The sequence below is a fragment of the Drosophila guanche genome, unplaced genomic scaffold (genome assembly GCF_900245975.1).
Source record: "Drosophila guanche unplaced genomic scaffold, DGUA_6, whole genome shotgun sequence".
In the NCBI taxonomy this organism is placed as follows: Eukaryota; Metazoa; Arthropoda; class Insecta; order Diptera; family Drosophilidae; genus Drosophila; species Drosophila guanche.
Window position 1 is genome coordinate 5,133,355 of NW_022995747.1, and position 64,000 is coordinate 5,197,354.

At 47.0% G+C, this 64,000-nt stretch overlaps 5 protein-coding genes across 8 annotated transcripts in view; 4 read left to right on the forward strand and 1 right to left on the reverse strand.

The window, feature by feature from the left end:
- Positions 1–19,953: 19,953 nt before the first annotated feature.
- Positions 19,954–21,716, forward strand: LOC117582968 (axoneme-associated protein mst101(1)). 2 transcript variants are annotated; one of them, XM_034271085.1, is made up of 2 exons: positions 19,955–20,616; positions 20,710–21,716. In XM_034271085.1, exons 1-2 carry the CDS (start codon positions 20,025–20,027, stop codon positions 21,195–21,197), a joined length of 1,080 nt encoding a protein of 359 aa, XP_034126976.1. In that variant the 5' UTR covers positions 19,955–20,024; the 3' UTR covers positions 21,198–21,716. The 2 variants fall into 2 exon arrangements, with proteins under 2 accessions (XP_034126975.1, XP_034126976.1); XM_034271084.1 differs by having other exon boundaries at positions 19,954–21,716.
- Positions 21,717–29,984: 8,268 nt separating this feature from the next.
- LOC117582969 (cAMP-dependent protein kinase catalytic subunit 2-like) lies at positions 29,985–31,558 on the forward strand. 3 transcript variants are annotated; one of them, XM_034271087.1, is made up of 5 exons: positions 29,985–30,338; positions 30,397–30,626; positions 30,698–30,863; positions 30,919–31,196; positions 31,250–31,558. In XM_034271087.1, exons 1-5 carry the CDS (start codon positions 30,159–30,161, stop codon positions 31,515–31,517), a joined length of 1,122 nt encoding a protein of 373 aa, XP_034126978.1. In that variant the 5' UTR covers positions 29,985–30,158; the 3' UTR covers positions 31,518–31,558. The 3 variants fall into 3 exon arrangements, with proteins under 3 accessions (XP_034126978.1, XP_034126979.1, XP_034126980.1); XM_034271088.1 differs by having other exon boundaries at positions 29,989–30,338; positions 31,245–31,558; XM_034271089.1 differs by lacking the exon at positions 29,985–30,338 and having other exon boundaries at positions 30,518–30,626; positions 30,700–30,863.
- Positions 31,559–31,560: 2 nt separating this feature from the next.
- On the forward strand, positions 31,561–32,919 carry LOC117582970 (cAMP-dependent protein kinase catalytic subunit 2-like). The gene is made up of 4 exons (XM_034271090.1): positions 31,561–32,027; positions 32,082–32,247; positions 32,305–32,582; positions 32,642–32,919. Exons 1-4 carry the CDS (start codon positions 31,615–31,617, stop codon positions 32,853–32,855), a joined length of 1,071 nt encoding a protein of 356 aa, XP_034126981.1. The 5' UTR covers positions 31,561–31,614; the 3' UTR covers positions 32,856–32,919.
- Positions 32,920–34,524: 1,605 nt separating this feature from the next.
- LOC117582967 lies at positions 34,525–36,757 on the reverse strand. Its single transcript, XM_034271083.1, has 2 exons — positions 35,556–36,757; positions 34,525–35,494 (listed from the first exon to the last, which is right to left on the reverse strand). The coding sequence occupies exons 1-2, from the start codon at positions 36,705–36,707 to the stop codon at positions 34,643–34,645; spliced, it is 2,004 nt and encodes a 667-aa protein (XP_034126974.1). The 5' UTR covers positions 36,708–36,757; the 3' UTR covers positions 34,525–34,642.
- A 25,668-nt stretch (positions 36,758–62,425) lies between these two features.
- LOC117583094 (prolyl 4-hydroxylase subunit alpha-2) overlaps positions 62,426–64,000 on the forward strand; it is a 14,882-nt gene continuing 13,307 nt past the window's right edge. The window contains exon 1 of the mRNA XM_034271274.1: positions 62,426–62,432. The gene's annotated coding sequence lies outside the window, so the exon portion shown is untranslated. The remainder of the gene's footprint in view (positions 62,433–64,000) is intronic.

A 64,000-nucleotide genomic window follows, 5' to 3' on the forward strand; every position in this document is an offset into this window, starting at 1 on the left:
CACACTCGATGATGCTCATCCTGCAGGCTTGACTGATTTCTCAACCACCTTTCGAACCTCTTTCTCATTCTCTCCCACTCTTTGACAACGTAATGATGTCTTTTTGGCTTGATTTATGCCACAGCGCCCGCAAGTATGCAGCGTAAAAATCTTTATGGCCCAATACATATGAGAGAGAGAGAGAGAGAGAGAACAGTTCTCCATTAGTGCACTTGTCTTTCATATGTGAGTCCTGGCGGATGAAAGGTCCACACACACAGCACACCACTAATCATATTAAACGAAATTCATACGTCGCCGCATTTACAACAAGCGGAAAAGAGAGAGAAACACACGCTGACTGTCGGTTGTGCGACCAGGGTTGCCAGCGTTACCAGGGTTCGTGTTCGTTCTGGCAACATTTTTGCCCGTTGTCGTTTAAACTAATTGAGTGTTACAAATTTTATGTGCAAAATCTTTAAGCTAAATTGAAATTTGTTTTCCTTTTTTTTTTTCCTCCTGCTGTTGTCTGCTTCTGTCGCACATTTTCCACATGTGATGCTACGGGTAGCGGCACATTGTACACTACTATACGTATTCCTATTCGTAAGTGAACCCATTTAATATTACGAGTATGTGCACATTTGGCTTGTTCTTTTCATACCCGTAAGTGCGTTGAACCATTTTAAAATGCTCAAAGTTGAGGTATGTTCGCATGTTTATCCCCCAGCCGATAAATTGTCTCTCTACTACGGGGGTAAAAGTAGTGGTTGGTGGGTTAGAAAAGTGTTTAGGGTAGAAGCTGTGTACCAGTCGCGTTTCGCTCTCACTTTCATAATTGAGGTCGAAGTTCATGGTGGAATATTCACCCACAAAGGGAATATGTTAATGTCAATTGTTTGTTTTCTGTTGGTTGTTTTGTGGTGATCTGATCCCTTGATCTGAAAAGCTTCTCGAAGGTGTGCCTTCAATCTCCTCCCTTAACTTTTGAACTTCTTAAGAATTATGAATAGTTCCAATTGCTCTTTTTGTATGACAAATAACACCCACTCCATTGACACTTTGGATAGCTAATTAAACTGCCAACGGAATGTATTTTTGCGAAACAATTTACATAATTTACGATGCAAGTCAGAGCGAGAAATTGGCAAAGAAATCATACAACAAAAAGGCTTGCTGCCTGCTGCTTGCAGGCCAATAAACAGAAACAGAATTGCATATGAAGTGCCAGAGATTTGGATGAGTCTACGCCGAGTATGAATTGTGGCCAAGATAAGCGGAACAGAGTACAGAGTAGAGGAGAATCTGGCGACAGCCTGGTTGCCTGGTGCCCCGCCAAGGGCTACGCGAATGTGGGAAGAATAAAAGAGAGAATTTATCATTTGCTTGGACTCGGGCAGCCATATATCAAGTGGCAGGCCAAATAATATATAATATATGGCACTTGTTTAGGGCCCTGGCCAAAAGCAAAAAACTTTGCAATTACCAGAAACTGTCGCGGCATTTTGAAAAATTAACATGCAATGGGACTCAGCCTCCGACTCGTCCTAGCCCTCGGAATATATAGTTCTTTGTATCGCATCGATGTTAGATTTATGCCAATTTGAATAGCACGAAAATGCTGCTGCTGTTTCGAATGTAACTGATTTATGGCTGTCCGCTCTAGTTCACTCACTCGAAGCTATGGCGGGGGAGGAGGAGTGTACCATAAATAATGCCAGCGATCAAATTGCTACCTTCATGTGTCCGATGAGAGTTTCCATTCCTTCGGCAGCACTTCGGCACTTCAGCACTTCAGCACTTGGTGCTTTGTTGTACTTTCAATTAAGGCAATTGATTTTAATTAGACCACCGCTTACCATAAACATTCACTCGAACATACAAATATGTTCCAAAGAAATTATTATTAAACACGCGACCAGCGCGAAAAAGCTGCTGGTGGATGGAGCAAACGGTGGAGGGTGCAAGCCCATAAAATTCTTTTGCTTCTTCACCTCAGTGTAACTTAATATTTGCTCTATCCATTCCGCTCAATTAATGGGAATTACGAGTGTGCACAGTGCGAGTGGCCAGTATGTGGCCAACAACTGCAGCAGCAGCCCACATGTAATGCCAACTGCTGTTGCAGGCCAAGGAAATACAATAAAAAAAGATAAAAGAGAGGAGGCGCGGAGGAACGTTGGCTCCTTAATTGGCCAAATGGACAAACGACAAGCGAGACGTGCCTCAATTGAGGTGATCAACGTTAATTGAAAGCCAACCGCCAACCGCCAACCGGGATGACTGCCGATGACTCAGCTGCTGGATAATTAACTGAATGAATGGATGGATGGATGGATGGGAGGGAGGATACTTGTGCACACAAATCGTGGCAGATCGAGATGAAAAATTAACATTTCGCGCATCATTAAAATTCCAATAGAAGATCGCAGTCCCGGCTAAGGGGATGGGCGGAGAGACGGTGAGGCCGCTGGCCATATGGAAATCGTTGACAAATGCCGCAGCAACGTGCTCAATGTCTCCATTTTCATTTCCACTGGCATCATCTACGAGTAGTTTTTCCTTCGGTACTTGTTGTTTTTGTCAGCTGCTGACGAACGCCTGGCTCATTTGTCGCCATCAAATGGCAGTGGGAAAGGGAACTGGGAGAATCGGGAAATTGTGGGGAGGAAAAATGAGTAAAACAAATGCGTCAACACCGAATTTTCATTTGGTTAATGTGTGAAAGTGCGAGACTAGAACCACTATAACCACTCATACTGCGGCCTGTACACATCTCTCTCTCTCTCTCTCTCTCTCTCTTGCTCTTGGAGATGCTCTCGCCAGGCAGCATCCGTGGAATAATAACATGAATTTATCAATTTGTCATGTTGATATTTGTTTGGCAATTTATTTTCCATGTGCGGTACAGTCGGAACAGGCGCAGGCGGACAGACGGACAGACGGACAGGCGGGCAGGAAGGGAAAGGCAGGCAGCCAGAACTGGTTGGAATGGGATTGGGCTTGGGATACGGAGACAGTTCCGCTTTCGAATGGGGTGTTATTTTTAGGAACTCTGTCGCTCTCCCTCGTTTTCTCCTACTAGTAGTGCAGTGCAGTAATTGTGGCCCATAATTGATGGCACTACTTACACACTTACACAGCCTCCGCCATCCCGACTGGCAGACTGACAAAGCGGAGATATAGAGAGTTTTAGCTGTGAGATTAGTCGCGATTCAATGGATAATTATCATCACAGATCATTGTCTGTCTATCCTATGGCTAGATGAGCACATACTTTCCCCAAAAGATATTGCCCAGCAAATGTACCAGAGCGAAGAGATGGATGCGGCTTGCCACGGTTTCCCCCACCGAATGAAGAATAGTTTCGGTGGAGAATGGCAGACGAATGAATGGAAAATGTATTAAGAGCTTGTGGCAGCTACAATAAATGGCACTTTGCAATTGCCTGATTATGGTAGAGCGGTTTTTGGTAACTCCTTTTTGCTGAGTTTTCTATTAGACAGAAAAATGAATACATCAGAGAATACATTTTGAGTGCTGTCACCTATGGAATGATCTGCTATAGCTATTACCCTGGGCATTCGTTAATCGCTTCTTCGTCCTCTCCTACTTCCAGACGTTAAGCACATCAAGAGCTCTGCCACACAGATCATTCAACAGCGCGAAACAAACAAACAAATGAAGCAATGAATACAGACACGACGCAGAGTTTAAACTCATTTAACTAAACATAATAAGCAGGGTATACAAAATACAGGGGGGAGCACTCATCGCATAGTGTAGTCGAGGACTGAAGATGATGATGTCACCTTGGGCCTGGGGCGGAACATACTCCACCGCTCAAACAATATAGTAAACAGGACCATAAAAACCATTAACATCTGGTGTGATTAACTCTTAACTCTAAGCTCTAAAAGGGGAAGAGGAGGCTGCTCCTGCTCCTGCTCCAGTGTCCCCTCCATTCACACGGCAGGCAGTGCATCGAGACAGGGAGAGGGAGCAGAAATTCCACTTGGAGTCGAAGTCGAGGTTCTCCTTCCCTGTGCCTGTTGTGTTGTGTTGTGTCGCCATCGCCTTTTGCTTTTGGGAAATTTATGAGTTTCGCTTGAAAAGTATTTTATTGCATTTATAATTGTGTGCGTTTGTATCTGTGTCTGTGAGTGGACCGCCTGGGAAATGAATGCCACTCCCAGTCTGTGTGTCTCTTTCCCCCCCTGTAAATGTTGCACATAAACTCTTTAACACTTTGCCTCTCGTTGCAATTAAAAACCAAAAAAAAAAGAGAAGAACTGTCTACTTATTGACTGGGGGGTGGAGTAGTGGAATGTATCTGTATCTATTCAAGCGTATCTGTGTATCTGTCGAGTGCATTTGGGGGCTTCCACTGGCGCTGCTGCTGCTCCACTTCGGTGTGGAGCTCCTCGGGGGCACCGCATCATTTGTTTGCGTAACTTTATTAGACTCTCGAATTGCGTGTTTAGTTTTCCGAGCAATTTATGGGATCCGTTTGTTCGGTTGTGCGTTTGGGTGACGAAAATGTGGGAAAACTCTACTTCTCTCTGTGCGTTTCCATGTGTGCCCCAGACACAAGTTGGGCGGCACTAACAAGTGTTTCCCCATACTCAAGCCCCTGTGGATCACTCAAAAGTGTCTAACAATCTCAAGCAGCAATAGGAACTGGAAGCTGAATCGCAGTCTTTCAGTCTTTGAGTCTCTCAGTCCGGTGTTTGACCTTTCAGCCCCTGCCTGAGCTTTTCCCCAACTCCCTTTCTGATTAATAACCAAAGTAAATTTCGAAATTTTTGCCCTCAAAAAAAAGTAAACACAAAAATTAAAACGTACAAATTGCCAGATATTTGTTTGCCCAGAACTTTTCTTTCGCCTTCTTCGAAGGAAGACGAAAGACGGCTGCGGTACCTTTCCATCCGAGAGCGAGAGCGAGAGCGAATACGAAAAAAAAATTCATTTTCCACGTAATTACTCTGCTGTGATTAGTGAAATTAAACTTTTCTCTCTGGCATTTCTCCCTTTTGCTGTGCGTGAGTCTTTGCTTTTCCTCGCTTCTTGCTGTTTGATTTGCCGCTGAAAAAAAAATGGCTGCGCTGCTGCATTTGCCGTTTCTCGCAGTTTCATTTAGCGCTACGTTTTTCATGGGAAAAACTAGAAACAACTTGAAGAGGAAAACGCGTAACGGCCAATTACAAGGATTGATTGTGTATGAAAATGATGTTTCCCTCTGCCGACGCTGGGTGCTGGGAAAACTTTTCGTTGGAAAGTTGCTCGAGAATGCATAAGGTGTCTAATTTTTCATGAGGGGGCAGACAGCGCAGCGCAGCGCATACCCAGCCCAAAAAGATTGACGGCCTTTTGTCGCGGGGCCAATGAGAGAATTTTTTAAATATAAAACGAACGAAAACGAAAAGAAAAACACTTTTTTCGCAGCGGCAGACACTTTAACACTTGAATAAATATTTGTGCGTCGGTCGAGTGGTTGTGCGGCTGCGGCACCACCGAAAAAGGAGATTTTATAATGCCACAAAATCCAAACTAATTACTCAAGCCGCTCGAGAGCCGAGAGTCGACCATCGGACGCGCGCATCATTTCACTTGATATCCTGTCACAGGATGCCATGCCAGTTAGGCCGTCGTCTTCAGGCAGGCCCAGACAGCATCATCATTGCCCTTTCCTTTCGTCCCCAAAAAGTTGACGGAGAATCGCAGACAAAATAAATGTTTTGAAAATAATTTCGTGTTATTTTTCTGTACCGAAAAAGGGAGAGACGACACCGACACCGAACCCGAAAGTGTCACGGGCGCGTGTGTCAGAAATTAATATTAATTTGCTATGTCAATGCATATCCGTCATAGCGACAGAGCGACGACAACAGTTGGCCAACAGTGGCGCGGGCACAGGCCAGAAAGTGGTTATTTTTCCTCAAAGCCTCATTATCATCAAGAGGAAAACCAACGACTTCTTCGGTGGCAAAAAAAGAAAGGGTGGAGTGCAGGATGCAATCCCATTGAGAGTTCGAAAGCACGTGCGAAAAAAAACGTTGAGGGAAATTATTCAAATGATTCTCACATTTTGTGTGTGTGTTTCTGTTTTTCTTTGGTTTTTGATTAAGAAAATTATGGATAAATGCGGGTTGTTTTTGGCAGTTTTTGCTGCCCGTTTCCCATGCCATGTCGTGTGCAGGTGCGTACGCGGTCTGCCTCATCCTGATAGTTGTCAACTCCACGCATTCAGCAGAACTCAACTGCTCTCCAGAGAGTAGAACTCCAGCTGGGCAGGAGGAATGACTCGCTGGAATGAACTCAGCGATGGGAATGGAGGGCGGATCACATGCCAAATGCCACACGTTTCTTGAAATCTATGCCGTGTTCAGTGCTAATGTAGATTATGTGCACCAGATGGGGTGTATCAGGCATGCTGGAGAGGCAGGAACATTTAACAGGAGAATAGGAATTGGAAATATGCACGAAATATAGAGAGAGAAAGTCCGAAAGTGGAGTAGAAAATATGTTTAGAATGAATATATATTGAGGAAGAGAATAGATACAAGTAATTATATGTTGGAGGCACAATTTAATGTCTTCAACAGAAAAATGCCTGCCCTAATTAATTAATATTAGTCTCCCAAATTGGGAGAGGAACCATCAGATATTTTAGTCATGGAAATAATTGAGAATACTCCACAGCAGATAAATTTATTCTTCAGATGTTTTGCTAGCTATAAGCAGTGGAAATATCATTTATGGGAACCCCGTATAAAATATATGCCACAAGCTAAAAGTTCAAAATGTTCCCAATCATATTCTCAATCAGTTTGCACTCCTAAAAGGTATCCCTGAGTCGTTTACCCACCCTTGCTTTATCCAGCACTCTTCACCAGTGGGTTGGGGGATGTGACAATTTACGGTTTGCTTTGCTCATCAACACGCGGCTGACTGAGAGCCAGAGAGATGCTTAATTTGGGCGTCCTGAGCACAGTGGGCGACACGTGTCCGTGTACGCATCCCTGTGCCAGTGCCTGTCCGTGTGTGCCTGGAAGGTGTCCTGTCCGCTGACAGCAGTGGCGAAAAGTGTCCCCCGGGCATACTGTTTACATGATTTTGTTGTTAGTAGTTTAATTTAATTAATGTTTAAATATGCAGGCCTACGATCCACGATTAACACGAGGGGGGATGAGGCACAAACACACACAAAAAGCGTGAGAAAGATTTATTTTCAAACGAGAGGAGAGGCTGTTGCAGTTGCATGCCTCGTTTCTATTCTGCTTGAATGCACTTGAGTTTGGATTCTGCATTTGATTTTTCCGCATTGTGCCGCAACAGCTGGCAACTGTTTCATGTGGCAGCGCGGCGGGCACACTGTGGCACCTTTCAGACGCTGGCTGCTAGACGCTTTCTCTAGTGCCTCTCCAAATATTTTGATTGGCTCGAGTGAGTTGCTTGTGGCACCACCTCTGGCATTCCCATTTGCAGACATGTTGCATTTGGCCAAGAACAAACAAGGCCCAGACTCTGTGCCCCCAAACAAGCGACAGTTGGCAAGCGGTTGGCAATGTGGTCAGGGGCTCAATCAAGTGACTGTTAAATCGAGGACTCTCCCGCGCCCCGATCCACATGTTTGCTTAAATTACATTTGACATTTACGAGTTTTGTAATAAAAACTTTTACAATGGCCGACGCCATTTTACTTGAGAAATACTTTACAAGTGGAAAGAGAGAGAGAGGGGTAGCCAGAGGGAGTAAGGGGTGTAAGGGTAATGGATAATGGATAATGGATAATGGCCATCAAGTGCAGATCGCATCGTAAAAGACATTTTACAGTTGGCACCGCGCGATTCCTCGATTGGAGAACATCGGGAAACCCGAACCCCCGAGCATCCTCCTCCATTGTTGCTCTATTTTTCCCCTGCTCGTGTGTGTGTGCATTTTTAATTAATTGGGTTTAGTTTTTATGGCTTCATTAATTACCAAACACTGCAGGGGCAGCTGTCCCGCGCACGAAGGAGTAGAAGGAGGAGGAGCGACACACACAATCCTTGACTTGACGTCAGCATCCACTGAATAATGCATCATCGATGTGAATGATGTGAATGTGGATGTTAATGTCAATTGGAATGGTTATATATGGCTGTGCTTGTGTGTGTGTGCAGAGGAGCTGTAAATATCAATAATAAAAGTGCGACGATATGTGATGTGCGGGTAGGAAGGGGAACGGGAAGGACTTTGACTTTGACTTCCCCACCAGGAACCGAGTACGGAGAGTGCATTAAAAATTTATTTGAATCTGCCTGAGACGCGTGCTGGATATGGCCATGCCTTAGCCATAAAATAATAATCTTTATGATGGCAAAAATTTTAATACAATATTGGCGCTGCCCCCGCCCTGATTGATAGCTCCTCCCACTCCTACGCCGCCATGTATCTATGTATCTGTTGTGGTATCATTGGTGGAAGAGATTCATAAATTCACTTTAATTGCTGCAGTGATTTCTGCCATTTGTGTGGCCTTTAGACCTAGCCCCGTGGCCCATGGCCCGTGCCTTGGCGAGTGATAAAAGCAGTCCAAGTGCCCGTAAAAATCATCTTCATTAATATTCAACTATATAGATTTAGTGGCTCTGCCACGATTTACGGGCGCAGATAAAGTTTCGAAAGAGCAGCTGTCTTTCTCATTGGTGGTAAGAGTAAGTGCAAGACTTACCGTGGGCTTTCTCCCACTCGAAGCTGGAAAATCTGAAAGAAAAAGAGAGACGCATGTTAGGGGAATGCATAGATAAATTCTTGGCAAAATTTAGGACAAAGATCTTACAGAATGTTGAATGGAAAATAACATAACACAGAAAAGTATTTTGCAATGATCTAAGAACTGAAAACTACTCGGAAAAAGCTAATGGAACCTTCTGAAAATGTTTACACAGAAATCTTTCACCCAATTCAAAACTATCTCCGGGCAGTGTTACCTCGTATGCTCCTTCCATCTACCCTTAGATCTATTAGTATATATTTCAAACTAGTATTCCAGAACCCTTTATTGTAGCCCTTGCCGTGCATCAAAACACTTCTTCCATTAATGTTTTGTTCAAAGAAAACCCATTGAGTACTCTATGATTTATTCAAATTTCTCTGTTTACTTGCATGCAAATTCAGTTGTAATTTACATATATTTCCATTGCACTTGTCCGTGCCTGCAGTCAGCCAGCCAGGCAGCGACCTGCCCGACTGTCCGGCAAATTGTTCCATTGAGATCCCGCAGATCGCAAAACGCAGAACGCAGAGACCTCCGTTCGTGATGGATGCACACAAAGACACATGGAGTGTAGCGTGGTGCCTCACTGAGGCGGAGACTTGCTTAGTTTTGACCATGCCTCATTTACATTTATTTGCCAATTTATTTAACGATCGATCGTAAAGCGTTTGCCGCCTTCCACGGCCGCCTTGGACACTCACAGATCTTTGACTACTTTTTTTCTTACACTTGCTGAAGGGTATGTCGACTTGCAGAAGGAGTTTGTAATGCAATAAGTGAAAGATCTGAAACTAAATTCAGCGAAATTCCCCATGAGAGATCGTTCTTGGTGTTGGGAAACTTTTTGATCGGAGTCCACAGATCCACCATCGATCTTCAGAGCTATGAAAGCCTTCATTCCCCAAGATACTCTTTCGTTTCTTGTTGTTTTTCAATTTTCAGAGACTGCGTTTCGTGGTTGGGGGTTGTCTCTCTGTTGATTTTTATTTCGAAATGGGAAATGGGGGATGGGGCTTGGGGAATGGTTCAATGGGAGCAGCATTCACCCCAGAGAGAAAGAGAGAAAGAGAGACAGAGAGAGGGCTAGTGTCTGTGTGTTGTTTGCGTTTTGAAGTGAATTTTCATATTTTAATGTTTGGCAACATTGTTGTCGCCTCAAAAGAGGCATCAATCGCCCCTGGAGGTCGGCGGTCATAATTTCCGGCGTGGAATTCGTGGAAGTCTCTGGGGCACACATATTAAAAACTGTTGCAAGGCTCGATCATACACACATTGCTCTCTTCTGCTCCCTCGTCTCACTGTGTTGTGGCATCGTTTTGTAGGTGGTGGTGAAAACACAAAGGTGTTTTCTCTAGTTTATGCTCTTTGGAGCATATGTCAAAGCAAAATCATCAAAAATGTAGTTCCCCTTTGAAGCTCGTGTACACAAACAAATGTATGCATTCCGTGGGTACAGATCTACCAGATCTACCCCCCCGGATCATCATGATCATGATCGTCGTCTGTGTAATGGCGCCCATCAGCCGCGGATGAGCTTGAAATTTTATATTCCCGCCAGGCGGCACTCGTCTGGCATTTGTGCAAACATTTCAACTAATTAGCCAAACGCTTGCACTACGAGCTCCGATCGGTTGGGAATGGCATACAGGATGGTAGGGGTAAGGGAAATCCTTCTATAGAGAGATCTCTTGGTGTTTGGACATGCTCTTGGAACGTGCGTGCGTTGGAGGCCATTAAAAAAATTATTGAAATTGAATTTTTGAATTGAAAATAAACTGGAAACGCATTTTCGTTTTTCGTGTGGCAAAAGCAAAGTGTGGCACACGGCGCGCTTCAGTTGTGCGCGCGAGGGGGTGGAGCCCCCCTTCCAGATCCCACCGATCCACACACACATCGTCTTCGATGAATGCTGCATTTTCACGTTTTCCCAGGAAATGTGCGTTCATTCAATTTGAAATGTAGTTTTTCAGCGTTTTCAACGTTTGGCTTTTTCGCCAGCCGAGAGAAAAATGTAATTTATTGCCTGCCCATCTCCTGGCCATCCCCCCTTGGGCATCGTCCATCGTCCATCGTCCGATCTGAATCGTGTACGTTGTATTTTTAAGTGAAAACGAATTGAAATGCAATGATTTTTAATTTATTTTCATTTTCCGACGTGGCGACGCCAACGAGACTGGGCAACGCCCCACCGTCGCGGGCACTCCTCAAAAAATGCGCCAAACGAAAATTGTCGCACCTCTCGCCGATGTGCCGCACCCGAAATTTCTGCGCTTTGCGGTGCACAAAAATGTGCCAAACGCGCTCGGCATTAAGTGGTTTGCGTTGCACCTTTCTGCATTGTTGACGCTGTCAGCATCAGCCTCGAAATCTTGTGGCAATCGCGACATCTGAATGAAAATCAGAATAAAACTTCAGCGCCAGTCCGAGCGCCACGGCCCCAAAGGTGTGACAATGCCGTCCCCGCATAGTGACAATAATTTGTGGGCCGTGCCAGTGCCAGTTTTTCGTTTATTTTTCGATCATCTTGGGTACAGTGGAGACTGGGCTTTGACATACACTAATGGATCGGGCTAAGAGTAACCTTTACTCACTGCAGATCCCTACTTCCATAATATTTGCCATTCCTTTGCTTTACCTTCGAAAAACCTTCACTGTCCGAGGAAGTAGGTTGACGCCACCTAAGCATTTGTTTGCCCAAAGGTTTCAGCGCCTATGCGCGAGGAGTTTGACGCCCAAGGAAGACCGGGGCACTAAGGAATGGGCACTAGGAATATACTTAGAGGTGCGCAATGGAAATGAGAGCGAGTGCGAGTGCAGGGGGCTAGATCCGACATGCTGGCGTCAGTGTCAGTCTGTGGTGAGGCCTTCTATTCGCAGAGTCCGAGTATGTGTGTTGCAATTATGCAGACAACATGTCGACGCGAATTGTTGGCATTCATTCGAAGAGTATGTTCGAGTTGCGAGTAGCCAAACGTTCGCTCCCCAGTGGGTAGATGAGTGGATTCACATGGCAGGCAGAGCAGCAGAGGGAGCAGCCACTCAGCTGCGGCCTAGGTGCTAATGGTCAATAAATATGCAACTTTTATGGACTTACGCAACCAGATACATATATCAGATATGAAGATGCCCGCAATCTAATATGCAAACACACATCAAGCACATCTTAACGGGGAGTTCTTTTCCATCTTTGCAGCATTTTCCTGGCATTTCCCTGGGCTGTTCTCACGTTTTTCCGGGTCTAACAAGCTCCCCGGAGTGAAATAAAAACCGAAAGTGCAAAATCATTCGAGGCTCTGTGGATAAACGAACACGGGCTACGTGATGCCATCCATCGATTGGCGATTGGGTGTTGGCTTTCAGTGGCTGCTCGTTTCTGTCTCTGATTTGAATCGGTTTGGGCTTTGGGCTTAGTTACTTCTAGTTTGATTTTGTTCTTTTTTTGGTGCCAATTAGTTGGTCTGTCTTAGCTAATTGATGGCCGCTCTCTTCTACCTCATTTCGCTCATTGTCGCTGTCTGCACGAAATTAATCAAGACAAGACGGCGGCAGAGACTCGGCTCCCAGATGCACTTTCTCAGAATGCGTCCGTCGAGGCGTGTCCCAAGTTTTTGACTTTGTGGCTACATTGTTTCGGCAGAGAGTCTTTGGCTGGCCTGTCAGCACTTTGCCAATTGTTCGTTTGCTCTCCATCTCCAAGTCCATGTTCATCCTGTCCCGTTTGGACTTTTCCACAGATGAAATATGAACTATTTTAACGCCTACTTAATTTATTTGTTTGACTGTATTCCGGTGGCTGTACTGCCGCTGCCTGCTGTCTGCTGTTGCGTTTGCCTTTGCCATTATAAATTTAAATTAATTTAGCGTTGAAGTGAAAGTGTTAAGTGATTTGCTCGGTTTCGTGTCTATACCTTCAAGAGATCTAAATGTATATAGAAGCAGTACTCTGGGGAATAGTATGAGTTATATTTATGTACAATCTGGTGTATATACTCGTGCCACCATCAACTGCAGCTGTGGTACGAGCACGGGGAGCACTCCTGTGTGTGTGTGTGTGTGTGTGTTTGTGTATGTGTGTGGGTCTCCCGACCTAAATAAATAAAAACATGTTTATAGGCAGAAATATTAAAGACAAACAATGCTGCTGCTGCTGTCCAGTGTCCACCCTCTGGGCTGCCCTCAACCAATTCATAAGTTTGCACTTAAAGGACATGGGACATGGGACATGGGCATGGGCCAACCTGTGCCCAAGGAGCACATCACACACGGACACACATAAACCCGTAATAAAATGTATTTACCCCAGGATCAAATTATGAATCTGCTTATGGGCAGGACCTAAAAGGTGTGCTCCCTTCTCCCTTCTCCCTTCCCCCAGTGCTCCTTCTGCTCTCCTTTCGTTTAGTTAAGAAAGCCGCAGGCTGCCACCCACTTACCATCCCTGGCAAAAAGGACAAAGCGCATATTTATGAAATGAACAAAACTATAAAGGACATCCCACACTCGCACAGGCGGACACAATGTGAGGACATTGACGGAGATTTGGCTCTCCTTCGGGTTGTGGGCCATGAAAATTTGTGCACATTTCAGCAGAAATGGAGGGCCTGAGGTGATGTCGGACTCCTTTAAGGTGTTTGCAACGTACTTGGGTGTCCCTTTTTTGGGTCCACAGTCCAGAGTCTATTGCTGGAGTTTATGGCGCACGCAGTTACACCTACGCACAGTCCTTGCCACTGCTACTGCCACTGCCCCAGCCCGAGGGCGGCAACATATGGTCACCGCATCGCCCAACCACCACTCGTTTTCTTTTGGGAACAGTCGCAACATTTTACAAAGTTTATTTCGCCTTCATTGTTGGCATCATCAACAGCCATCGGAATCATCATCATCATCAACACAATCATCGTCGCCAGCCTCATCAGTCCTTGGACCTTGGCAATCCTCGAGTGACATCTGCCGCCTCGCCATCTGAATGTGCCCCAGGGTGTCCAGCAGTCGCTTAAATATGTGCGTCACATACGGCCAGGACTCTCCTCTCTCTCGCTCTGTGGATTTTTCAGGGTTTATTTCGCCCTGCAGAAATCACCTTTGGTGCAGAATTCGTGCTGGGGGCAGGCGAGAATTACCTAGAGACGCGCTTCAAATTGGCCACCTTCTTGAATCAGCTCACGTATCGTTTTATTAGTCAATCAAAGGCTACTTTGGGGGCGCAACGCATCTCATTGGAGTCCTCTTAACGCCTGCGACTAACGACTAAAGATAGACCTGTCTGTCGCGCAGTATCTAAAGAGCAGCAAAAATAAAGCAAATAAACCTGAATTCTACCTGTCCAAAAACGGTACAAGAAATGAGAAAAGTTTCTGCATTTTTTCTATATTTTTTATGGCAAACCCAAAACCCGTCTCCAGCTCTTGGGTCTTGCTGTTTGCCTGCACTGAAAATAGTTTTTGGGCGCAAATTAGATAACTAGCTAAAAGCTTTTCTGATTAATTTCAAATCGAAATGGCTTTTCAGAGATTTTAAAATGAAATCTTTGCAGCGAAAGATGACGAGAAAGAGTGAAGGAGAGAGCTGAGTGGATGGAGGAGAATAAATGGTGCACTTTGCATTAAAAATGCGCTGTCTAAAAGCTCAACAATTAGCAACAATTTCCAAATGCAAATGGAGGAGGCGAAGACTGACTGCTCAACGAGTGAAATTAAAGCAACTTAAATGGAACTTATTAGATTTGTATACTTTTAATTTGCATTCATAACAGACTGGAAGATATCCTACCCCCGCCATTCCCAGTTCCCAGCTGCCTCCTCGACTTTGTCCTTTGTCGGAGTGACTGGGAGAGAACCCTTTTCTTGTCCTGCCGCCAGTGGACATGACGTATTCCTCACAGTCTCAGTCTCAGAGTCAGTCTCAGTCTCAGCTTGGCAATCCCTTTCTCCTTTTTTTGGCTGATTTAAATTTTGCCTTTTGCTTGGAATAAAAGAAAATTAATTTGTGCATATTTCTCGTGCTGCTGGGGAAAGGGGGAAAAGAAACGAAATGCGAGCTGGGCTTCAGCTGCTGGCTGGACATTTATTAAAAGCCGAAAGGAGTTGGCCCGAAAGGGAACCTTTCTCTTGGCCGAATCGCCGAAATAATAATAACAGCCGACAGGAATATCCAAAAGTGAAAAGAAATTTAATAAAACGAAAACAATTTGCCCAAATGAAAGAATAATAAGAAGCCAAGACAAGGCAGGAGTGGAGAGTGTGGAGTGTGGAAATACTAGAGGTTGGGCGAATAGTTGTGTCTGTTCCCACAGGGAAATATTCATAATTGCACAGACATTACTGCTGCATCCAAAGGATGCGGAAACGAGGACAACACACGTGCCGAGGCTGAGGCCTGAGTCGATGACAAACGCTGATAGCATTTCTTCTCTGGATATTGATATACAATCGAACATGGGATCGAGCAGGAGAGGGTGGAGGGTGGAGGGTGGCAGGGGACGGTGTGCATTGGCCATAAATCCATTAGTCCATAAATAGTATTGATATGGAATGAAAACAAAAATAAAATAAAATTATTTATACGTTTCGCACAGCACCGAAACGGTCGTGGCGGCGCGACAAGCAGGAAAATTAGTCCAAGAACCGGAGACAGGACACACGAGGCATAGACAGGGGATGATCTGATAGGGGGTGGGGTGTAACAATGAGAGTGGGAAAAAAACGGCGCAAAGTTTTTCCTCAATTGGCGATGCGCTTCAAATGATTTCGAGAGATTCGCGAACAATGCGCACAGCACACAGCACACACATCCCGACAATCGGAACAACTGTATCGAATTACCAATCACAAAGGACAATGAGAGCAAAGCGAATCAGCCTTAGCAGGCGAGTTCTGGGGTTGCGCTGCGACAAGTTGTGACAAGCGAAAACTCACCTCTGGACCTGTGCTGGGCCAAGCATAAGGGTTATAATCCTCCTCCCCCTGATGCCCCCGATCCTACCAACATCCATGTGGAGCCATCAGAATCATTATGAATGCTCTTTACTATCACTTACGACGCCTCCTGCTGCCGCTAAACAATTAAATCGAAAGGATAATCAAATGAGGAAAAGTGCTGCGTGCTCTGGGGAGGAGACATCTTGGCCAAATTGCCGACAATTTGGGTTAACTGTAAAATTTCTGCAAGCCAGAGAGAGAGAGAGCAAACAGTAAAAAGCAGTAAACAGAAAAACGGCAAACGTGCAAGTTTTTGACAAGTACAAATGTGAATGGCGGACACTAAAGCCGGCAGCCATAGTCCGCAAAATGAAGACATACTCCGGGATTGAAAGTGGGTGGACGCTCTCTCTCTCTCTCTCTACAATAAAACCCATTGGGGCGTAAAGGATGCGAATGCCTTTTAATAATAAAATGAGAGGCAAAACTACGCCAGGGCCAGGACTGGGCCGGGGACTGGACGGACAGTCCTGCATAAACTAAAACTAAAGCCTCTTGTCTATGCCCAGGCACGTCTTAAATGTTCAAATTATGTAAAATAAAATGTGAGCCAAAAAAAAAAAAAACGAAAGAAAGAAAAGAAAGGCAAGGGCAAAAGGAAAATCTGAAGTGGGAGCAGAAGCGGTAAAGGCTGACGTCAGCCCTGAGTGACAGCGGAGTGACAGCGACAAGTGGGGGAGATAGAAGGCAAAACAGGAGGAGGAAGGATTCACTTTACTCGATTCAAGGTGCAAAAAAGGCAGAGGACATCGTTGACACTTCTTCTGCTTGGGTCTGTGTGTGCGGCTGTCTGCCGGCCATTTGCATGCCCCAAAGCGGATCCCGCGTGTCCCGGCTAATAACCGTGAGTAAGCAAACAGGTGCAGCTCTCCACGAAGGCTCGAAGGATACTGCCGTCGCTGTGATCAATCTTGATAAGCTTTTGTTTTCGCCGGGTCTTTGTTTATGGACCAAAAAGGCACCCAAAAGCTCGGACGACAGCTCTGTCTGGGGGCTGCTGGGGAGATGCCTTAGAAGTAGCACCCAGGATTGAGACATCCTTCGGACAGAGTGGAGTGGAGTGGAGCGACTGGCTGGCTGGCTGGCTGGCTGGCTGACAGGCAAACAACGGCGTTGTCCTTTTTTATTGTGGGTCTGAGCGCTGTATTTCGTCCTTATGATTGATTAGCAATTAATTAGCTACACAAATAAGTGTAATTATATGCGATGCCAAGGGCCACAAAGGACCTCTGATGTCAAGGGTCTCTCTGGAACAGCGTACCTCGTATCGCTCGCTCGACTCGCTCTCTAATTTGCATTTTGTCTGTGCTCTTTTTGTTATGCCCTAATGAAACGAATCTGCGGCTGCCATTGCCATGGCCATTCCTTTTTATGGCCTAATGACACTTTCGAGAAGCAAATAAGATTCGTCACACAGTGAAAGAGAGAGCGGAGAGGCCATAGATCTGGCTTCGATTTTGCAGTCACCCCGAAAAATGTGCAGCATCTTTTGCCTTTTGTTTTAACGGTTCCTCCTCCCAGACTCCAGCTCCTGCTGGCAGTCGCAAAGTTCCCTATCCTGCCGCTGACAGCTCGACAGTTTTTGGCCGGCCAACAATGCATGACTGACCCTGTCAATACTGGTATGCCCTCCGACCCCGAATCCATTTAGCTCATATGAGATATTTAATGCATGCAATACGAGTATGGATTGCACTGTACAAAGGAGGAAGGCAGGCAAGGGCATTGTTTCGCCGAGTCCTCGAACTGGAACCGAAACTGCAACTGAATTTTCGCCATTGCCCCAGCTCCACCACTGACATTGAGTGCTCCGACATGCGACGTGTGCGTCGTCTGTCCCCAGCTCCTTTATGGCTGAAAGCTTTTGTCGCTGCCGTGCCACTAAACATGTCTCTCGCCCATCGCCAGACTCTTCTCTTCTTTTGGAACTGCTCCAAAATATAACTTAAGTTTCTGGTCAAATGAATTTGGCAAAGGTAGCCAGAGAGGAGCATCCTTTTGGGAGCCGCTTGTCGACAGCGGAATGGCATGGAATTTATGCAAAAGTTCACCAGCGGAAATTTGTACAATTTTTCCTCCGAAAATGTATGAAAAATATGAAGAGAAACCCCGAACCAGCAGCAGCAGCAGCCACCGCAATTGGCAGTTTAAGTGGCTTTTGTTTTGAGCAAGTTTTTCCGCTTTTCCTGGGGTTTTCGTGTTCTGTTTTTGCTTTGTCACCTGTTTTCGTTTTCCTGTGTTTGCTTGCACCTCCAGTTCCCCCTTCTGTTCTCCTGCTGACGAAACTTTTTACGATCTTGTCAACATTTTGAGTTGAGTGCATTTTTACGCCTCACATCGTGTGGCCTGGTGGCGCCCCCTGACGCCTAAAAGCAGTGGCAGTGGCGGACTTGCCAGGGTTGCCAGGGTTGCCAGGGCGGTGCGGGGCACTAAAATCGAAAAGTAATGCAATAAAATTCGCTTTCATTAAAAGCATTAAAATAGGTTTTTGACATGCCATAAAAATTGTTTTCACGTAAAACAGGGGAAAAAACTGCTGCGGCCACACTTTTTCCTGTTGGTTGTGGGTTGCGGGGGAGGCAGTGGGTGTCTGGAGTACGCGACTTCTAAATGGGAATTTTATTGTTCTGGGAGCTGTGGCCGACGCATTGCCATTAGCCGGCAACACGGCACTCGCATGATGGAGTTCCGTGCTAACACCTATGGCATCGTAAATCGTAGAGCGGAATGATGAGTTTCTGCCTCTTGAGGGAATCGGTGAAGTAGATATGATACATGACTGAGTGTTTGACAGAAGAGAGAAACAGCCAGGAAGCTGTGGGAGTGGGAGTCAGTGTACAGCGAAACAGGAATCCAATTCCGCTCCAGCATTTATCACATATTCGTACGGCAAACATTATTAAATCGAACTTTCGTCTATTCATTTGGCAAAAATTATGACAGCACACAGAATGGAATACGCGTAGTATTCAAGGCAATTAACAGCAGACTTTATAGGTAGTCCCCGCCATGGTCATGTTTTTGGTCTGCACCATTTTCGGGGAGCGGGGCGATACAAATCGAATGGGGATTTTATTTCGACGTTATTAACTTCAAATTACACGGGAGGGGGGAAAAGTCAATGTGCTCGCTTTGGTCCTTAATTGCCGGGCGACAGGACAGGATAGGACAGCGACAGCGTGTGGCGAAAATATTTTTGGTCGCTTGGCTGGACGCGGGGAATTACTCGCATTTTCATGATGTAATAAATGAAATTAATTTCAATAATTGCAGCGATTCTGGCAAACCAAAAGATTTCTCATATTCTCTCGCTCTCTGTCTCGCTCTCTCTCTCTCTCTCTCTCTGTTCGTTGGCTTTTATTTAGGCCACTTATTTTATTTTATCTCGACCATGATTCCGCATCAGAATCGGGCAAAGTGGCGTAGGGCGAGTGTGCGAAAACGTTTCGCGATGACCATGAAAACTGCTTAATCGGAAGAATGAATATGAATATGTTTTTGTGCCCCATCCCACCCCTGGATAAATATGGATAATAAGCAGAGAACACAACACACAAACAGAGCGAGGAGAATAAATGTGAAAATCCGAATGTTTTCCTTTGCCACTGTCGTTTGTGTTTTTGTTTTATATATTTCGATTCCATTCTAATGTTCCATTCTGGTGGTTACCCTGGCAGCACAGTGGGGTGCCAGGGTATGCTGTGTGAGTGGAAAAGTATGATGCTGATGAGCTGGAATAGCCAGGACTGAAAGTCCAGCTGTAGGTGCATTTGTATGCAGGAGACTGTTGGCAGATACTGAACCCTACCTTCGCTTAATGATACATGGAAAATCTTATTTTTAATCAATCGAATGATCGATCTGCTCTTTAAAAGTATTTCCCCCTACTTTCTTCTACATTTTTACAACGGAATCCTCTTCAGTTAGAACCTTCATGGCGGGTATCTCATAGTCGTGGAAACCTCTTTATAATTCTTGTATTTTTTCCTTTTTTTTGCCGCAACAGCAGCATTTTTAATATTGCGAAATTTGCTGTCATATTCTTCGTACTACGCCCTCCCAGTCCACGACTTTTATTGGATAATGGTAGAGAGTATTTTTCGCATTTATAATGCGGGGGCCATATATTTTCATGAACACTAAATTGAATGGGAAAGTAGGGCGGTCGGGGAGCAGGTTTCCTTTGCAATGACAATCAGACTCAGGGGCACAAAAGGGGCGACACATTGCCATAAAGCAACAAACAACCAACATACACACACGAACAGAGTAGAGTCTAAAATTGTAGTTTATTTTCCATAAGGATGTGTTTCCTGAGCAGCGTGATGGCCAGGCTGTCGGGTTGTATGCGCACTCATTGGACAGGTCCCTGCCTCGCAAAGCCATTAAAAAATCAGAAGAAAGCTTCATCCACTCGGAAGCAGCGTTCAGGCTGCGCCAAGCGATCAAATAATACGGCAAAGAATCGAAATGCGAACCGGAACAAGAATCCCCAGCGACTGGAGACCCAGGAAGAGCAGCCGAGTTCAGGCGTCACCCCGTGCTGCAATCCCCCCCAGAAGACATACCCCTTGTTGTCACATCATAGCTATACGATCCGGAATACATATCCGGGACCACTGGAGACCTACGACGGGGAGGCGCGCGGCGAGAAGCGTCTCATCTGCTTCGCGGATCTGAGCGAAAGTTACCTGGATTTGCTGTTCAATCAGGTTGAGGAGGAAGAGAGGAAAGATAAGGAAAAGGAGAAGTTGGAGAAGCAGCAGAAAAGTTGTGAGAGCAAGGGCCAACCGACAGCAAAGAGGTGCCGGGAGAACAGTAGGGAAAGGTCTCCGCAGAGGAATGTGAGATTCTGTGGAGAGAAGAAGAAAAGCTGTGGGGAAAAGCAGAAGGAAGGTTGTGCAGAAAAGACAAAGAAAAACTGTGCAGAAGTGAAGAAGGAAGGCTGTGAGGAGAAGAAGAAGGCAGGCTGTGAGGAGAAGAAGGAAGGTTGTGCAGAAAAGACAAAGAAAAACTGTGCAGAAGTGAAGAAGGAAGGCTGCGCAGAGAATTGTGAGGAGCAGAAGACCGAGCACCGCAATTTTCGTGCAATGATCCAACAAGAAACGAAAGCCCAGCGGCTATACGAGAAAGGGCTCCTCAAAAAGGGCTGTCAGAACGGAAAGGCTTGGCAGTGCCTGCTGCCCAGAGAGAAGCTGACCTACTACTGGCGTGTGCGCACCGGAGAGCAGCTGCGCCCCACCGCCTACTCCAGCTTCAAGCAGGGATTCGTGAAGCGCTTCAGGAAAATGCATCCGCGTGCTGGCTCCAAGCGGGTGCGTGCCGAGACGCGTACCCAGTGGTATGCCCTGGAGCGCAGCCAACGAGAGCCCTTTGTCATGCAGGCCCTGGTCTATCATGTGAGCACTGGAGAGCTGGATCCCGTGGATCAGTGCGCTGTCCGAGAGATGTACACAAAGCTGAAGGGCAGCGATTAGCATGAGCAGCCACCCCATCAAACATTTTCCCTTTACATTTCCCATTTCCCATTTCCCATTTTGCATTTAAATTTTTGATTTCATTTTCATTTTTCCAAAATCTTGTACGAGAAACAGATGTTGCTGCCGGCGGAGTCTATTTTTGGGGCAAAAGTTTCCAAATCTGCGACTCTTTCCAGCTGCTCCTCCTGCTTTATGGACTGCCTGGGACCGACGCCCTTGAACCACATTTCGAGGGGCATTATGGATCTCCCATTTTGCATCTGCATACTTTTCGCACCCGAACCAAGGTCGCTCCGTTGACATGGCCTTGGGTTGGGGCAGGGCACTTGATTAACAATTAGCGGTTCGAGATTCGCGGGAAGGCGGCCACAGCCAGCAGCCAGCAGCCAGCAGCCAAGGTCGTTCCCCACACCCCATGCCGTGTCTAGATCGAATCAATTTTGCGTCGCGCATACATTAGCCATAAAAATCTGTTGTACAAATAAAACAAAAAAAGGCAAACGAGCGTGGAGAGCAGAGAAAGTTTTTAAAATGTAATTTCGACTCGCTGGCAAAATAAATAAAATAAAATAAAGTAAAATTGTGGCAAAAGGAAAGTGAGTTCGGGAAATCAGATGGAGCTGGAAGCCAGGGATCATCCCACAGCCAGGAGTCTGCTGCTAGACATTATGCTAATGGAAATGAGCAGAGGAAATGAAGGGAGAGTCTCTGTGTGTGCGGCTGGTGTTGGTTTTTATTGAAAAGTTCCCTTTATGGCCGTTTGTCGTTCTCGTTGACATAAAACGAAACGAAATGAAATGGAAAACTAAATCAGTTAAAATCGGAACAGAGAGGAAAACTCGATTCGCCACGAGTGTGTGTAGCTCCTTCCTGGAAACTGAGATTCGACAAATTTATTGTTGTAGATATTGACTTTTATAGTGGGCCCAAAATACCGTGACCCAAGCACACACCCAAGCCAGCCACCCAGCCACTGCCCAACACGCCACATCGGTTCTCCCACCCACTCTCCTGTTTTTATTCTTTACACGGATTTCTGCGAATCGAGAAACAATTGGCATTCGGGAATTTCGCATGCCTGCCACTCGCAGGACTCTCAGCACTCGCAGGACTCTGTCAGACGCTGCACAACCCTTCGCGTTTACCCTTGCCCCCTTACCCCTTACCCCTTGCTCTGCTCTTTTTTTTATGGGCTACTGTTGCAAAGATTTTGTTGTTTTGATATTCGGCAGTTTTATTGCCTTGACCCGAGTTCGCACCTCAATTTGTCTTCGTAAATGTGAAAAATGTGGAAATTAGTTGGCGGTGGAGTGGCGCTTCCCTTTTCCCTTTCGTTCCTCCTCTGTTCGCCTTGGGGGGTTTATGGCCAAACATTTCATCAATCACCCACGATGTGTCACACCTATCAGGGATGCCACATCCGCTGACACTGACGCCGCCTCCACTCTCGTATCAGATGCAGATCGTCCGCCGCCCGTTCTCGACAAAAAGCTGTGGCGAATCGTTCTAAAAAAAAGGAGTGCGACTGCCACGCCCCTTTTCTTGGCATTGCGTGTCGCTGAGGTTGTGCTGAGGTTGAGTGTCCTTAATGGCTGCATACTTTCGGGTGTCTAAGTGGAGTTTCAATAAGCCAAAAGTTGGTCTTGGTTTTGGCATAGAAAATGAGAGAAATTTTGGGTACATTTTTAAGGGGAATTACAGATCTCTGAAATATGAAAATTATACAGTTCTGTGTGTGGGAATCGCTCATCTTGAAGATAGAAAAAATTACTCTTCCTGCCACAGTTTTTGCCCCCTTCCGACTTTCATTTTCTACCCCCAAAAATGTTTGATTTTTGTGTACACAGGGAATAAGTTTCGGGAATTGCACAAGCACTACTTAGTGGCGCTGTTCAATGTAGTTCGTAATTCAATCAGAGACTACTGTCTGTATTGCCAGCAAAAAGCTAATCCCGCAGAGCACCCACTCCCTCGACTTGGACACCATTTCTCGTCCATTTTTATGCAAAGTCGCAGGGCAAACACAGAGCAGAGAGATGACGTGAAAACCGTTGGACAAACAACATTTGGCAATAGCCTATGTCCAAGTCGATGTGGTTGATGGCTTTATGGACCGATATCCAATCAACCCCAAAAGCAGGCAGCAGGCAGCAGGCAGCAGGCAGAGGCCCGCCTTCCTTCGCTTTTCCCATTAACATAACAATAATTATGGCTACGTTATGCTCCCAGAACGTTGACCATTCCGCCTAGAGACATTCGGCAAACACACACATCAAGTAGTGGAAAAATACAGTAGAATATATAGAATGGATTTCTGCAGTCATAAGCAGAAACGACGCTGCCCGGACAACAATCGACATCCTGGACAGCGAGCGCTATGCATCCGGTTGAATTGATTTGGATTTGGCTTTGGCTTTGGCCGTGGCTTGGACTTCGGCCCAGAGGGGTGGCTCTACATTTCAAATGTAAATCGTCATTTTGGAACTGTGAATGTTCCACGTAATTAACTTCAATTGGAATTGGGGCAAAGTGCCAGCGCGAAGGCTCCTGTTTTCCTTGTTCCTGGCTTGGCCTTTTCTTTGGCTTTTCCCTGCAGCTCATTAGGGTAGCAGACATAAATTTCGATCAAAAATAAATTGACAGGCGTGCAGATTTAAGATGCTTAGAGCTCTGTGCATCCAGCAACCAGCAAATCCAATTTCCGCGCAGAACTTGCCAGAGGAATGGATGGAGCATGGAGGAGGTTTGCGGCTCACGTACCGCCAGGCAGGCAGGAGGCAGGCAACACTTTCGGCTCCCACTGGCACTTTCAGGACGGGCAGGACAGGCAGGACTTGGCCATTTATGTGAGCAGGTCATGTCGCGGTCATAAATACAACAATGCCGCCAAAAGTTTTGAGAGTGTCGCGAGCGCCATAAATTGTGCTCGCAAAAACTCACGGATTTATGTTTGCGAAACGCACGCGAAGGACATGAGCACGAGGCAGGCAGGCAGGCGGACAGGCCAGGCAGGAGATAGCACCATGATGTGGCAGAGGCAGGGGCAGGGGCAGGGGCAGGATATCTACGAGAAACGTAATCCACTTTAAAGTTTTCCTCGCTTCGGGTTTCAGGCTCAGCCTCAGCCTCAGCCCGAATCAGCCACAGCCTCAGTCTCGTCTTCAGTCAAGGATATCCGCCAGGATATCTGCCGCTTCGCTTTTGGCAGCCACTCAGCCACTCTCTCGTATCCTCCGCGACACAAGCCATCTTATCCAATTTGCATTTAACGCATTTTTTTGGCCAATTTCATTCGAGTTCCCTCCTCTCTCTGCACCCTGCAAATCCCATTTGCAGCTATTTGCATTTAAGGCGTTCCGTGAAATTGAGACAAAAAATTAATAAAAGTGCGCTTCCAGCGGGGTCCTGGCAGCAAACAGCAGCACCACGGAGTCACGAGTCCGGCAGTCCAGCAGTCCAGCAGTCTGGAGGGAACCGCAAGTAAAAATGTTCAATAAACGTCCGGCCAGCGCTGAAGAGCGTCAACCGCAAGCGCCTTCAATGGAGGAGCAGCACCCACTCGAGGGTGGGTTGTGCTGGCAGAGTCTGGCAGTCAATTTAGAATTTTGCACATTTTTAGACGCTCGAAAGGAACAGCTGACTTTGACAGCGGCCGCCCGCTGGCCGTTAGTTACTCCTAGTTTGCGGTTCCCGGCTGCTGCCAATATATTTGCGGAGTCCGCCAAAAGACAGAGGCAGCTCTTCAATTAAAAACGAGTAACAAAGGACAGCAGATCCTGCTTTTGGGTTGGAACATTTAGCAGCAGATTTGGATGCTCTCTCGGGCAGCACTGCCATGCCCCAAGCACTGCATTAAAAGTATCTAAAAACGATCGAGGCAGCAGCTGCACCTTGGGGAAGTTCTGGGAGGAGGAGGAGCGAGCAGACATGAGTGGGTGAGATGAGTGCCCAGAGACCGAGGTACCCATCACCAGCCTCATCCCCATTCGATTCCGTCCCTTGGCGTCTTGGCCAACTATTAATTAGGTTGTTAATTTTGCATTTGGCGTGCGTCGCTGGCTTTTCCCGTGAAAAGCGGCAGCACACGTGTAGCGGGGGAAGCAGAGCAGAGCAGCGACATGCGGCATGTGGCACGATGATAAATCTCTGCGTTTGTGCGACACCATTGGGGAACATGTGTCGCAGCTTGGCCGCACTTCCCGTGGCCCTCCACCCCACTCCATGGGGAACTGTCACTGGCCCCTGCTGCCCCGCCCCCCGAGTGCACCTGTCTCAATTAAGCGTGCAAATCGCATGCCTGTCAAAATAAAATGTTTCCCGTGCAGAAATAGTGGCCCGGGCAGTGCCAGCAGCCAGCCAGCCAGCCAGGCAGCAGAGATCTAAGGGGATCATAAAGATGCAGTCGGTGCCCCTCTGCAGACCAAGGGCTAACAGCCAGTCGCAGATAGAGAGTGAGAGAGAGAGAGAGAGAGAGAGAGCCAGGGAGTTGTCGCTGTCAGTGTCGCTTTGATCGTGCCTCAGGTTGATTATTTGTGTTGCATTTGCAGCTTGTACCTTGCTCCCTCTGGCATTCCTGCCTTCTGCGAATGACGTTCATGCGTGTTGAAGTTTCGTGATAATTGACTCGAAGGTGGTTGGGGGTTTGCTTGGTATTCACCCAAGTGACAAATTTAATTGGCCACAAAACTGGGCCAAAAGATGACAGATCTCAGTGCGTACTGTGGACCTTTCGAGGGTATTTTCTAGATTAATTTCCTATTTTCTATTAATATTTAAATAAATATACATTCAAGCTAAACTTAAGGAAGTTAACTCTAGGCAAATGTACAGAATTTAAGTGGAATTATCGATCCTCAGTGCTGTTCATAATTTTCTACATTTATTTATTATATTTTTATATTATTTTCTGCCCGTTTTAACATATTTACTCCTCTGAAACCTTAACAAATTGAAGAAAAAACACGGCTCTCCATCTTCTCCTAACTCCTCACGATTCCCTTATAAACTCCCTCCATTCCAGCGATCTTCCATTTGAGTGTTTTCTGCTGATGCTTTGATAGATCTCATTTGGTTCTACTCCAAAACTAAATTGAGCAAGACTCCTCCGCGGTACTCCTTCAAATTCAAATTGATTTTGTTTGCTAAATAATTCCCGCAGAAATGTGGCATCAACGCCTCGTTAATTAGAGGATGCTCCTGCCAAGTGGCAGCTAAAGAGCCGTGACAGGCTGCCGAGCAATTGACATTTTGATAAAATACCCACAAACAGCGAGGAGTACGGGGAGTACGGGGAGTACGTGGAGTAGTGGGACACATGTTAGCATCTCAGATCGGATATGGGAATGGGCAAAACTTAATGATCTGTGCCTAAATGCAGCGAATCAGAGATATGACAAGTAAAAAAGAATTTATGGCTCTAAACAGGCAGCAAACAGGAGGAAAACTAACCGGGAACCGGGAACCGGGTACCCACCATCCATCCACCCCCTGGCAACCCTCAAGCGAGAGAAGACAACTTTTATCGCGAGAGAAATTCGCACAAATCACGCAAAAATGTTGCACACTTAACGTGAGGCTCACGCACTCGCTTTTAGGGGTGAATCCGAAGAGGGAGGCGGGGAATCGAGGTTGACAAGGGTGACCCTGCCCCACGAACTCACAACATTCAACTGATAAGAACTTGCAGCCTAATGCAGCACGGCAGGGCCATGGGTGGACCGGAAAGGAGAGTATCTGGAAATGGGAACGACCGAAATTTTGCAACAATTTCCGGCCAGCAGCAGCAGCAGCAGCAGCAGCAGCCAAAGGACAAAGGACAATGGCACTCACTATGTCCAAGTGGCAGCGAATTTCAATTGGGATTGGCAAATGGCAAATGGCAACTGGCAAAATGGTAAATGGAAAATAGAAAAAAAAAAGAAAACATAACCGGCCAGTGACAACTCATAAATTGTAAATCGAAGCGGCATTTGGGAAGCGTGCACCATGCGTGACCAATTATTGAAATACGACTTTAATTGAATTTCAATAAAATGTTTCACAGCATTTTCTGTGCATAGGAAATGTGTACTAAAAACCAACGGATGGAACCAACCAGCGGAACCAACGGAACCTGCTCCTGTTTCCATTTCCATTTCCATTTCTATTTCCATTTCTGTTTATTTATGGCTAAATGGCGAAAAATGTTATAATTCCAACAATTGTTTTTACCCACCATTGTTGCATTTTAGATGGAATTTGACGCTACGTACATATCTGTGTTGCAATTTGTTTAGGACCTGCTGTCCAGGATTCCCCCATCGCTGATTTATGGCCAACCCGTTGGCTGTGTCAATAGTTCTTCGCTTTCTCTCTGCTGATTTATTGTATGACTGTGGGCCCAAAGGTGCTCCACAGTAGCTGGGGGAAATTATGATTACACCTCAGTCATCCACCATTCATCGATGACGGCAGCAGCCAGTCGACTGCAAAATGTCAGGCAGCCCACCCGCAGAGTTTCCTGCAGGCGGCCAGAGCCAAATCAACGGATTACAAGCGGCACACAATTTCGACAATGAACAACAATAACGAAACGAAACGCAACGCAATCGTTGATTGAAGGTGGAAAGCCGAAAATGCTTATGCTTTTGGGGTGGAATTGAGTGGAAAACCTTTGGCATTTGGCAAAGGGTTCGCCGGGCATTCGACGGGAGCATTCGGGGTGTCGGGTATCGGGTATCGGGTATCGGGTGAATGAGTGACATCGGCGCATGACAAAAGTCACATGGCATGCGGATTAGTTACACCTTTTGCACAGACACAAACACACACTGAGAAACACGTAGAGGATGCTGGGCTGCCGGGCTGCCGGGCTGTTGGTCTGTTGGCTGCTGTCGTTGTTGAGGCGCACACGTTGTGAGACATTGTTGCTGCCCGCTGAACTGTGAATTGGAATGCATTTTCCCGGGGCACACACACAGTGAACGTAGGGCCAGGGCTTGGGCCATACTCGTGCCATGATTTATTCCCGATTGTGCAGAGATTAGCGCTAATGGCTGAGGATAGCCCACAGAAAACAGCCCACAGGACTACTCCTGCAGGACAGCTGTAGTTCTGATAGCAGGCTGGCAGGGTGGTTGGGTTAGAAACCTTTCAGCATAATTGAATTTGGCCATTCCTTCGTTTATTCGCACACACATACACAGCAGCGGAGCAGGGACATTCACCTACTTAAGCCCCCAAAAAATGGCCTCTCTGATAACTAAGCCAAATATTAGCCTGGCCAGGCCGGAGAGGACGAAAGACAAATGCCATGTGTGTCAACAGTTCATCGAGGCGTCAATTACTTTGCATAACTTCTGGTGAAGATGCGAGTGAGTCCTTCAGACAACAAATGAATTTTAAGTGTGGCCAAAAGAAACGGCCCAGAAACGTGTGCGTACGACTTAATCTGCGCTTGGGCCGCTTAGCGGGAAAAGCGCGTGAGCCCAGAGCCCTGAACCGCAGCTGGTAGATGAGTTGGAGATGGAGATCGAGGCATATGTGTGCGTGTATTTATGGAACAAACGTTCCGTTCCTCTCTCTGAGATATTATCCGCTTATTTATTGCAGTCGTTAACATATCTTAGCCAACTCTGGAGAGCCTGCGAGTTAAATGAGCCAAGATCTGGACAGGGATTGGTATTGGCAGTGGGTCTCCGATTTTGTTTGGGGGACTAAGTGAAATTGTTTAGTTTTTGCACGCAGTGCAAGTGAAAGTAGAGGCAGACACAGAGACACATGTCTTATGCTAAGTACGTGACGATTTGTATTATTTTAAGCGAATTAAAATCTCAGAAGTCCCAGCGGAGGATAACTTGTGGCCTACNCCACGGGGGAGTAATTTGGTGCCTCATTAGGGGGGGGGGGACGGGGACTTCCTTTTTATTTTTAATTTTGGGAAAGAAAAGGAAAAACAACAAAAAGGGGGTGGGTTTCCCCCCCCCCCCCCCCCCACCCCTTTGACAGCAATCAATAATGAAGAGTTTTCGTTCTAGAGAATAAATGCCAGGGCATTAGGCCGCACCACATATTTAGAAAGCCATTTTCACATGCAGCAATGGATGTCACCGCCCTGCCAATTCGGCCAAGATAATGATTAATTGTCAATTTAGGTGGGACAACAAGAGGACAGCAGCCGGAGAAATGGCCAATAAACGGCTCGGTCGACAGTTTACCTTAAAAGGCAGGAAAAACCCCAACACAAACGGAGCTTCCGGGATAAGCCTACAAACTATTCGCAACCCAAATGGACCCCAACACTCACTCACATGTCCATCAACATCAGGCTGGCTGGCAGGCAAGTCCTCGATGCGGTTGGGCCCTGACTGAGTTCTGGAGTCCTCCTCCTGGCTGACATGTAGAAATAAATGTACTAGAAAATTACCAACTTATGTAATCTTGGTTAGCATCATTTATCAAGTGGACGTTTTGCAATTTTTCTTACTTTTGCCGAGCACCAGGACATGCCAAGAAGTCGGCACAGGGACGTACACAAACACACATGTGTGCTGCTGCTGCTGCTGCTGCTGCTGCCACTGTTTGTGGACTCACTTCCAGGGACACACACAGGAAATGACCATTTCTCAGCATGGCTCTCATTCACTCCTCCCTTCCGAGAGGTAAATTTGTCATACCTTGGATCCACTTTGAGGAATGTTCTGCTGGCTAATTGAAACTCCTTGGCAGTGGAGTGGAGCGGAGTGTAGCCCGAGCACAACTTTATCTCTGGCTTTGACTCAGTTGTCAATCAACCAGAAAAGTAATGAAATTCCAAATTCTCAATTTGTCGAGCTGCTTTACCTTTCTGCCTCCTCTTGTTCAGTCATTGGTTGCCTTAACATTTATTTACCACAAATCGGACCTCCACATTCTATCGCGATATCTGGCGTCTGGCCTGTGGCCGTCTAAGATGCATGATTGGTCCGCGTTCTCCGGACTATGAGCCAGCCGCTGCACTCTGAATTTTACTTCAACAACAAGGAAGACTACAACACCATCCTCGACAGCATGAGCCGGGACTTTAATGAGCGTTGGAACAAGCAATCCCAATCCCCGTACACCAACCTGGAGAACTATGTGCAGCGTGCGGTACTCGGAAATGGCAGCTTTGGCACTGTGGTGCGTGCAGAGAGGGAAGATACTCTTGCTGCAATTTAATTCTTTTGTATATCGACAGCTGCTGGTCAGAGAGAAGGCGGGCAAGAACTACTATGCGGCCAAGATGATGAGCAAGGAGGATCTGGTGCGCCTCAAGCAGGTCAATCATGTCCACAACGAGAAGACAGTGCTGAGTGCCGCTCGATTTCCCTTTCTCATTCATTTGATAGACTCCTCCAAGGACTTTGACTATCTCTATCTCGTGTTGCCCTTCATTAACGGTGGGGAACTCTTCTCCTACCATCGCAAGTGAGTAATCCCCTCGCCTTTTCGAACGTGTTTTGAGTCTTTTTGTGTCCCCCCATCTAACGCTGGCCAAGAGTGCGGAAATTCAGTGAGAAACAGAGCCGCTTCTATGCCTCCCAGGTGGTGCTGGCCCTCGAGTACATGCACCGCATGAGTCTCATGTATCGCGACCTCAAGCCCGAGAATATTCTATTGGATCTCAAAGGATACATTAAGCTGACAGATTTTGGTTTCACAAAGGTACAAAGGTAGACCCAGAAGCGTGATTCCTCTCTTTACATCTCCCTTCTTGCAGCGCGTGGAGGGACGCACCACCACGCTCTGCGGCACTCCGGAGTACCTTGCCCCAGAGATCATCCAGCTGAAGCCGTACAACAAAAGCGTCGACTGGTGGGCCTTTGGCATTCTGCTCTTTGAGTTTGTCTCCGGCCGTTCGCCCTTTTCCGCCCACAATCGCGATGTCATAATCATGTACTCAAAGATCTGCATGGGCGAGTATCGAATACCAAATTATTTCACGGCGCACCTCAAGAACCTGATAGAGGGACTCATGCAGGTGGAAACGTCCAAGCGGTAAGTGGCAATGCGTTATCCATGGACAGCTGATGGATGTTGCTTCAGTTTAGGAAACTCGACGGAGGGTCCGGCGGACATCAAGGCACATCCGTGGTTCCAGGGCGTCGACTGGTTTGCGGTGCTCAATCAGGAGGTGACGCCACCCTACGTGCCCACCGTCACCAGCATCGAGGATCTCTCGCACTTCGATCACTTCGAGGCCAAGGCCAAGCTCAAGTCCAGGATCAATCGTCATCCCGAGCTGTTTATGGATTTCTAGCGGATCCAATGTGGATGTTCCTTTGTTGTCAGTTTTTATTGTGTTTGAGATTTGTGTGAGATTTGTGTGTTTGAAATATAAATCACTTTCCGATTCGGAATCGTTTTGGAACCTCCCAAATTTTCTTCTCTTTTAAATTCAAAATTCAATTGAAAGATGGGCCCCACCCCGACCGACACGCCCATGCACTTTAGCCCCAAGACGGACTATCTGCTCATCCTGGACAAGCTGCGGGACGACTTCAACAAGAGGTACTCGCAGAACGTACCATCGCCCAGCACGGGCCTGGACACCTACGACGTGAAGGCCACGCTGGGCGCTGGCTCCTTTGGCAAGGTGCAGCTGGTACGCGAGAAGGAGTCCGGCCAGTACTTTGCCTCCAAGCAGCTCAGCAAGGATCAAATTGTCAAGACCAAGCAGGTGACGCATGTGATGAGCGAGAAGAATGTCCTGCGCTCCATACACTTCCCGAACACGGTCTTTCTGATTGCCTCGTTCAAGGACAACGACAGCTTGTACTTGATCCTGCCGCTGATAGCCGGCGGCGAGCTCTTCTCCTACCATCGCAAGTGAGCATCGCATCAGAGTTCTCTCTTGCATTTCTGTATCCTTCTTCTTTGCAGAGTTCGCAAGTTCACCGAGAAGCAGGCTCGCTTCTATGCGGCACAGGTGTTCCTCGCCCTGGAGTACCTCCATCACTGCAGCCTGCTCTACAGGGACCTCAAGCCCGAGAACATAATGATCGACAAGAATGGCTATCTGAAGGTGACGGACTTTGGCTTTGCAAAGGCTAGTCTTGCGTTTAGACCTGCTGTGAACATGGATTATAATTCCTTACCCTTGCAGAAAGTGGAAACCCGCACGATGACACTCTGCGGCACGCCCGAGTATCTGCCCCCAGAGATCATTCAGTCCAAGCCCTACGGCACCAGCGTGGACTGGTGGGCCTTTGGCGTGCTCGTCTTTGAGTTTGTGGCTGGCAATTCGCCCTTCTCCGCGCACAATCGGGATGTCATGGCAATGTACAACAAGATCTGCGAGGCAGACTACAAAATGCCTTCGTACTTCAGTAGCTCGCTGCGGCACCTCGTGGAGCACCTGCTGCAGGTGGATCTGTCCAAGAGGTGGGCCCACAGAATAGTCTAATAAATGCATACCCCTAATCGCTACTGTGCCCCTGCAGATATGGCAACTTAATCAATGGCAACAAAGACATCAAGGAGCACGAATGGTTCAAGGATGTCGACTGGATACCGCTGCTCAATCAGACGGTGCATGCCCCCTATGTGCCCAATCTGGCCAACTCCGAGGACACCACGCACTTTGACAAGATCTCGGAAAAAGCGCGCGCCAAGGCCAAGAATATGCGTCACGAGGAGATATTTGCAGATTTCTAGTTGGATTATTTCCCCACCCATTATTGATCGATTTTGTTTGAAGAAAAAGCTAAATATTTCCTAACATTTCTATGCCACTCGGGGGGATCAGCAGGGGAAAGCGTTGACATTCCTACAATATCCATCTGCTTGACAACCAGCTGCTGCTCACATGTGGCAGAGTGGCGGAAGATTTTCCAGGGAAAACAGCTGCTGTGGAGTACTCTCTATCTCTGTTGATTTCCCACACTTGTTGCACGCCCCACGATGATGCTCGAAGTCGACAAACTTCACTTGTAATTAGACTTGTGGCAGTGCCATAAATCTACAACGCAGCGCCCCAACTCTGCCATGTCTTTTGTTGAAAAGATCTTTGATGCAATTGGATGGATTTATGGCCACTTTTGTTTATTTATTTATCTCTACAGCAAAACAGAGTGGCAGGGAGTCTATGTATCTCATGGCCAGAGTTTCGCAGTGGAAACTCTCGAAACTTTTGCACGAAATTATGTTAAACAATATTTAAACGAGCTCGAGCTCCCCGCTCCACCCGCTTGGAGCACAGCAGCCATAAATCTTTTATACCTTTTTCTGCTCTTCTGCATATCGGGCAACATTGATTTATATGCAAAGACTTAATAAAAATAGAGCAGACAGCAAAAAACTAGACGCCAGACCATTAACCCATGGACGTTGGGCTACCTTTTGCACAGGACAGCGGCGCTGCTGCCTTCGTCTCCTTTGTGTCTCCTGTGTCCAGTGGCTAGCAAAACAAAAGCGCCACAAGAAAGGAGAAAAAATGTTATGATTATCATAATTTTTGTTACGTGAGTTTTCATGTGGAAAAGATGAAACATCATCGTCTCCGCTCTGCAGCAGCAATGTCTGACTGCCTGCCTCTTGCCCGCCTCCTGCCTGTCTTTCTGCCTTCCTGCCTCTCCTTGGGGTTGCTTTGCTTGCTTGGGAGGAAGAAGTCGTCATCACTATAATCATGGGCACGCATTTACTCCTGTTTTTACCTCTGGTTTTTGGCGCCCGCCAGTCCGGCGCCAGCACCAACGCCAGACAAGAGACGAGAGAGACTCTGACTGCTGACTCCTCCTCGAACCACGCATCTTCCTACGTCTCCAGACACACATTTTCCTCTGTGTGTGTGTGTGTTTTACTTGTGCGTTTTCCTTCAGGAGTGGGGCTGCTGCTTCCTGGCCAGACTGGAGAATCAGCATCACTGTACCTCTGATTCGGACTGAGTAAGACATCATCCATGCATTCTAATGAGAATTTTAATTGCAGCCCATTGACCACTTGAAAAGTTCCGTCAGCATTCGTTCCGGCCCAAAACGGGGCACGTGGCGGATGCGCCTCACGCTCGACTAGCCTGAGAATTGATGGAAGACCATGGCAAAGGCACAGGCACAGGCACTGCCCCGTGTCCCGTGTCCCGTGTCCATGGCCCAACCCTCGTGGCAAATGCAATGACAAATTTGCAGCACGAAGGAAATTAGCGATGCCCGCCGTCAGATACATTTCACATTACGGACAGACAATTGAGTCCCGGGGGTTGCTGCTCTCTGCCGTCCGTGGAACTTCCCCGAGAAGTAAGCGAATTAATTGTTGTTTTGATTGCGCAAAATTGAGGACTCAAGGATGAGTTCCGACTCCCCTGAAGTGGCTGGGAAAACGGGTTCTCTCTTGTTGTGGGGAAAATGAATTGTTGTACGTTTTATTCGCTGCATGAAATGTGCATGTGGATCGGTGAAAATTCGTTACGAAACTTAAGATCTAAGGAGCACCCAGTCGATCGATGCCTACGACTGCTCCAGCTCAATCTCCACGGAAACGCCGGGCAGATCTTCCTTGAACTCTGGCGTATAGACCTTGCCAGAGGCCAGGACAAACTGCTCCTCGCAGTCCATGATGAAGTAGGCAAAGGGACGATTCACCTCGAAACGCTCCACCCCAGGCTCTGGCTCTGGCTCGGGCACGGGCAGAATGGCGTCGGAATCCTCGGGGGTCTGGGGAGAGCGTGCCTGGGTGGCCGCGGACAGCGCATTGGCACTGCTGCCGCCCTCGTCCACGCGGACATTCACAAACTGCACAATCTCATCCACATGCAAGTCGGCATCCTCCGACAGCAGCCCCAACTCGGCCTCAGTGCGCGAGAAGAGACGCCGCAGGCCCATCTGCTTGAGCATCGACTCGGAGCGCGAGGTCTCCTCCACCTGGAACTTGGGCAGGGAGACGTGCATCTGGCGGAGCTGCGCCTTCTGGCGTGCCAGTTGGAAGTCGCTCGGCTGCAGCTGGGCAATGACATCGTGCAGGCCCTCCGTCTCATCGGGCAGCAGGATGCACAGAGCATAGCGCGAGGTCTCGTACGGCAGCGACAGAACGCGGGCCTTCAGTCGGGTCAAATCTGCCACCAGGAACTCCCCTCGCGTGTGCATCATTGGCGCCTTCATGGCATCCTCGTTGGTCATGAAGAAGAACTCATCGCTGCCATCCCGCAGCTGGTAGAAGGGCGTGGCCCAGCTGCCCCTGTAGTAGAGGCCATTGAAGAGCAACATCTTGGACTTGGAGCCCGCAGAGCGTCCCGTAATGGAATTGGCACTCAGCGCCGAGGTGATGTCATCCTGCCGGAACAGACTGCGTGCGCCATACACCTGGAGGAAGTTTATTATTGGATAACCCAATCGATGAACTTTCTTTCTGCCTTTCTCTTACCCGACTAACCGCGCCCATATGCGTCTCCAAAGCCAGCATTATCTCATCGGCACTGCCCACCTGGGAGGCTGCCTTGACGGCACTTTCCAGTTTCTGGAGGGGCAGGCGCACCTTCTCGGGTTCACCGGCGGTCACCGGCGTCGCCTCGGAGCCGACCACCTTGCGCAGCTTCTCCTCCTCCTGCACCGTTTCGTTCTCCTCCAGATTGAGATTCTGCTTCTCATTCTCATCGCTCCTCTTGTTCTGCTGCTTCTCTGCTGGATTTTCCACACCTTCGGCAATGACAGTGGCTGGTTTTTCCTGTTTTTCCACTGCCTCAGCTGCCGCTGTTTCTGTGGTGGTGGCCTCCGCTTCCGCCTCCTCCGTGGTGGTGCTGGCCGTCGCCTGCTGCTCCCTTTGCAGCTGCTCGGCCTCCGCCTGGGCAACTGGTTTTTCCACATATTGCTTGTCGTCCACCTCGCGATCGAACTTGGAAGCCTCCTTGTCCAGCACCTCCTCGCCGTAGGTGTCGGCGGGCACGGCCACTGGCAGCAAGTCATCGTCCAGATTGATGCGCTTCAGCGTCTCGAATCCGATCACATCCTTGCTGTTGCTGGGCTGCTCCGTGCTGAGACCACCATCCTCTCCGGCCTCTGAGCCGCTGCCCTCTGGCTGCAGTTGCAGCTGCAGCGAAGTGTCTGGCTCGTTCCAGTCATAGTCCTTCCGGTTGATGTCCTTCACCTCCACAAAGTAGTGCTGCTGCAGCAGCTCCTTGTACTCCGCCCGGGCGCTGTGATTGCGGTAGATGTAGAACCAAGTCTGGAACGAGGGCAGCGCCACGGCGGCATCGCGATTCTGGTAGCGTCCCAGCACTCGCCGGTACACAGCCCGCAGCTCGGCGCGATCCTTGGGATAGCCAAAGACCTTGGTGAACTCTGCGTAGGTCTCGCCCTCGGAGGCCTCGGCCAGCACGCCCAGAATGGAGGCCACACCCAGCGGCGAGTGCACCTGATTGGCGTCAATGTCTTTGTTGAACTTCAGCAGCTGCATGGCAATCAGCTGTGAGGTTTCGCTGGCAAAGGAGCTGGCCTTGCCCGAGCTCTCCTTCTCGGCGGTGGGCAGGCAGGCCACCAGGGCACACAGCAGTGGCAGCACACAGAGAACTGCTTTCATTTTGGGAACGTAGCGAACTGACGGATCGCGCGAGTGAAGCGCGAATGAAGCTCAAGAAAGTTGGCCAAAGACTTTTTATGAAAGCCAAAGCCAAAGAATCATTTGAATCCGCATCGAGAACGGCAGCAGCAGCGCAGCCAACTGCGCCTCAAACTGGTTAGCAGAGCGAGAGAGATAGAGAGAGAGGCAGCAGCAGCAGCAGCAGCAGCAGCAGGGGGTTCCATGTAGGGTCTTGCTGCGATCGTTTGTTTGACAAAGAAAGTCGCAAAAGCCTAATGAAAGTGGAAGTGGCGTTGGCGTGGGCTCCGCTCGAGCACCTACAAATGGGTCAAGCAAACAAACAAAATCGATTCGATATGCAAATGTTTACGCTGTCCCCGTCCCCCACACCGCTGGAAAAAAGAGTTCAAAGTCATTGAAAAGCCCAGCAAATGGAAGTGCCAGTCCAGAGTCAACAACAGGTTTCCACACCCGACCCGACTCGGGGGCTACGTGATGTACATTATGCGAGCATTTTTCTCTCGCTGGTTAATTGCATTTTCTTGTCTCGTGTGGCAATCCCTGAAACCCTCCAAACATTGCCACACACAGCAGCATCGGGCTTGACCGTTAGATCTAAGATCTAGCTGTGTGTAGGAGAGAATTTCGCAAAGCCCTTGCTGTTTATCCAGAGTTCTTGAGCTCGAGATTCACTACCTGACCACGCTTGACCCAGTTTCTATGTAAATCGAGTGGCGAGACATGGCCAGAAGCGGCCCAAAACACACACACACACACACACACACACACACACACAGTTTCAGCACACTTGGAGGCCACTGAACTTGGCCGTCGAGTCGTCATCATCATCATTGCTGGCGTTGGAGTCGTGCTTCTGATTACCAAATAAGACACAAAAGACACGGCTCAAAGCCAGGGGAAAGCGGCCAGAACGGAGAGAGGCAGAGACACAGTCAGAGTACACCAGGTGCCGGTTCGAGTCTGGCTCCATACAAAGTGCTAAATTTACACGCTGCGGTTAGCCAGCAGCGACGCGCTTTATGGAGAACAAGTTTTCCATTTCCAGAACAAGTCTCGGCATAAAAAGTTGCACAATTGCATTGGGTCTAGGGGGGAGGGGCAGGCAGGGGCGGTTCAGGGAAAAAGAGGCTGGGATTCGGTTATATAATTTATACAACAAGTTCCGCATACAGCCCGAGATACAAATACTCTCACAGATGCTACTCAAGCTCAGGTTACTGAACTTCATTTTGGGATTAATCAAAGCGCCAAAACGATGCCAATTAGCAGCCAGAGACATGGGATTCTCATATCATTCGATTGGTGCTTTTATTTGCTTACATTTTGCACTACTTACTTGGCGGGGAGTGTGTGGCCACTGCGACTCTTGCGAGTGCTGCAATAAAAAGGGAACAAGTTGATTGTGTTAGAAATGCCGCCAAGTCAAAGGTGAATGTCCATAAATGTCAAGGTATACTTATTGCTTTCTAGATTTAGCGATTAGAAATTGATTTTGTGTCTTTAATAATTCATTAATTTGTCAATAATACAATTTATGAGAGCTGGCGAACTCAAACTACGAGAATTTGCGTTCTAAGATTTCTTTTCTGATTCAATTCATTCTTTGAACACTTTTTCCTTTTAGTGTTTTATTTAATAGTTTACAATTTCTGGCTCTAAAAATATTTCATACATATTTAAACCTTTTTTCGCTTCATTTCTTCGCTTCCACCCAGAACTCTTTCATTCCTTTATTGTCACCTTGGAGCTTTTGAAACAAGAGACAGAAAACAGCAAGAAATGTTTTGTGTTTTGTATTTTGTATTTTTGTGTGGCGTACATAAATTTCGATGCCCAAAACCATAAATTAGTGCGTCGTAGTGGTGCCAGTGCCGAGTGGTTGGAGTGTTTCGTTGAGAGAATTCTTTCCATGTGGGCGGCAGAGCCCAGGCCCGAAAAGGGTCGTGCGGGTTACGTGAATTAGAAGTTATTAAGGAAAGAAAGAGCAGGGAGAGCGAGAGAGTGGGAGAGTGGGAGAGAGAGTAGAAAACTAACAAATGTCGCATAAATTAGAAAAGTGGAATGGAATCCGGCAGGACATGGACACGGACACGGACATGGACACCTTCTCGACTTCTTGTAAGACGAGGCCCAAACGGCACCGCGGGGAGACATTAAGAATTAAGAGAGGAATCTTTATTCGAGTGCTGGACAATAGTTTGGGAAATAGTTTGCCGGCTGTTTATGGAAGGGCGTGACTAATTGTTTGATTTATGCAAATGTACTGCGAAACTTGTTTTGCTTTTCTTCGACTCCTTTGAGGCGCAGTAATTAGTGTGGAAAGAAGTCTTTAAGAAACGTTTCCTTGCCCATAAGTTTCAATCCTTTTGGCTTTAAGGAACCTCATCTCTAGCTGGAGATGGGGCTCTTGGCTCCTGTCATCTGTCAGTTGTCAGTTGTCAGTTGGCTGGCAATACATCATAAGTCAAAAGGTGAGCCCTGGCCTCGGCGCTGCCGCCAGGCAACTTGCACAATAATTAAACTTCTGTTTATTCTCTCTCTCTCTCTCTCTCTCTGGTCTGCCTTGGAAGTTCTTAATTATGTTTGATAAACTAACAGACTCCACCCTCTACCCCACACACATGTCACGTTGACATTTGGCACTCGACAGGCCTGGGAGATGACGAATCTCTCCCCTGCTCAGACCATCCGCCTTTTCTTTTGCCTCCAGGGCCATGTGTGTGACATAATTACAGAACAAAAGCCTCTGAGGGGAGGGCGAAGTGTAGTCAAACGGCAAAGGTGGCTGCTCTGAAGTCTTCTACGGAATTCACGCGCTTCATTTGCTTCGCGAACTTTTTCGGGCACTCCATTTAGTCACGTTTTAAACTTGAAAAGAGAGTGGAAAAGTGGAAAGTGGAAAGTGGCAGGCTCCAGGACCCAGCGTCTAACAAGTTGTTTGGCTGTGAAAGGCGCAGATCCTGCCCTGCCACTTTCCTGGCCGGGGGGAGAGGCTAAATCCCACTCGTAATTGATTTATGACATCAAAGACATATTTTTCGCAATGTTGCGTGGCCTACGTGCGTGACAGTTGCCATTTGGACCGGGAAGACCAGCAGCACCATGGCCTAAAGGAGTGGCTAGGACTCGGTCTAGTAGTGGTCCTGCTCCTGGCCATCTTGTTGATAATTTTGACTTATGGCCAGGCGCTCGTGTCGGTGTGTCGGGCTCTGGTCTGGTCTGGTCTGGTTCTGCTGCTGTGCAGGATTTGTCACATAACTCGTTGTCACTGGAAGCGGCGGGCGAGCGTCTGTCAAAAGTCGCACACGAAGAAGTGCCTCCCCGGGAAGTGCCTGCGCCCCATCACCCCACCCCACTTCCATCTCTATCTGTAGATGTAACTGTATCTGTATCTGTATCTGTGGCAAAGTTTTTCTATTAGGCGCAATTATTTCAAGGTATTATTGCTTTTAATTAATTCAATTAAACGCTTCATAAATTTTTACTTTTTGATTTGCGCTTTTGCCTGCGGCATTGGCGGTCTGCCTGGGCGCCTTTCCTTTTAATGGAAAAACTTTTGCCCAATGGTTGGCCAGAGGATTTCCACCCAAAGGGTTTAATTAACGGCAATTGCTGGCAAAGGAGCAGCAGAAGGAATCTGTTACTTTTCTCAAGATTCTCAGATTCTCAGATTCTCAGATTGTTTATTGAGATTCCCCGTGGATGCTAGTGGCTTTGGCTCATCGTAAAATTTGATTTTTGGGATTTGAATGCCGCTTATTGAATGCCAGGAGGGGTGGGAGTCGGGTGCTCGCGTTTATTTGCATTTTTGTGTGCATGGCTGGAGCAGGAGAAGTCTCCGAAGCAGAAGAGGGAGTCGGACTGGAGGGCGTGGCACATTCCACCGACTACTCTGGCTCCCGACTCCTGCTCTTCGATGAGTCCCTGCCTGATCGAATTACCTCCCCCAAAACAAACCAAAAGCAACAATAAAAAAAGCCAGAACAAAAGCTCAAAGTTCGCTTTCTGGCACTTCAATTAAAAGGTCATCAGCAGTCGACACAGCTGCTGCACAGGGGGGGATATCCTGCAGGACTACAGCCTCTGCCACTGCCACTGCCACTACCTAAAACGTTATTGATATGTAAGAGGCATGCTGCTCACACCTTCCCATAGAGACAGAGAACGAGGGCGGATGGATGCGAGGACTCTCATGTGGACTCTCATCGTTATCAGGGAAAAGTTTTTGCTGTCCTCTGTCCGGTCAAGGGGCCAACCCTCTGGCAAATAATCGAACTAACGTACAACAACAATTTGTTTTAAATGCCAAAAGGGAACAATCAGCAGAGTCAGCCAGCCAATCGAACCCCTTAATAATTTATGAAGCAAAGGTGCCAGGGATCCCTCCTGCCGCTCTCTCCACATGTGGGGCAAAAGTTTTTGCCATCTAATAGAGATTAAATGCATGTCGAAAAGGCAATTAGTTGGAGCTTCTGTTGCGGGTGTGTAGCTCCAACATTCAACCCTCCAAGTCCCCTCCCAGTGGCTCCCACTTTCGACCTTTGTCCTTTTTGCTCATTGAATCAAAGTGTTGCTCAATTTTTCTTTTGGCCAAATGTGTTCAAGGTGTTTGGCTGTTCCTTGAGGGTTGGATGGATGGATGCTGGATGGATGCTGGATGGAGTGGCAACTGCCGGAAGCAATTTAACCGAACCCTTCTCACAGATCTCAGATGGGAATCAGATGGGCGCAACGTCAATGCTAATTAAACTCGCGCTGTCGCCGCTAATGAGCAATGAAAACAACGTGTTGTTCCTTGCAGGACTCTGATAAAGTCCCGGTCCAGCATCCCGCATCCGGCATCCGGCATCTGGCATCAGCGGCTTCTCTCAGGTTAAATCAGCCATCAAAATAATGAAGGCCCGGCACAGATTTCTCATTACTTTTAAATATTTTTCCAGCAATTTTCGGGCACTTCTTTTTTACTTTTTGTTTTTTTTGTTCTTAAGCCATTTAAAAGGATTAGTTGGCTGATGATTTTTTCAAAGGATTTCCTGATGGCTTATGAGGGTGGGCTTTACCCTTTCTTGGCTACCTTTTTTTTCCCTGCACTTTGTAGGACTTTTCTGCAGCACTTTTGTGCCTTAAAGTACGTGAAAAGAAGTCGCTTAATTCAATTTTGCTGCCTGTTTGGAGTGTTGATAAGAGTTGGGATCTGGTTGGGGGGCTTTCTAATTGACATTGAGCGAAGGAAAATGCAATCCAGGCAAGCGGAGGTCTGACCTATTACCCTTTCCACCTCAGAAATACAAAATTTACACACATTTCGTTTGTCATTTTTATGGGTTCCCAGCAGAAAGTCAAATGTTGTCTCTTTTCTCTCCGTGCGACTTGGCAACACTCTTGCTGCCTCTGCGGAGTACCCTTTGGGCTGCACCTGACGTAATGTTTGTACTACCCCTTGCCTGTGGTAGTGTAGTGCTCACCATGTAATTCATATTGCGTAGCACTTGGCCATAAAAATTACAATTGACTTTGAACTCTGTGCCTCGTGCCTCGTGCCTCGTGCACGGGGCTGGCAGCAGCAGCAGGACATTTGCACATTTCCACAATTTTTACATTTTGTCAGGCAGCCAACGGGGCAGCAGCAGCGGCGATACATGGAAACAGACTCAACCTCAGACTGGGAGACTCTCTCGCTGTCCCTGCAGTCCTTGCGTCTCGTTTTATGACACCAAGGTACACGGTCGAGACGACACAATGACGGCAATGCAGCTTCGCGTCGAAGTTCCAAGGTGGAGCTGGAGCTGGAGCTGCGAGTCCTGGGCCAAAATGTTATGGCAGAATTATGCGACGACGCCGTTGCCCCTGGTGTGTTTATGGCCCCCCCAGCGCAGGGCGTTGATGAAGAGCAGAAGTGGAGTGTAGTCTGGTTCCTGCGAAAATTATAAATTATAACGAAAATGCTTGTGGGCTCAAGAAGTGCTCTTTCGCACTCTCTCTCTCTCTTGGAGCGAAGGTTTTTGTTTTTTCCGTGCAGTTGAACACGAGATGCATGACAAATGGCTGAAGCACTCCACAGTGGGGTAAGAAAACCCTTTAAAGTTTTCCATTTATCGTCACCGCATCAGTTCATTAGTTGAGCACAAAGATTCCACGGATACACGGGCAACGAATGCCTTGCCAGATTAATTGCCACGCTGAGCTCTTCGAGTAAATATTTAATTAATCGCCGATTTGTGCATTGAGCTCTCGCTCTCTCACTCAAACAAATATCCTGCCACTCTTCTTTCTCTCGCTCTTAGCTTTGTCTCAAAACGAAACGCTTTGCAACTAATCGAAGCCATCAATTATGTTGATAGATTGGCCCTGGCCAAAGCCCACGAACAGCAGCGGAAGTAGTTATAGACCCCTGGCCGAAGTGGATTGCCGAGTGGAGCGGAAGGGGTACACTTAGGGAAGGCACAAAGATAGCTCAAAGTTGGGGCAATCCAGAGAGAAACATTGTTTTTCTCAGTGCAACAAAAGAGCTTGACTCGTAGCTCCAGTTTGTCACTCGGCTGGCAGCTGTAAGATGCTGCCAAGGCTTACCGCTGCTCAAGGTACTTGTAATTGAATCCATTCGTAGTGTCCAGAGTGTCCCCGAGGGAAGGAGAGAAGGGAGATTGGATTGGCATGGGTTGCAGTATAATCAAAAGGAGTTCGCTTATTCATAAGCTTGCTCATGCAAAATGGCAAGTGGCTGTTGACAAAGTTTCAAGTATTCTGCAATCTACAGGAAAAAAACGACTGAGGATAAAAAAACCACACACAGTGGGAGAGAGAGAGAGAGGTCCAAAGGAGGCAATGGACAGACGTGTGTCTGATCTGAATGCTAGATAAAATTATTACCCTTTTTATTCACGCTGTTCTCGCTGGGATTTGTCCGAATTGGAAGCCGTGAAGGCTGCCCTGCACATGGGATGGGAGTCACAGTTCGAGTCCCAGTTCGAGTTTGTGTCCAAAATCCCAAGTCCGAGTCGCTGTCGCCTGTTTATTTCCTGTTGGACACTTTCCGTTTGTCGTTTGTTGTATAAAAAACGTCGCCTTTCGTCCTGCCTTTCTCTGTGTCCTCTTTCTCGGCTTTCTCTGTGCGCTTCTTTTTTTTTATGGCTCACACAATAAGCATCATCAACAACAACAACAACTAAAGCACTCGACGTCATCAGCAGCACATTGTGCTCCAGTAGTCCAGAGCCCAGAGCCCAGATCCAAGTCCAAGCCGAGATGGCGTAGAGTCGGAGACGATGGCCGTATGCCGATAATGTGCGGCCATAAGGTAATGAAAATTTTATCTGATTCTCTCTCTGCTCCGCAAAATAGTTGCAACCTTTTTTTCGCTCCCTTCCTGGTTTCGGTTTGTAGCCTTTGATTTGATTTTGGCCAAAAAAGAAAGGGCATTGGGAGTGGGAGGAGTGCAAATGATACAACACTTTGTGGTCGGTCAGCATGTGTGCCGCAAAAGGTACGAGCAGTGGTCGCATTTGATTGAAATTTGAATTGCAATCCCGCTCCCGCCCCTCTGCTGTACTCCATCTATAATATCCTTACAAAAGGATTGTTGTCATTCGCGTGGGTTGGTGTGTGTGCGCATACTTTTAGGGGCCATAGCCGGAGTACGTGACAATAACGAACAGAACAGAACAGAACACTATTTCATTTTAGATTTTAATCAATTCCGTTTGATGTGACACAGCAGCCCAGAAAGGCACAAGAAGGGGTGGTGGAGTGTGAGGGTTTCTGATCTGCAACATATGCAGAGAATGGGCATCCCGCCTTCCGCCTAATGAAGGTACACAAATATCTACACATAATCCCATGGATACACCACCCGAAATGATGGGAGGCAGCCATCAACTCGCAGATTGCTTCATTATTTGCATTATTGTTGATAATTTGCTTTTGATTTTGGCATTTTATACACAATGATGGCTTATTGTGTTTGGTTTTTACAAGAAGTACATGAAAGAGTGCCTCAAATTGCCAATTCGAAGTGCCTAAAGTTGATTTCATTTACAGAATTTTCTGCAGTTTAAGTTTAATCTAAATCTAAAACAAATGTCACCCTCTAAGCGGGCAATTATCCTGCAGCAAACTTTCATCTGCAGTCAACAGAAAACACTCCCCCAGACAGTCGGGCTTCCAGCAACCCAAACCAAGTATTAAGAAATCCCATAAATAACAAACCAATTGAGCAGAAGTCCACTCTTTTTCGTTGGCCATGGAACTACTCGCACAATAAATTCCAGGCACACACCTGCAACATCTTTGCGATGTCCGAAATGGACAAACGCTGCAATTATCGAGGGGGTTCGGTTCGGTTCGATCCGGCAGAGTCCAACAAATCCAATAAACTTCACAATCGAACAGCACATAAATATTAAACGATGATTGAGCTGCAATCCACACACAGAGAGGCAACACCCCCACGGCAGAATGGAGAGCGGCCAAAGCTTAGGGAAAAATTACAATTTATTGGACATTTCCGGTCTGTGACAAAAGTGGACAGTCGAAGATTTATGCGATGTTCGGGCAACGATTTGCTGCTTGAATTTATGTGGGTACAACTGGCCGCTTAATACCTGATCACTTAAGGTTAAGTGGAGAGCAGAGGACAGAGGGTAGAGCCAGGAATGGGCACAGAGAAAGAGGCTTAAAGTCAAGTGACTTTAAGGGCAAGTGCTGGGGCTGGGACTCATGGGTAAACTCGATTATTATGCTGGCACCTCAATTGCATTTGCAGTTACTCAAATTTGCATATCATTCCACACTCCATCCACACTCTGGAAAAACTGAAAACTGTAAACTAAACTAAAAACTAAATAAATGCCAAAACAAACCCAAAACTTTACCCCGGGCTCGGCTTGGCTGCTGCTCTGCTCTGTCTAACTTTATTATGAGATCAGCAGTGGAGTGGTTGGAGTGGGAGTGGGAGCGGTCCAAGGGGAGTGTATCTGTGGCTGGCCATCGCTCAGTAAAGCGCTCTGATTCTCCGGATTCTATGCTGCCGACATGTGTCACTCTGCAGTCCAGCAGGCATAAAGATTTGCGGGCCTCCCACTACACTCCACTCGAGTCCACCCCAGTCCACTGGCCAGCATCCTCCTATGCTCTTTTCCTGCTTTTCATAGCTATGGAAATTTGCATTTTCTAAAAACTGCTACCCCAGGAGTGGGGGCCTGAGGTGTGTGTGTGTGTGAAGCTGCTGTCCAGTGCAGAACGAGTACGAGTACGAGAATGGAGGCTCAGAATGGACTCAGGCCTTGTGCTTGCTTGGTCTTCCATCATCGTCGCAGTCGCACTAATTCCTCAGCAGCAATTTATCAACAATAAACAGTTGCAGACATTTTGCTTAGTTGCTAGAAGCCAACCCACAGAAAAGAGTCAGGAGGAGTATCTCTGTGAGTGTCCCAAACAGGGATGCCGGAAAAAGTTTCCACTGCTGCGGGCGGCAGGCTTTAAGTGCCAAATGATTTAAGAGTAACGGGCACGCCGCTTGCCGTTGCTGTTTCTGCATATTGGAATTCCTTTTGCCTGCCTGTCGCCGCCTGTCGCCTGGCACAAAAATGTCGCGCTAATTCGCTAAATTAGCCAAATAATTCGCACATTGTGCGAGACACGTAACACTCGAGCAGGAGTCAGAGGGCAGAGGGCAGAGGGCAGGGTCTGTAATCCAATAAGAGATTGCATTTAGCATTTAATTCCATTTACGCCTCGTTCTGGCTCTGGCTCTGGCTCTCGATTCGATTCGATTTCTGTGAATGGTTATATAATTTATATGGGAATGTCGCGGAATGTCTTGCCTTTGGCTTTCTTCTTTTCGATTGATTCGATTTGCAGTGTCACAGCATGAGCGTTAAGGTGGGAGAAAGCTTTGAGGGAGTGTGGAGCACCCCACTCGAGTGGATGGCCTAATGAAATTCTTCCCAATCATATCCTTGGCTTATGCTAATGAGCCAACATATGTGTGTATGTCCTGTCCAAGCGGAAGCATCATGGTGACGCTGCAGCTCTTATCTAGGCGCCAGTCGCCGCTGTCTGGGTACACCTTCGGCGCCATCGCTTGGAGCTGGATTTGGTGCTGCTTTTAATAAACTTGTCGCCCTGTTAACTTTATTAAGATTAATGAGCATGTGCACTGGAATCACTCTGCCATGGGGGGAGGAGAGGAGCTTCTCCACATTGGAAAGTGTTCCTGTGACTGTCATGATTTTTGCGTCCTGTCTGGCTGCCTGCCCCGCAAATAATAAAAGCACATTTCACTTGCTTTAATGACGTCATTACGTGGCATTTACTAGTAGTAGCTCCTGCTGTCCTGCTGCTGGTCTAGTCTGTAGCAAAGTCAAGACGTTAATGTGTCCAATAATTTAATTTTAAGTACCTTGCAAAAAGAAATACGGCCACATTTTTACAGACAATTTCCTTTAATGGCCAACTGCAAGCAAAGTCGAACCTGGGCCAGCAGCTCCTGTCGAAGCAGAAGGACATTCTGCTGTCTGGAGCTCACTCTCTCACTGAACGAAGGTAATTGCATGGAAAAAGTCAAAGTTGTTGCTGCTGCTGCAGTCTGGCAACGGCAGGGGGCGGCATGTGGCGGCATGTGGCCACCCACAGTAATTGAAAATTTAATATTTATTTTTCGCAGTTAGTAAATCAAAGTTTCAACACAGTGGATAACATTTGCTATTACATATTCATCATACGCCCCGTGGGTTCCTTCACTGCTGAAATCTCATAAAAAAAAGGGGCTCCAGGACAAAGTCAAGCACATGTGGAGAGGCCAGGGATCTCAGTCGCTGGCCCATAAATCAAGTCAACCTTTGCATGAGTTTCGCTTTCGCCGGCATCCTCATGAGTCAGCGGAAAGTAATAAAGATTCAAAGGGGAGGTAAAGTCAAGTAAGGGAGAGTCAAAGAGTGGCATAGATGGGGGCTATTATTCCCATGCTCACACACGGGGATTAGTGTTCAATAATGGCCAAAGGACTTTTCAGTTTGTTTTCAGTTTGTTTTCTGCCTTCCGCTGGTCAGTCCAGCTGTTGCTCCTGTGGCTCCTGTGTTTTGTCAGTCTCTTTCTCTGCCTCTGTCTGAGGTGTTAACATGTGGCAAAAGAGCATTCAAGCAGCATATAAATATAAATATAAAACCCACACACAGGCAAAAGGCAGAGGCAGTGTGCAAATAATTCACCGAGCGAGAATTTTAGCTGCAAAATCATAAATAACAACATGTAAATAGCTTTTATCTAACAACTCTCGTCAGCGCCGGAAGCGGGAGACAAAAACAAAACAAAAAAGAAACTAAAAACCTCACCGAACGCCGTCCGGCAATGTCCGGAAAAGTTGCGCACAAAAGCCGTGCAGTGGCAGTGGCATGTCCAGCGTTGTGTGTGTGTGGGGCAGTCAGCAAATGACGAGAGTTTTCGTTGCAGAGTTGCGGAGTGTCCGAGGCCGACACTTCAGCCCTGCCTTTGGCTGCAGCAGCAGCGGCTCCTCTCGCATCAATTAAACCTAAATTGTTGCAGTTGTTAACACGCAACAAAATTGTCTGCCGCTGCTGCAGCACTGCAGCTAAAAAACATACAAAAAACGCGGCAGCAATTGCAACAAAAAGTGTCAACAACAAAAAATTGAACCAACTGAGAGGAGATGTAATGATGTTGATTGAGAGTGCTGGAATAGTTGATACCCTAAGGGGCAGACCACGAGCAATGACAGCTAGAAGATGTGCCCAGAGGAGTAGCTGAAGAAGGAGTTAAAACTGTTGCAGGATTCTTTCCTGCTTAGTCCAGCAAACGCCCCGAACTGCCATAACTGCAGGGTGCCGCTGTGCCTCTCTGACTGCCACAATAAAACGAAAACTCTTCCGAAATTGGTAAAACGTCAAGTGTAAAATGGCATAGAACTGCATAAAGCCGCAGCTGCAGCTGCAGCGGGGGGAGGGCAGAGTGGAGTGTGGCTGTGCGGGTTGTTGGAGTGTACTTCTGCAATGGGATTTATTTTATGCTGCCTTCCCCTCTTTTTTTTGGCATTGCATCTCCGCATGGAGTGGACGCGAGCCCAGAGCAATTACGCCGCTTGAAATATTGACAATTACTTAAATTTATCTTTTCTAAACGCGAAACGAGTGCACCTTAGTGTGCCCCAAGCCTGTGTGGGTGTGCGTGTGTGTGTGTGGGACGTTTGTCAATCAAACGGCAGACAGGCCAGGACGCGCTTCACGCGTGATATATTTGAAGTGGCCAACTGCAGGATGGGGGCGAAAAGCGGCTGCAGCAACACCACACACCCCACCACCACCTGATGCACTCGACTGTGTAATTTTTGCATATTCGAAAAGCCCCAAAACTCATGGGCCAGGGCATTCCAGGCGGCTGCTTTTGCTTTTGCTCTCTCTCACCTGCGGATCGAAATGAAACGAAACGAATGAGTGAATGCGTGTGCGCCAGTGAATGGAATGGATGAATGGATGAGTGGGTGAATGAGTGAATGAGTGAGCGAGGGGGATGTGCGTTGTGGATGCATTGCGGTAAAGGTGGTTCTCTGTGGCGCTGTGGGGCACAGGCACAGGCACAGGCACAGCTCGCCGCCGGCGGCTGTGAAATGGCCTGGAAATGATTTAATGCGGAAATTGCGGTCGGGACAGAATTTACAATTTATTCGAATCGGTTTTTTGTGCCTACAACCAGGTGAGAGCGAGAGGTGAGTGGCATGGCAACTATTTTGGAGTTTTCTCCTTCCTCCTCGGCAACTAATTAACTTTAAAGTTTTTGGTTGCTGTCCCACTCGACTATTTCTGGCACTGGTCGCTGGTTTGTTTTTCTCGTAATTAATCACTGTCTGCCTCGGGTGCAACGTGCTAACAAATTAACACCAGAGCAGGGGAGGCGTGTGTACAGGAGGAGGGTGCTGCTGCAACAAGACACGGCAACATTGTAGCGTGGAGCGAGCAGTGGAGTCTAGACTTCAAAACTCATTTGGCCAGGCAAAATTGCAATTTACAATTGCGATACTTTTTCCCTGACTTTTCTTTTGGCATTTCGAAAATGAATTTCTCATTTCTCAGCCGGCTGGCAGGCATTTCCCTGCATTTTTCCCATCCGTATGAGTTTCACACACACACACACACACACACACACAAAGAAAGAGTCATTTGCCCCGCCACAGCTCATTAGACGAACAGCGACGAAGCGGCTCCCATTTTGACAGTCCATGCCCCAAACCCCACCCAAAGGCAAGGAGCCAAAAGCATCTTCACAGCTGCTGATGTGCGTCTAAAATAGACATCAGGTTGTGTGTCCAGTGGAAGGAGAATGGGTCTTCATCTCTGGCCACTGCCCATTGTCCATTGTTCGAGTTAAGAGCTAAACCACAGTTCAGGTTGGGGTTTTTTTTTTCCTGCCATATACGAGTATGTGCGATCCCTTTCCACCTTTCATTTCTAACAGCCGCATCATCGTTTCCATTGTGTGGGCATTTTTATGAGCATTTTCAATGGCTGGGTGCAAGGGCAGGCACATGGGGCGGGACAGGCGAAAAAAGCACAATAAAATCAATGAGGTGTGTCTGTGTCTGACGAGCGATGCGGCGGCCTGCTCCCACTTCTTCTGCACCTCAGCTCCAGCGCCAGGTCCAGGTCCAGGTCCAGGTCCTGGCTGGGATAATATGACGGGGGCTGGGCAAACAATTGGGTATCTGATGGATACACAGACGCAGAACGAACAGAGCTAAACAATCAAAAGCAGGCAGGCGGCAGGCAAGGTCCATGTGTGTAGCACGGAGCCACCTACAGTGCAATCAACGATGGGGGCGGCAGGCAGCCCCCACCACATCGCACAACATTCAGAGCAGCAGCCTCCAACTGGGGGGATACCCTGTAGTGAACTTTTGTAGGAGAGAATGTGATCGAAATGGCAAAAACATTTTGCAGTATTTTTCCTTACTCTTCAATGGAAATTCTCATATTTCTCCTCATCTTTTGGGACCTCAAAAAACATAAAAATAGTTCAGTCTTCATTCCCTAACCTCCAGATTCCAGCTATATCCCTCGCCCACTTTCTTCCAATTTTATTTCCATATTTTCCTCCAAGGTATCCACCGATTCATCTCTTCACCTGCGCGACTCTTTCTCCTTCGCTCAGTTGTTACCTATTCATAGGTTATTATTATTATCCTTGCACACTAAGCCACACACACACACACACAACACTCTCACACTGGGAGGGAGACTAAGCTTGCGTAACACGTTATCCTTCTGCCCCTGTCCCTATATCCTCCCCGCTTTGTTGAGCACTTTGCGAGCCGAACAAAGAATGTGCTTTATTGGCACTTTTTGCACAATTGCCATTGCCCCATCATCCACTTTCCCTCCCCGCCCGCCCCCTTCTCAGCAGCAGTAAATGAGCGTGGCAGCAACAGCAGCAACGGCGGAAGGAGTTGTGGCAGGAGCAAGAGCCGCCGCCTCCATAGGCCAACAAGGTAGAGGTAGACGACTCCGAGCGCCTCATCATCAGAGCAGCGTCTCTGATGATGGTCCCTGTGCTCCTTTGTTGGCAACAGCCGGTCTTGATGTGTTCCACGCCCCCCCACACTATGGGGGTGAACAGAAGGGGGCTGGGTAGGTGATTGTATTCCGCTGGCAAAGGATAAACACATTCATGGTGTGCAATCGATTGGCATAATGTGAAGCATTTTATTAAGGTTATCAATCGGCTATGAATATAGGTACACGTACAGAGGTGGTATAGGTGGCTGTATCTGTGTGTGTGTGTGTGTGTGTACCTTAGTGTTTGTGTGGCGCAAACAGAGACAGGAAGTGCGACAAAAGGAGCCTTATCGTGCGCCAAGTGACGCATAAAACGTTCCAGCCAGCCAGCCAGCCAGCCATCCAGCCATCGTTCAGCGTTATGAATTATGCGGAAATTATTAGAAAGCATTTAAGCGGAATTATTAATGGGAAACGGAGAGAAGATAGAAGAGCAGAGAAGTGCGTGGAAGCGGAAGTTGAGGTGTCATGTGCGTGGCAGCAGGAAGATGTCGCAAAGTGAAAGGCAACACTGACAAAGAGCACCCATTGGCTGGCATCTATTTGCCAGCTCAGCTGGGCCTTTGTTTAATTGAAAAACTAATTTTGTTCCTTAATTCAATTAGTGGATATTTATCCCTGGCATGCTGTGGATCATCAAATACGAGTCATAATCAAATTATTTGTGCACTCAACCAACACACATCCACCGACAATCTGTGCTGCTGTTTTGTGCAGTTTACAAGCCCCAAAAATCGAACCAAATTTTACCTTTCGAACATCAGCCAACAATTTCTGACTGGCCAGCGGAATGAACAGTTTGGGGCTGCCACAATCAGTGGCATGGGCGTGGCCAGTGGAGGAGAGCAGGGCAGAGGAAAAACACAATCAAATGCATTCGGCCGGAAAAGCGGCTAGCAAAAATAAATACTGCACAAATACAGCCACAGAGAGAGAGAGAGAGGAGAGTCAGAGGAGAACAGCCAGCACGCAATTGGATTAAAATTTACATGCCATTCGACCAGGCGCACCATTATCCCAGCGGTGGCGCCGCAAGAGCGCTGCAACAGGGAACACTGGGGGAGGGAGGGGGCAGGGCTTCGACACAGGGTATCCACAATGCGTGACTGCGTTAATGTGCTTAACAATAAAATGCAGCGCATTAATTGATAAAGAAACGCACTCCATATGGATGCTGCCAGTTGCGATTCGATAGGCCAAACCATCCAGGCAGCCAGTCATCCATCTGTCCATCCGCCCATCCATCCACCCATCCGTCCATGCAATCAATTAAAAGATCTGCCTGCAGGGTGGCCCAAACCTGCAGCCCACTAAGCAGCGCCACCACCACCAGGAACTGCAGCAGCAGCAGCAGCAGCAGCGGCGGCAGGAGGACACTTCACTTTCATAAATTGCAGTCAGAGATCTCTGCAGTTGCCGCGAATTAAAAACACTTTTGCATATCATTTTGGAACAGGGCCAACAGACAGACACACACTAGAGAAGGCGTGCAAAAAATTGCTCATTTAATTTGGCTTAATTTCGCTTTCGTTTTAGCCAAATGCATCATCATCATTAGAGCACATCCCTCATTTTATTGAGGAAGGAAGAACCAGGCTGAAAACTCAAAACTCACTTTCCCGCGGCCCCATCTATTAAATACCCATAAAATGGGATGCATTATATTGGCTTTACATGAGGGAGGGGAGTCGGAGGGATTGGCATGGCGTCACATCACATCACAACACATCACATCACATGAGTGTGCCATGTAAGAACAAAGGTCTTCCTTTGTGGTAAACCACAAACGTGAAGGTTAAACAACAGTTTATGACTTCAATAAATTTGTGTTCTATTTTTTGGCAAGCGCAAGGTGAAATAATGGAAAAATTATGCAGAGACTGCGGCATAAACCATGATTTTCCCTCGGGGTGCCTGCTCCTGATGCCTGATGCCTGATGCCCTCTCAGCGATTTTCTCTTTCGGGTGTTTTGTGTACTTGAGGATGTATGTAACAGGAAAATATGGAATTTATGGAATGAAGGTTAAGGCTTAACGCTGTTTGAGCTCCCGATTTCAGTAGACTACGAGGAAGTCTCTCTCAAGATGTTCACAAACAAAGATGTCAATTAGGAGAGATAGAGGCAGATAAATGACTGCTCAATAAAGAAATGCAACGAAGTTTCGTTCCTCAGTCTGGAGTCTTAATTGTTTTATCCTCTAGCAACCTCCCTTTACTTATTGCTCTACACCTTCCAGGGCATCCCTCAGTCTGAACAGCATTCTGGCAATCGTTCTTGATTGGATTGTTAAAAAAAGGAAGGCCAATCTTTCATTAGCCGAAGGTGACATGAGATTGCCAAAGCAGGGAATTTATGCGCCAACTTTACGATGATATTGGGCTAAATAAATTTGCCATCTCCCGATTCGATATTGGATTACTCCGCCCAAAAGTATGCAACGGCAGCAGCAGGAGGCAGGAGCCGCAATCGAAGCCGCCACCGCCGCTTAGCGGTCGATTTTCGGTGGCAATTGAAAAAAGTGTCAGGAAGAGAGTAGAGCGGAGGAGACCATAGCGTTTATGTGGTGGTGGTGGCACACTGCAAATAGATAATAATAAATTATAATCAGCGGGCGACATAATGCGAACAAATCTGGCCACGAGCGCCAGTCGTAAAAAGTGCTTAAAACCGATCCAATTGGCGATTTGATGGCGATTTGTGTGCCCCCCCCCCCCCCCCCCACCATCTCTCTTTTATTTATTTATTCGCAGGCAAACAAATTGATTCGCCCGCCAAAACTAAATCAGAGAAGAGACTGGAAGAGCGAGACTGAGGCAGAGGTTCTCCGCTTGTTGTTGCACGCGATAAGTTGCAAAATAAAAAAAAAAAAGAGTTTTTACATCGTAAACAACAAGAAAGCAGCAGAAGCAACAGCAACCCTTCCACACCCCCTCCACTGTACCCTTTCTCCTGGCTCTGGCATGAATATTGCACGTAGTATTTCAGCATCAGAGATGGGTGGGGTGGAGTCCTTCCACTCTGCGACTGTGGAAAGCGAAGCTGAGAACGGCTTATCCGGGGCAATGAAAATTTATACAAATTCGAAAAAAGTGACAACATTTTGCTTTTATTGGCCATTAAAACGACTTAGCGACTTGGCGGACTCCGCAAAAGCAAAGGGGCAAAACGAAACGAAAGGAGATCTCTGATGTGATTTGTACCTTGTGTTGCTCCCTGTCCCTGGTTTTCCACTTTGCATATGGAAGGATTGTATTGGATTCCTTGCACACATTGTAGCCCTATCCGTATCGCCCCCCTTGACCAGACATAAGCGGAGTTTACGATGCCAGCAATCGGATTGGGAATTGCAAAATGAAAACGAAAATGAACATGTGGATGCCAGCGATAAGCGACAGCAGAAATCAATTGCAACATTTTATGTGAATAATTGCACACAAAATTCCAGCCATTTGTCAGTGGAAACTGGAGGAGCCCCTCCTTCTGTGGCTCTCCATCTGCTCGTGGCAAGAACAATTTCTTGTTTCACATTAAGCAATTTTCTCTCACTGATTTTTGAGACAATGGCCGGGAAGGTGTTCAAAGAAGCAAATGAAGCAGCAGAGTCTGAGGCAGGGGCTGAGGCTGCTGTGTCTACGGGAAAATTGCTTATCGGCGGGAAAAATGTTGCCGCAGCCTCAAAGCGGGAGTTTATTGAGTGGAAAATGCTCGAAAGGAAAAGCAGAGCCAAGGAAGGAAAAGCGAAAGTGAAAGTGAAACTGCTGCGTGCGGCGTCAAATCCATTAACCTGATATTTACTTTTCCACACTCTCACATGAAGCAGGGAAAGTGCTTCTTGCCCCCATAACGAGGCATGTCTGCCCTTGCCACACGCCAGCCAGCCACCCACTCTGGCTCGTTTCTGCCCTGATGCCAGGCATATTTCCTGTTTTCGCTAAAGGGAGGAGATGGGAGGGAGAAACATGATATTTTTACGTTTAGTTTGCAAAAATTGAATAACACGTAAAATGTGTTTAGCACAAAGGGGGCAGGGGGGAGAGGTCGTAGGGGGAAGAGGCACTAAATTAAGCTCACTCTCACGCACACACAGAGAGAGGAAGCGAGGGGAGTGGTAGGTAGAGATTGTAGTTGAGGTAAATTACTTACATAACATTAACACAAGGCAGGGGCATGTAGCATCGAGGCTAAAAAGACCTACGGGAAATGGACCAGAAGCAGCAGCAGCAGGCGGGGGCACCAGAAGCAGGAGCCTCAGAGGCCCATTCTGCCTGCTTTATTACCAACAGCACAAAACATTTCTGCCTTGGCCTTAAAGGAAAGTCAAAATGTTGTACGAAAAACATAGAATATTTATTCATGTTTATTTTTCGAATTTATCTCATTTTTGTTCTTAGTTTTCCAGCACAGAAATATGAAATCCTAGACAAATATTGAACAACTTTCTTCATATTTCTCATAAATTGTCGCTCAATGTCCAGCTAGATCCTGTCTTTCAGCCCTGGCCCATATTCCAGCATGCTTTTAGGCTCAACTTTAATCACATCTAATTGTCTCATTGCTAATTTTTGTATTCCCCCCGGCAAGCCAAGTGCTTTTCTTTAACCTTTTTCCAACCACCTTAACCCTTTAAAGATGTACTTACCCCCTTGGCATAAACAGCAAATCAAATTAGGAACCAAACCCGCTAAAAAGTACAAAAATTGTACAACTGGCAGACAACACAAAAAATTACCTTTTGCCTAGCAATTTTACCCCGTTTTTTTTCGCTTGTTCTCCTTTTTGCTTGTTGGAGCTGGTGGGGGGAGGGGGGAAAAAGCAATTAGACGCACTTTTTGATGGACACGCGTTCAATCATTCGGCTGGCTGTCAAGTCGATGGCTGCCCTGCCACAGAGTACCGTTACGTACCTCATCCTCATCCGCATTCAACCCGCGACGTGCACGGCCGTGGCATGGGGCAGCGTCCAACAAACAGCAACAAGACAAAAAAAGGAGCAAAACTCATTACGGAAACTGAAAATGGGAACTGAAAAGGTGCGCGAAATGTAAGCATTTTTCAAGAATTTTCAAAATGAAATGAACATAAATAATGAACAGAAAAAGACGCAGCACAAGGAGAGTGGAGACGGCACTTGGCATGCAGCACACAGAGCGAGGGATCTCCAAGCTAATTGTATCAAATGGCTCATCAATAGTTCAAAAGCTTCGCCGTTAACGGAGCCACTCGGGGCACAGCTGGGGACAGACAGCGAGGGACAGGTTCTTGTCCTCCTCCACTTTTATGGCTCCGAAAAGTACAGGGAAAACTTTGGCTCAAGTGTCTTCCGTTTGTCATAAAAAGTTGGCCAGCAGCTCCCTCCCGACAGCATATGAATCACGGCAACAGAAACGGCAACGTCAACGGCAATTGGCAGCAGTTTAATAGCCAAAACTTTAGCCATACACTCGTAGATGTAGCGACAAATGAGTGGCTCTCATTGTGTGTGATGGAAGGGAAACCGAATAACCCAATCCAAGCCACTCCACACAACACCACAAATCTATGCCCAACAAATCACGCACTTGCATCCATTCTGGTTTACTCTTTCTTGGTTGCTGCTGTCCCAACGGCTGCCTGGCGACTGAAGGCCCCGATAAATACATGGCCCAAAGAGCTGCAGCAACATTAACAGAGACACAGAGACAGAGAGAGTGCGTGTAACAGTGACTGTTAACAGTTAACAGCGCACTGTAACAGCATTTCCCCTTACGATATTCCGCAACTTGAATCATCTTCTCATTACTCAAAGAACTGGGGCCCATCCTCTGGCGAATATTTCTAATCATTTCTACACATATGCTCCACAATAATAATATATTTGAGCTCCACTTTTTATAGTGCAAAGAGTCATGGGATGGCCATGAATTATGGGCACACTAAATCATTTATTTATTCACGACTGCGGCCCATTTAATGCTGTTAACCTTTGACTCGATTTCAGTTTTTTCATTCGTTCTCCATTAGATATTAGATTTTTATGCCAGAGAAAGAACAAAAACATCCACATTAACATTAACATTAACATTCGGTAATTGCACAAGAATATGAATCATTTTCGCTTGGCGTAAACATTTTCCACACATTTACGAGTGTGTACGAGGACGAGGACGAGGACGAGGACGAGGACAAGGATGAGGCGCGCAATGTGCAAAATATAATAATAATAATAATATGTTTCGTTCGATATTAGCCACAAATGATAAATAACCGCATAAATTGAGAACCCAGGCCATTCATATCCCCCACAACATACGTTTCACCATTGTATTAATTTGCCATAAAATTATACAATCCCCAAGGAGAACGAGGAGCAACCGCGAGAGCCCATAAAAATGTTTTTCGTTTCGACTCGTACAATAAAAAGTATTAAAAGTGTTTATCAATACTCTGTCTCCCCTTTGCCCTGCCCCAAGTCGGAAGAGATGATGCCTTGCCACCTGCCTTGATGGCGTGGCCTCCTCCCTGTTCCAGTTATTCCACATATTAAAATACACGAGTGAACCGAGTGTATATTCCCACATAAACAAGATGCCAAGCGAATCAAAACAGAATGCAGCACGTACGGGCGTGCCCCAAAGGTTCTTCTCCTCTCTGGCTGCTGCTGCTGCTGCTGCTCTGCGATTCTCTGTTTAGTTTGTCCGACAAAGAAAGACATAGACCATAGCAAATTGCAATGTTAATACCATGCAAAACTACATGCTAATGGGTGTGTGTTGGGTATATTAGAATTTTAAGGGAGCACCTAGGCATTGGTAAACATCAGACATGGTTTTAGATTGTGAAATATATGCAAATACGTAGAGGTATCTTCTAGTCGCATGCAACACCACCTCTTCTCATCCTCTTCCCTCGTTTTCATGCCATGTAGTGGGTGGGCGACCCATCATCAACGTTCCTGATGGCTAAATTTAGATGCAAACGGATGTTTTGACGCTACAAAGTTGGGGGGCTAACCCATATTCCAGTGCTTTGCACTGTGCTGCAGCCTCTGTTGTCAGCAGCTAATTAAAAGAGCATTTCCAATGGGCATAACTTCCACGGCAACGGATCTGCCAGCGATCTGCATATGGAGCCATAGCCATTGCCATACTCGTAAACCGGAATATGTTTGTTGCCGTGCATTGCACGGGCTTTTGGGCTAATTTGGCTGCGGTTTCCCCCATTTTCATTTCTTTTTATGGCAAGCAGAACAACAAAGTTGCCCCCTGAGGAGGTGGCCGTGGGGGCAGGGGAGAGTTGCGAATCGTAAAGTTGGATGGCATTAATCCGCGCATAAAACTCTGCTACACTGCCACTCGCAGATTCATTTGTCGACAATGTAGAGTCATCCGTCTGTCTGTCTGTCTGTCTTTCTGTCTGTCCTTCTGTCCCATTACCTTGATTCACTCGCTTGTCAGATATTGTCAGAGATTGCCGGAGATTGCCAGAGACCATGTCAAATTAGAATCAGATGATTTGTCAAATATCAAATATGAATATTATTCAATTATTATGTACTGGCAACAAACAGTAAAACAGCAAACAGCAGGAGGCTGTGGAGAACGAGAGATGAAGAGAGGACAATGGCATGCAAATAACTTTCGTGAGGACAAACGCTCATTGGGGAGCAATTTGTTGTTGTCTGCTGTGTGGAAAACAGAACTCAAAAATCACCTATATAGAGCACAGCACCCCCCAGTCTCAGTCTCCTGTCCTACCAGCCCCTCCTTCTATTTGTTGGAGCAACCCTCACCCTCGCTGTGTGGCATGTTATAAAATTCAAAAAAACAACAACAAAAAAAACAACAACAAAAAACCAAACCAACCCAGAGAAAAATGCCAACAGATAGAACGGGAGAAAGCTGTGCAGGTCGAAGTTGTGGATACACTGCTCCGTTTTGAAATATGTTACGAAATTAATTGCCTTAAAAGTTCGACAAAATGCAGTAAAAATATGGTACTGAAATATTACATACCTCACTCCACATTAAATAGCCTGAAATATACAAAATAGTTCGTTATTTTAACATGAAAAAGCTTATATTAGTGAAAAACTGATTGGACAAATTGTAATTTACGCGGGCAGAAAAATGATCGATGGTTCGCTTTCTCATAGATTTATAGTCGACGCTCTATTGATTTTACTTTCAAATATATATGAAGTAAAAGAGTCTCGGATTTCAGTGTTCCCCCTTTGCAGGGCATATAACAATGCAGAGGGGGAAAAAAAAAGACAGAAGCGTTCTCCAAGTAGTAGTGGAAAGAGCGGAGAAAGGTACAAAAATGGCAGCAGAAACCCACTTGTTTATAACTTCTGTGGAGCGAAATCTGACAAGTACGTGAAGGGGGAAGGGAAAGGGGCGGAATGGTGCTAAGGGGGTGGCTTTATAGAGGGGGATTTGAAATTGGCGCAGCAGCGCAAATAAAGCAATTTGTATTCAAAATATGAAAGCAAAGGAAGCGACAAACTGACACTGACTTTGGGTGCTCCCCCTCTCTGGCTCTACCCCCTCCCACACTACTGCTGAAAATGCTCTTCCCTAACGCGGTTGCACAAATAATTTGTTCGTTCCTTAAAGTACATTTTTGACTCGAAGAACGGACACGAACGAACGAACGAAGGAATGGACAGAGTGGCGCCAGTGCAAAGATTGGGTTTTTGATTCGGAATAGTCGATTTTGTACATACATATATTTATATATAGATATAGCTAGAGAAAGAGAGAGAAAGCTCTAAAACTTGATTGCAGCCACACGCATCACGCATACGCCGCGTTGTCTGCGGAAGGGGAGACATGAGCATGAGCATGGCATTTGATGTTGAGCAGCGGTTTGAGTGGGGTGAAATTAACATAATTAAGCCGGAAATACTCCACTTTCCCTCCTCCCACTGCTCCACTGTCATGACATGGCAATGCAGAAGCCGCGCTTGTTTTTGTGGCTCATTAGCAGGCAAATTAACGCTGCCATTGTCGCCTGGTCGCCAGTTGCCTGTCGGCTGGAGTCGATGTCTTGTGCAGGTGCTGGAAAGTATGCTACACTTGGCGCCATAAATTAGCGAGACAGCAGACACTAGCTGTCTCTGTCTCACTCTCTCTCTCTCTCTCTCTGTTTTGCCACTCTGCATGGGGGGTGCGTGTAATTACCGCACAATTTGCGGTGCATAATATATTTTGGTTGATTTGTGACTCAATTAGAGTCAACGCGAGGTGCACTAGGCCCAAGCCCCCTCCGCCGCATTAGCAGGCGGCACTCTGGGCACTGTCAGTGCACTCGGCACTCGGCACTCAAGTGGCTTTGCTGGTCAGAAGCCAGTCTGTTGGTCGAGGCGAGGCCTGTGCAATACTGCCGCCTGCACTTTGCATCTGTGTCTGTCTGTGTGTGTGCTCGAAAGCTAATTAAAGCGGTTAGCCCAAAATGCCACATAATGAGGCACGGGGCCCACACAAGTGCTGCCAAACACCGTTGAACATTGCCAGTCATTTGTCAACAGATGTGGACACACTACAGTGGGTGTACGTGTGTGTGTGTATGTGCATGTGTGAGCCTGTTGAAAGCACCTAATTGGCTGTGAAGTGGCTTACAATTTGGCCTTGACACACGGGCATTCGGCACTGCAAATGTGTCTGTGTCTATGCGGGCTTAAAGGAAAAATTAACTAAGAGCCAGAGGCTTAGTTTTACAAGGGAAAAGTGTTAGGAAAAGTGTGCTTAAATCTTAAGCTTGCGGAACAATTGGGATTGTTAGACAGAGATGCCAATGGCCTTGTAGTTATTTCAGTGGTTTTAATCTTAAGATAACTTGGGAATTACTCGTGCAGCTAAACAGATTTAAAGCCAATCGACAAACAGTTTCCACCGTTTTTAATGGCCTGAACAGTCTCTAACAATTGTTGCATTTAATATTTAGTATTATTTATCTTAAATCTCTATTATCAAAATGTATTTTAATGCATTTTATTAGATAATTGTTCAGCAAAAAATGTTACAAATAAAAGGTAATAAAATATATGAACCGATTTCAGTTATACCTTTAACCCAATGGCTTAGATAAAACTCATAAATGTGCCTATAATTCAATTGATTCCGACACAAGTTTCGTTATAATGTGACACTAACTGCAGTAATCCAAAGGCACAGCTCTACCTGTTTGCTATCCACTCAAATATCTCTAGTCTACGTACAGTCTTCGCCCTTATCCCTTCGGTAATTGCAGCTTAACTCAATTGAGACTCATCCTCGTGCTTATCCACACTCCCATATGGCACATCCACCTTCACAGCACAGGGCCAAACTTTAAGCCAACTGACAAATGTGTCAAACGACATGTTCACATATGTTTCGCATCGATATTATCGACAGGAGCAGCAGGCAGGCAGGCAGGAAGGCAGGCAGGCAGGAACAGGCAGCAACCAGAAGAAAAAAGGAGCAAAACGGATGCGAAACTTTACCAAAAACTTTGGCCAGGATGCGCCACTCTGCCTCTCTGTGCCTGTCCCCTCTCTGGCTGCAGTGTCAACGTCACCTTTTCAATAAACTCCATCGGGGAACGTGGACGGAGGAGGGTACCAAAGTATTAATCCCAAAAACGTTTGCCAGCCAGCCAGCCGAGTGTACGAGGATGCGCAAGGCAGACAAAACGATTGGGCAACAGCTGTCGCCCTCGACCTTTGTCCAGGGGCTGACTACCGGGCTGCAACCCACCCGCACCTCTCCTGTAACTCCTGTGCTGTGGCACTGCTGGAACTCCTGGCCATGGCCGTGGGCAAAAACAAAAGCTGCAAAATGCCAATGGTCAGCAGAAATGCGCATAACTTTGGAAAGTTCACATGCTGGGCAGACAGGCAGGACCAAACAGGAGACAAGGACATACCTTAATACTAGGGGAAGAAGGGTGAAGAGGAGAGGGCGAGCGCAGGGGTACGGATTGTACCTCCTGGTCATAGATAAACTTCGATGTGCAGTGCTAATGTTCGCACATTTGAGGCCAACAGGAAGGAAGGATACAGGACAAAGCGACATTTAGTTACTCTTTAGAAGCGTAAGGAAAAACTTAGAGCAGAAAGTTCCTAAGCACGAAACGGGTAAAGAAATGGAAGGATATAGAAAGCTCTGACACAGCCACAAGTCATCTACTTGAGGCAATTCCTGGACTTCCTTCGCGAAGAGCATCCCAGTGTCTGCCAAATATTAACCTCTCCGGCAGGCTAAGAACAATTCGACTTGGGTTATGATTGCATCGCTCGGCGAATTGGAGTCAGGCCAGAGCACAGTCAGGGCCAAAAGCAATGCTCCATCTGCTTATCGCAAACCACAAAAACGGCAACAGAATTACCTGCTTACAACATTATTAAATGCCAGACAGTGGCTCTGCCTCCTGCCCCTGCCTTTGCCTTCTCCTTTTCAATTTTCCCCAGCTGCCAGTGCAAAGAAGAGAGTGTGAGCCACAGGGGAGAGGGAAATTTTCTTGGCAAACTTTTTAATGCTCGCCACTAAAACGACGCATTAAATTATTATCTGCGAGATTATGAAATGTTTTAACAGCAGGTAATAATCGTAGAGAATTTGTTAAGCAGACACCAGCCACCCCAGGAACCAGGAGGCCACAGATCCAAGGATGAGCCAAATGAAAGACAAACATTGAAGCGAACACCCCATCCATTGCCCATTCTCCCTGTGGAAAAACTTGAATGCTTCGCTGAGCAACTTGAAACGGCATAAATGAGAACGGCGGCATTGAGGCTCGTCTCCGAATGTAACCGTAGCAATCTTCATTGCCACTCTTGGGTGTGCGCTGGAGGGGGAAACTCTCTGGGAAACTGAGGTAATTCAAAAGTTTCCTCGAAGGCGGCTCACATTAAGTGCCACTCCCCCTGCCACTCTCTGCAGATGGAAATGGAGGTATTTCTGGAATGGAAATGACAGCGAGAAGTATTTCACTTCAGACTTCAGCCAACAATTAACTCTGTGGCTAGAGGAAGGGGCAAAGGAGAGCTTGTGTGTGTGTGTCAGGGGGTGTGGGTTGTGGCACTTAGAAACCAGGAAAAAAGTGCAAGAAACGATTTCAGCAACATTTCCTTTGCGGCAATTGGAAAATTGCTTTTGCCTTTTGCCTACGCGTGCAATTGTGCAATTGTTTTTGTTGTTTTCTGCAAGAGAGAGAGAGTGAGGGAGAGTGAGGGAGAGAGAGAGTTTTTTCTTGCCTGAACAACAGCCTGCCATTTCTTATCACGTGTCATTGGGTTCAAGTTTAGAAGGGAGAATGGAGCTGGACCAGGTCCAGTCAGAAGTGATTGCTGAAAATTAGAAGAGACCCCTAAAGTACCCTCAACAGGAGAACAATAAACTCTAAGATTGGGATTGGGAATATTGATTAAATTTATAATTTTTTCACATTTTCTAATATTTTGATTATTTTTGTTTGTTTGAAGAATTTTTAGATAATTTTGTAGACATTTTCTGCTAGCTGCAAACCCATCATACTCTCTTTCATACCCCTTAAACTTGTGCCTATAATAAAACGCTGACATGTTGCACAGACAGACGCATGGGCCAGAGAGAGAGAGTCGAGTAATTTGCACCGAACACAACACACCGAGCAGCCCACAGACAGCACGGGGAGATCCTGCCGCTGCCACTGCCAATACACCGCAAATGAACGTTTGTCCAGTGGGCAGGAGCAGCAGCAGCAGGCT

Excerpts from the sequence above, each read along its gene's own strand:
- LOC117582968 (XM_034271084.1), top strand. The coding sequence starts at position 20,025 with ATGTGTTTCCTGAGCAGCGTGATGGCCAGGCTGTCGGGTTGTATGCGC.
- LOC117582967 (XM_034271083.1), bottom strand. The coding sequence starts at position 36,707 with ATGAAAGCAGTTCTCTGTGTGCTGCCACTGCTGTGTGCCCTGGTGGCC. Across the intron at positions 35,495-35,555 it reads ATATGGGCGCGGTTAGTCGG|GTGTATGGCGCACGCAGTCT; the intron begins GTAAGAGAAAGG and ends AACTTCCTCCAG.
- LOC117582970 (XM_034271090.1), top strand. The coding sequence starts at position 31,615 with ATGGGCCCCACCCCGACCGACACGCCCATGCACTTTAGCCCCAAGACG. Across the intron at positions 32,028-32,081 it reads CTCTTCTCCTACCATCGCAA|AGTTCGCAAGTTCACCGAGA; the intron begins GTGAGCATCGCA and ends TCTTCTTTGCAG. Across the intron at positions 32,583-32,641 it reads CAGGTGGATCTGTCCAAGAG|ATATGGCAACTTAATCAATG; the intron begins GTGGGCCCACAG and ends GTGCCCCTGCAG.
- LOC117582969 (XM_034271087.1), top strand. The coding sequence starts at position 30,159 with ATGAGCCAGCCGCTGCACTCTGAATTTTACTTCAACAACAAGGAAGAC. Across the intron at positions 30,339-30,396 it reads ATGGCAGCTTTGGCACTGTG|CTGCTGGTCAGAGAGAAGGC; the intron begins GTGCGTGCAGAG and ends GTATATCGACAG. Across the intron at positions 31,197-31,249 it reads CAGGTGGAAACGTCCAAGCG|GAAACTCGACGGAGGGTCCG; the intron begins GTAAGTGGCAAT and ends GCTTCAGTTTAG.